Below are 72,089 nucleotides of genomic sequence, written 5' to 3'. Positions count from 1 at the left end.
CCCGGGTTGCTTCTCTTCCTGTCCAGCTCTCTGCTGTGGCCCGGGAATGCAGTGGAGGATGGCCCAAGTGCTTGGGCCCTGCACCTGCATGGGAGACCAGGAGAAGCACCTGGTTCCTCGCTTCGGATCAGTGCGGTGTGCCGGCCGCAGCGCACCAGCTGCAGTGGCCATTGTGGGGTGAACCAACGGAAAAGGAAGACCTTTCTCTCTGTCTCTCTCTCTCCCTGTCCACTCTGCCTGTCAAAAAAAAAAAAAAAAAAAGCCAAGCATCAGGATATTATCTACAAGGGGGAAATAAATGGCCTCATGAGTCTGGTGGTCAGGAACCTGGAAGGGTCAGTGGCGTCACTCCCTCAATTCGGTGAGTGAGTATTGGAAGTGGTTGATTTGCAGTCATCACATCAGGGCAAGGCAACTTTAAGCTAAAACAGGGAGACTGGGAGAGTGTGACCAGATGGTACTTAGCATCTGCAGTCAGGCAGCTGTGTAGAGACTTGGTTTCAGTCCCCCCTATTTCTTGTTACCCCCAGCCCTGAAGGAATAGGCATGGTGACCATTTTTGCTACTATTTGATGTTAAAGAGTGGAGTAGGGCTTTTCAGGATTGAAGGAAAGGAAGCTGTAGTTGTTCAAGACAGTTTCTAATCTCAGGTTTAACGGAGGAGATTTTCTACATTGTGACAGGATTTGGCCCTGTTAGTTTCTGCATAGCTTTATCTTACAGGTACATTAACATTCTGCAACAATAAGAAAAGCAATGACATACTAATATTCCTATACCTATAATGCAAATCAAAAAATTAATCGTTTCCTCACCAGGGACTTCCAGTTCCAAACTAGGAGTAGAGCCATTAATAAAAAGTTAGTGTGGGGTCAGAAATATCATTAATTTGGGCACATGGCACTCTCATTTAATACTTGTTGGGTATAATTTGTCAGTGCTTTAATGTGCGAAATCACCCTTTCCAAGGAAGATAGACCTGGTACATGTATGAAGCAGGTTTGAGAAATTGACATACTTTTGTATACTTTTTCCTATCTGCTCTGAGCCCAAGGGAGACTCAAAGGACATCCTCCTGTCTATCCCAAAGAAGTCAAGGCTTTTGACATTCCTTTTTCCTTACTTAAAGTCAGTGTCAGAATTTACTCTTACCACTTCCACTGCAGGTGGCACAGATGAGAAACAATGTTTCCAATGTTTCCTAGGGATTTATTACTGCATACCTGGCCTTTGACTTTTCTAGACCATGAAGCTGTTTTCATCCTTGAAGAGTTCCAGATCTGGAGTTTCTAATGGTACATTGGTCAGGTCAAGTCCAATGGAATATACTTTTTAATTGCCTGTAAGCCATCATGTATCAGTTCCCCAAAGGGGTCTATGGGCAAGATTGCTCTGTTTAAAAATAATAGTTTTTAGCATAACATCTCAGTTATCATATAACATGGCTTAATAGTCCTCTATATGCCTAGAAGTGAGCCAGTAACCTTCCTTTTGTTCCATAAATAGAAGCATCCAGTGAACTCTATGAACTATGATGAGCTTCCCAAGAAGTTTCCTATGGTACATCACAAATGCCTGTTATCATTCTCAGCCACATCAGTCAGCCTTGGGTAACAATGTCCAGATTATTTTTTAAATATTTATTTAATTGTCTCAATGAAGAGACAGGGAGAGACAGAGATACAGAGATCTTCCATCTGCTGGTTCACTTCCCATATGGCCACAATAGCCTGGGCTGAACCAGGCTGAAACTAGCAGCCAGGAGCTTCATCTGACTCTCCTACTTGGCTGCAGGGGTGCAAGCACTTGGGCCATTTTCTGTTGCCTTTCTCAGGCCACTAGCAGGGAGCTGGATGGGAGGTTGAACAGCCAGGACTCAAACCAGTGCCCATGTAAGATGCTAGTGTCGCAGGCAGGGGTTTTCCCCAGTGTCCAGGTTCTTTGAAACATCTGCCCTTGGTTATTAGCTTTCTCAAATTTTGAGTCAATACTTTCAGTGTTAATACTTGCTTTGTGATCAAAATATTTTTCTGAAAACACCACTGATTAATCATCCTGTAGCTAGGTTCTGTTTGCTGTCATTGCCAGGACTGACTTTTCCTGGCTGTCGATCTGATGTGATCCCACACTTGACGGGAAGTGAGTCAGTGTCAGAAACCTTTGTAGCTTCATTTGAGCAACAGATAAATTTTAGAAGGAATTCTTCTTAGGCTAATCTTAACTGAGTCCATTGTTAAACTTCACTTTATCTGTTCTGCAAACCCAAGCCATCATTTCAAGGTGCCAGGTTAGCATTTGTTTACTTAGAAGTTGTACTTCTGTAGAATTCTGACATGCAAGAAGAACAGAGCTCAAAAGAAAAATACAAAACAAAGCCAAGAGAAACATAACAGATCAAGTTTGCATCTTACAAAGAATGAAGAGAATTACAATTTATATACAAGTATATTATAGTTTGGTGATTGGTTGATTCAAGTGCAGTAAGAAAAGTTGATTTATCATATAATAATCTCAGATTTGGAAAACTCTCAAAATGTAAGAAGTCAATCCAAGGCCATCTTAGATTTTTTTTTTCTTAAAAGTAGAGCCCCCAATTTTTCTTAAGTTTCAGGGCCTACAAAGAAGTAACAGCCTTATGTATTCACTGCAAGCATGAGAAACCTTGAAGCCAAGACTTTCGTGCATAATTTCTGGATATGTCAGTGTTTTCAACTGAATCTTGTTATGAAGAGAACAGATTCTTACTGAAGTTATACAAACAATCACATTGCTGTAAGAAACAAAAATACTTGGTTGGTGTGGCGCAGCCTGTTAAGCCACTGCCTGTGATGCCAGCATCCCATATGAGTGCCATTTGGGGTCCCAGTCCTGGGTGCACCATTTCCAATCCAACTCCCTTTTAATGCACCTTGGATGGCAGTGGAAGATGGCCCAATAACATGGGCCCCTATCACCCATGTGGGCAACTTGAATAAATAAATGCTCAAGCAAGCAAACAAAAAATCCAAAATACTCATAAATGGTTTTTGACTTTTTAGGTTTGGACTTTTCCTCCATTAAGTAAGGAGGAAAGGTAAACACATCCATCTTTGTTTACAAAATAGACTAAAGTGTTATAAACCACAGAAATCTCAGGACAAAGTTTTCTTAAACCTAGAACAGGAAGCATTTAAGTATAGAACCAACAATATTTTAAATAAAAGACACGGAAATCTATGTTTCATTAATTTATTCAATCTCATTGAAATAATTCTTGTTTGATGTCCATCAATAGTTTTATTATTTCATCAGTTTTTCTTTCTTTAAATTCTAGAAATTTTTATTTATTCCATGGATCTTAAAGCTGTCAGAAACCCATATTCAAGAATATTTGTTACAGTTTTCTCTGTGAATCTGATTGCAAATATTTTCAGAGAAGAGTCAGAACTGTGGATGACAAAAGACTTAAAATAGTTGTGGTTAACATGATAATAGCTCAGCAGTCCACAAGGATAGTCACTTATGTTCACTGCAAACAGCATTTTATAAAGCATCTGTAGAACTGTACAAAACTTCTGTCCTTGTTAGGCCTCTGGGCCTGTGATGGGAGGGGCAGTACTAAAGGTCTTTGAAAGGTCACTGGGTAATCATTTTAAGTTAAAGTTATAATCATGACTGATAACATCACATCAGCACCACCAGCCTTTTATCCCAGACTTTTATCAATTTTATGTACTCTTTAAAATATTTACATCAATGACAGACCTGGATAAAGTTTAGCATCATTTCATAATGGAACAAGGCTTTACACACATCCAAATAAGCTTCATTAGCTGTGACCTCCAAGAGATGAAAATATAGCCTTTGAAGATCTTCGGGGTCCCAACTGGAAATCTCAAACTCAAAAGAATTTAGAGCCTTGATTCTGAAAACTCCTGTTAAAGATGTCAAAGGGCTAAAAATATGCGATCAAAATCGCATCTATTATAAATTGTGAAATAATAATCATCCATTTACTAAGAGTGATTTAACCAGTTATAGACCAGATTTAAGTGTGGTTATAAAGTGATCACTTACATATTTAAAAAAATAGATATTTTTAAAAATCTTGTATTTTAGGGTTCGGTTTTCCCAAACAATCAAAACCTAATAAAAACAGCAAAAGAATATGAGAGCTTACCTTGATAAAATATGAAATTTTGTTTCCTTGGTCAGCTACCAAAAGATAAAACCACTAATAAAGGATCAAGTTATCCTGTCACCTAGGATTTTAAGATAAACACTTTTTGTTTCAGCTCATACTACAGTCAAGAAGATGAAAAGGAGCTAATCAGAGCTGACTATATAGGCAAAGAAGACTGTTACCAGTTAAATGCAAACTGTAAAAAGGAAAACAATGGTCCAGAAGAGGTTTGAAAGAATTCAAGAAAAAACAGATTTTGAAATTAATAGATAAAAATCTTCTTACAAACTTTTTGTACGATCAGAAAACTTTGTTGCTTTAATATCTAGGATCAGATTCTAATTTCTTATTAGGGTGCCTTTGACCTTATTGCTCAATTTTGAGGAAACCATATAAATAATTTTATGAAACTGATAAAATACTTTATCACACACAAATTTTTCTTTTAAGTTTTATCTGTTTCAAATTTTCTGTGATTTGCTCAGATCTGCAGTGACTTACTTAAACCTTTAGATTTTGCCTTATCTTTTCTCTTTCAGGCTAGAGTGATGCAGACCTTTTACCTTAGGCCAAACTTTTATATAAAATACCTTTTTTATCCCCCAAAATTATTTCCTCACCAAGAATACAGTTTTTGTGTGCAATGGCTTCCTTTTTATTTCTTTCTCCTTTCTATACTGGTTCTTTAATTCACATTTTTAGGTACTGCTTTAAAATCATGCTACACTGAAGCCTAGTTTTTCACTCAAAAAGTGGCCCTAAGCCAACAATGCTACTCAAATTAGCTACTCAAGGCTGCTGCTGAGACAAACAAGTGTTCAGGTAGTTGCGGGGCAGCACCCAGAGTTGGCTGCGGATTAGGGAACATGGGTGAGATGCCCACTCAGAAATGCAATCCCTGTATGATCCTACTAGTTACCATAGAACATCACCTAAACTAGTTGGAGGAGTTGCTGTAAAATCACCCAACCTGGGTCTACCCATGAAGGTGTAGCAGGCCAATCATAGACATTTGGCAATGGAAAAAAAGAGGTGTATATTGTAATAATAAAAAAAAAAAAAGGAGACATAAAATGATTACTTAATTCCAGGCTTCCTCAGGTCTTAATAGTAAAAGTTCTTACAGATGGATGTGATTGAGAGGTGTGTGTTCAGCAGATGTCCTGGGTCCTGGTTAGTCACCAGTGCTTGTGGTCTTCCTTTGGCCAATAATGCCTTGTTCCTTAGGAAGTTTGGGCGATGGCAAAGTGGGCTTCAGTCTGTCTGGGGATTACATGCTCTGGGCTTGAAAACCCTGGAAAAGAAACTTTTTGAGACAAGGTCAAATATCAAGATGTTATTTATAGGGAAAATAGGTGATCTCATGATTTCGGTGACTAGGAATCTTGTAGTGAATATTAGTAACTGACTGATTTTCAATTGAAAAAGCATGGTGAAGAAAATTTAAACTAAGAGAGGGAGGCTGGGAGACCATGGGAAACTGGAATGTGATGATAATTAGCTTCTGCATTCAAGGAAATCTATGGAGACATTTCAAAATTTTATTTTTTATTTTTTTAAAGATTTATTTTATTTATTTGAAAGACAGAATTACAGAGAGGTGGAGAAAAAGAGAGAGATCTTCCATCTGCTGGTTCACTCCCCAGATGACCGCAACAGCTGGAACTACGCTGATCTGAAGCCAGGAGCCAGGAGCTTCTTCTGGGTCTCCCATGTGGGTGCAGGGGCCCAAGGACTTGGGCCATCTTCTGCTATTCCAGGCCATATCAGGGAGTTGGATTGGAAGAGGAGCAGCCGAGACTAGAACCGGCGCCCATGTGTGATGCTGGTGCATCAGGCCAGGGCTTTAAACCACTGCACCATAGCACCAGCCTCAATTTCAAAATTTGAAAAAAAGATGTTAGGTTGTTGATTTCACGTAATAATGTTATCAAATTCAGATAGCGAAAGCTGACAATGGAAGCAAAAGTAAAATAAATCTAATGCACATGACTGTGTTTTCACCTTCATCTACATACAGTTTCATTTACATAGAAAGTAGAAACCTATATGACCTATGTATGAGTCAATTGAAATTAAATCCATATATACCCTACATATAATCCAAAAATACAATGCAGGGTTTTGTCTTTGGGACTTAATACTGAATTAGGATTACAAAATTCATTAATTAGAACAAATGTCCAAGTGAAAAAAAGATTTTCCCATGATATATTACGTAGATTTTTAATTCCATTTGACACCCATTTCATCACAGCTCTTAGGGGACATTTGTGAACATGACAAACAAGCTGCAACATTGTACTTAATGACAACATAGTCAAAATTTTCCCACTTCAAATGAGAACAATATATAGATATTAGCTCTATAAGTTCTTTCCAAAAAGAGCAAAGAACTTCAAAAACTAAGAGTATGAGACAAAATTACTGGAATAAAAATATAATTTTCTGGTATAATATTTGATTTTATTCTGATGGAAAATATCAATATAAAATCAGTGAGAACTTATAAAAAATTTGTCAAGTGATTAGATATAAAATAAGTTTTTGAGACCCAATAGCTCTTCTTTAAACAGTAAAAGGGGGCTGGCACTGTGGCACAGTAGGTTAAAGCCCCAGCCTGCAGGGCCTGCATCTCATTTGGTTCATGTCCCGGCAGCTCCTCTTCCAATCCAGCTCTATGCAATGGCCTGGGAAAGCAGTAGAAGATGGCCCAACTCCTTGGGCCCCTGCACTTGCATGGGAGACCCAGAGGAAGCTCCTGGCTCCTGGCTTTGGATCAGCTCAGCAATGGCCGTTGCGGTCATCTGGGGAGTGAACCAGCAGATGGAAGATCTCTCTCTTTTTCTCTACCTCTCTCTGTAACTCTGTCTTTCAAATAAATAAAATAATTCTTTAAAAAAAACCCAACAAAGTAGCAGTAGCTTGGTAGAAGATATAGGAGAGAAATAATTCCATTCATGACAGCACATAAGATCAATACAGTGCCAGGGGATGATGATATGAAAATGAATAGGACATTGTAAAAAAATGGAACTATGAAACATATTTCCTTATGACAGGTCTTTTTGTTTTGAAGAAGTGTTACTTTCTCAAGTTAATACATTGATTTACAGCAATATCTAAAAAAATGAAATTCATCATTATTTGTCATCTCTATGTTCTATAAAGTTGCTATAAGCATTGAATTAATCAATACTGAATTATGACTGCAGTGGGATATACAGGATTATATTCCTGGGATCCTCGGGTCACATATTTTCATCAACTGTTCTATATACAACTTTACTTGGTGTATGTCTCTGTTTAAAAAATATCTCATTTAGCATGCGTTGTTGGTTCATTAACGTTGAACTCATGGTCAACAAAATTGTAATTCACGCCTGAAGGAAGTTTATGTATCATACCTGTTATCTCCCTAAGGCACATCACAGCCATAATGGACTAAAGAACATTAGTACTTCAGCACTATACCTGGGGGTAATTTTAAGCAATAATATAAACAAGAAGCACAAGGCTGCAAAAACATGGCACTAAGTAGATTGCAAACAGGACTGCTATCGACAGCAAGAAAGCCTCATGTCACCTACTCAACCTGCATTTTGAGTTGCTCAGTTTTTCAGTGTTCTACACATGTCTGCAAATGACTAAGAAAACTCAAGTATTGAGTATTTAAATATTTCCTGTTTTATAAATAGTACATCTTAAAATAATGAAGAAGCTATGTGTGATCCAGTTACTGTTATTTAAACTTTGTGTGGAAAAGTCATACTTTTTCTTATTTACATCAAAATAAGTTTCAGATGAATGTAATAGATGAAATATATAAATAAAACAAAAATATAAGATCCAAGTAAACAATTAACAGACATTTAGGCAAAAAACTTTTGTCACACAACATGCAGGGGACATAATTCAGTAGGTTTGATAAACAGGTAAAAGATGAATAAAACTAAGACTTCGGTTCATATAAAAATGCCAGAAGTGCAATTAAAAGGCAAATATTGGAAGAGGGAGAAGGGGTAAAAGTGGAAAATTTCTATAAACTATAATAAATGTCAATAAGCCACAGCTATAACAGACAGTGCCATATCATTATTGGTAGTCCATTGAAAAAGAGAAGTTTAAGAGGCATGAAAATCATGAAACATATAATAATAAAATATGATAGTGTTTAACTCTACTACTAAGAACACACATTAGTTTGAACAAAAAAAGACATTATTTGCTTTAAAATAGTAGGAATAAAAAGGATAATAATGAGTGTTGATGAGAGTATCAGACACAACGATACCCAGTCAGTCAGGTGGTGGGCTCTGGAGCCCCTCTGCCTGATTTTAAATTTTTTCTATGTCAGTTACTAGCTAGATGAGCTTGCCTTCTATGCCTCCAAATTGTCACTTATTAATAAGATTAGTAATATATATATATATATATATACATGCAAATATACAGATATAATATATGTGAATATGTATGTATACACACATATATTATTTATAAGGGAGAATTAAATAAGCTAGTACATGTAAAGAACTTAAAACAGGATCTGGAGGCACAAATTGAGTGAGCTTTGAGTGTTACTTAATCCCGGTAGAATTATACTTTCTTACATAGGTGGGAGCATATGTTAGTGTTGGGGCTTAGAAAACCAATATTCTAAAGCTGGACATGTGAGCAGATGGAAGTGAAGCAAACTGAAAGGCTTTAAAAGCTGCCTTAGAATCAAGATCTCTCTAACGTAGCCTTGTTTCTGCATCCCCAAAGCACAGGGAGGGGCTGTCTCTGAAGTTCCTTTATGTACTCCAAAGTTCTTCTAAAAACAAAGTTGCAATTATCTCGAATTCCCTTCCTAAAATCTCATTAATCTGAATAATTACTCATAGAAAAGCGGACTAAGAAGTCTTTACCTATTTAATACCAAATACATTATCAATCCTCCTGAGGACTGCTACCAGAGAGACTTTATCTGCAAGATAAGACAGCCTTAGTTCCCAGTGGAATTCTGCCCCTCACCTTCCTGTAATTTGTGCCCAGAGGATCTTTGTTCTTCAGGCCAATTCATTTCTCTGAAAATTATTTAATACCCTTCTAACGTTGCCTACAGGCTCCCATTTTCTTTCCTCCCATGAAGAATGTGTTTAAGCTTGGCCCTCTTTTGTGTTTCATGGTTGACAGGGCTGTCCTACATGTGTGCATGCTAATGAATTAGTATGCTTGTTCTTTTGTTAATCTGTCTATTGTCAGTTTGCTTCAGCAGATAGAAACGGGTTTGTGATGTGCAGGCAGTGCAGTGTTTGCAAAGAGCTAAGGACTGCCACCACCGAAGCAGTGTGCCCTGCTCAAATCAAAATCTTGAGAGACAGAAAATTCCCTTATTTATTTCTACATTAGCAAAATTTTCAGAAAAAAATAGTTACTTTGTATCAAATGTTCATATCTTTCAACCTACTTGTTGTGGGGGTGTACAGTAGAGGTCTCCAGCTGGGTTTATTACAAGTTTCTGCATTGTCGATGAATTCAAAGCAGATGAAGTACAAAAGGGAGTAAGACTTACTTTAAGAGACTAAAGAGATAGTACACATTCAGAGGTGAACATGCGCAACCTCCGGGGAGAATCACCCCTGCCCCTCATTCGGATCTTTATTGGCTGGAGATGGTACCCTGAGAACACAGATAGGGGTCCTAGGGGGGTTCAGGGCACTGCTGATGTCAGAGAAGGTTTCATGGTGATTCCATTTGGCGCTCAGTATACACGTGTTCATTATGGCATCTTCTGAAAGAAGCTCAGGTGCCCCAAGGGAAGGTGGGTGTGCTGAATCAGTATGGAAGGGGGTGGAGTTTTAGTGATTTAGCACTGTGGCAAGGAGCCTGCTGGAGGCTTCTCAGCTCCTTTGTACCACGCTAACTCCCCATCCAGCCCACATCATACTGATTCCAGTTATTGGAAACTCTTTTGCTAGATTAATTAGAAATGCCAACAAATATTTCTGTATTAGATGGTCCATGTATTATTTATAAATATGAACAATGAGAAATAATACAAATACTCCCCAAAATAAAGAATAGTGAAATATAGAAGTTGCAAGGAGATATATTAACTTTCATTTAAGAGTAGCTAGTCATTAAAATATTTTCAAGAATATGTAATGGAATGAGAGCATTCATACTGTTCTGTTAACAGAACAAAGCACGATGCAAAATCACATGTACATTATAATCCTGATTTCTCTGAAGACTTCCCGAAGTTCTTCCTCCACTGTTGTATTCTGTCAAATTTTTTCACATGCATCACAACTGCAAATATGGGCTTTATTCATTTATTTATTTATTATTTCTTCTGATAGAATGTAAACTCAGGAGGGTATTCACCACACCTGTTTCGTTCAGTAGATGTCTTTATTTCATATTGAGCAAAACAGTGCTCATAGCAGATTGTCAGTGAATAACTGTTTAATGAAAAAAACTTATGGTTTTGTCAAGATATTGGATAGAATTACAAAAAATTGAAAAAACAAATAATAACAGGTGTTTTTTACATTTTGGTGAAATTTTTGATTCTTCTCCAGGGAAACCAAATTAAATCTCTAAGGAGGAAAAAAAAATCACAAAACACAGTAACTATCATCAGCACATAGCCCCAGCCTAGACAGACTGAGGCCCACTTTGTCATCATCACAATTCCCTGAAGGACACCAGACTGCTGACCAATGAAATGAAAACCACGACTGGTGCAGCATGAACATGATCTGTACGTGCATCTCTGAGCCCCAGCTTCAATCTGTAAGAACCTTTGTCCCTAACGCTCAGAGAGTCCACGAATTAAGCCAGTGTCCTGACTCTGCTCTGCACTTGGCAGCAAACATTTCTTTCTTCCACCACTCCTGTGCCAGAGCTTGGCTTTGTGCATTGGGTTAGGGGATCCAGTTTGGGGACTTCTATGGCAACTCCTCCAGTTTTGTGAGGGGAGGTTTCTATATCGATTATCTTTCTTTAGCATGTACCTTCTCCAACCACAGTTGATTCAAAATTCTCTGTATTTTCCAGTGTATTTTCTGGGCATGCTGCTCTGTTTCATGTTGCACTTTTTATTTTAGACTCACACTGTCATCTTGATTAGAGGAAAGTTAGGCCAACCATGTATACTATTTATTTTAGTTACTGAGCCCATTCCTCTTTGATTGAATAAGCAACGCTTGTGACTGACTGTATTTGTTTTAACCGAACAAAGTTAAGCAGCTGTTGGATGCACCAACCTACCACGTCCTCATTTTTCTTACTGTACTTCATGGAGCTCAACACCTGCAAGCCACTAATCCACAAAGCACAGCTCATCATCTGGCTGTGGCTGTTCCTTTAGGCTACTCTTTCTCCTTTAAAAGAACCAATCATACCAAAGAAAAATATCTATAGATGCTTCTCCCCCTGTTTGAAAACAAAAGGTAGAAATTAGCATTAGCTAAATTCCATTGTAAGTGATAAATGGTGTAATGGTTTGGAAAGGCTTGTGTGGAGAGAGCCACCCTCCCACTCACAATTGAAAACATCCATAACAAGGCCATTTAGCCAATCCATATTTTCCTCTTTAGTACATAACTGGGTAACCTGAATAAAAGGTTTGAATTACAAAGCAGCCTAATCCTGCACATTCTATGAGCCATAAGTGCTATTTGTGTCAAGAAAATAAAGAGGCAGAGAAAATGAGGGAGAGGGAATAGAATGGAGAGGGAGAGTGCGTGAAGAGTTATCCTTCTCACAGGAAAGGGCGACTCACTGGAAATTAGATTTTTTTTATTAAAAAAGTTAGAGTTTTATATGTTTGGTAAGATCACCATTCACAGAAAAACACTTCCAAGGTTTTTATAGGACTTTTTTTCTCTCTTGTAAATGCAGAGAAGAAACTGCCATCTCCAACGGACCTGTAACCCCTTCCTTTCTCTATAGCCTTCCTCTCCACACCTAAGCACGTGGTGTTGCTAATGTGCAGTAATGGTGCAGCTGGAAAAGCATTTATGTTCCATTTTCCCCAAATATTATTAAAACTGCTCCATCACTGCCTGTAATGGGGGCGTCCGTATTTTTTCTTGCCTGTATCCCTGACATGACATAATGCCTGCCCTTACCAGTATGCTATAATATGGAGGTAATTGAAACATAACTCACCCTAAATTACAGGCAATGTTCAAGCGGAGCCCATGTGAGGTTCCTGAGGCTCATTGCAAGCATAAGCTAAATATTACTTGAAGGTGGGGTGGGAGGAGATTTAGAACCCAAGAAAGAAAGAGAGGGAGGGAAAAAGAAAGAGGGGGATAAGAAAGCGGGGTATGTAAGAAGGAAGGAATGAAGGGACAAAGGAATAAAGGAAAGGAAGGAAGGGGAGAAGGAAAGAAGTAAAGAAAGAAAAGGGAGAGAGGGCTGTTGAGAATGTGGGGAGTTTCTCCAAAAGGGAGCTTTTTTCTTCCTCCTACAGTTTTAGGTGAGTCCCTAGTCCACTGAGATCAGTAACAACCTGTTACCATTATTGGATGAATGGCTATTTCTTGGCTTACTTCAAATTGTGGGTTTCCATTAAGTTCCTAGGAAACCTGTGTCCTCACAATTGTGTTTTCTAAGTTAGTGCTTCCTGGATTTGCAGTATTTAATACTGGAAGATACCATGCAATAAAAAAAGTAGGGGCAAATTTCTGAGAACTAAAATGTACTACGGAGGGGCCAGCACTGTGGTGCAGCGGGTTAACGCTCTGGCCTGAAGCGCCAGCATCCCATATGGGCGCTGGTTCTATTCCCAGCTGCTCCTCTTCCAATCCAGCTCTCTGCTATGGCCTGGGATAGCAGTAGAAGATGGCTCAAGTCCTTGGGTCCCTGAACCCGCGTGGGAGACCCAGAAGAAGCTCCTGACTCCTGACTTCAGATTGGCACAGCTCTGGCCGTTGCAGCCATCTGAGGAGTGAACCATCGGATGGAAGACCTCTCTCTGTCTCTACGTTTCTCTGTAACTCTGACTTTCATATAAATAAAATAAATCTTTTTAAAAAAAATGCACCATGTGAAAGAGTGTGCTATCCATAATTCTTTTAGTTATCAAATCTCAACCATTGTCTTGAGATTATCTGTTTAATTTTAGAGTAAGGAAGCATAAGTTCAAACACCTCTAACTTTGAGTCAGCTTTCTATTAAAACAATGGTCCACTCCCTTCTCATCAGGAGATTAGACATAATTACGTGGAGCTCACAGACTTCAGAGTTGAATGATTTTAATTTGAGTTCCAATTTCCCCGAGTGGCCCAGCCTTACCCTCCCTCTCTAAGTTTCCCCTCCAGTAGTACTTTTAGGTGGTTGTTTGATACCTCTCCTTTGACCTTCTGTCTTACCACCAAAGATTTAGAATCCTGGAGCAACACCACTGCCTTTTCTCAGTCCTGGAGGGGAGGAGCGAAACTGGTGGGTGAGGGCAAGGGAGTGTTTTCCATCAGGACTGTGTGCTTCTAGAGGTTGGTCGGTTGATTCTGTCTTAGGAATTTTTGTAATGGTTTATAAATGTTAAAGTACGTCAAAAAGTTTGTGAAAATCAAATTATGTAGTTTATTTTGCTATAAAAAATTGAAATTCATCCATAGAAGGAAGGGGTCTTTAAAATGGTTCTTGAAAAATACCTGCTTTGGAAAAAAAAAAAAAAACTATATATGTATTTAAAGATTGTTTTACACAACAATAGATTTGCTTGTAATTCTATTTTCTGTGAACTTTTTGAAGTATCCTCATACTTGCTGCATCTGTTTTTCCTAATTCACAAAACCAATGTATTCTGACCTAGAGACAGATGGTGTTCTCTATGTGGTGATCACCTGGAGCTGTACAGATACTAAACCAGTGTATTTGGTCATTGTCCTGCCCTCACCCAAGGGCTTCAGCTGGCTTTAAGGAAAAACAAGTTTAAAAGATGCACAAAGAGCAAACAATCTGCTGTCAGCCTTCTCTGCCTCCTGTGACTCTTCCTGTGTTGTAGCTTTCAGCCTCAGAATGAAAGAAAACCAGTGCCTTCACTTCAGATCTCGATATTGCCTTCCACCTTCCTTCCCTGAGACCTAAGGAGAGGCACAGAATTATATTGTCCTCATGCCCTTAAGAGATTAGCTATTCAAATTCTCATATTTTACCGGTGGGTGATCAGAGAGGGGAAGGCCCCAGCAAAGGTGCACAATTAATGGCGTCAATGTGAGTTGAAAGCAGATTCCTTGGTCTCAGTTCAATGTTCTTTCCACTATACTTCGACCTACCTTTGATTCAATATCCTGTTTTTAAAGCATAGAATTTTAGTAACTATCAAATTGGAAATGATATATTGTCACATTCATCATGAAGGGTTAATAAATGTTAATAGTTTAATGTGTTAACATCTTTTAAGAATTTTCCATTTAACCAGCATCTAAGCACAACATGGAAGATTGAATTTCTTTTCTTTTTCAAGATTTATTTATTTATTTGAGAGGCAAAGTTACAGACAAAGAGTTCTTCCATCCACTAGTTCACTCCCCAAATGGGTGCAATGGCCAGAGCTGGGCCTATATGACGCCAGGAGCCAGGGTCTCCCACGTGGGTAGAGAGATGCATTGGAAGAGGAACAACCGGGACACTAACTGGTACCCATATGGAATCCCAACACTACAGGTGGAGTCTTAACCTCCTACACCATGGTGCTGACCCAAAGATTGAATTATTTTTGACATGTACAAGTATATTTATTTATTTATTTTCTTACAAGATTTATTTCTTTTAAACTTCTGTGAATTTCCCACACTTACATAAACAATTTACATAAACATTTGGTTTTTTGTCCTATCTTTCCCCTTACATTCTACTGTAATCTAGCCATTCTGCTTTAGGACAAAAACTCTTTTTTTTAAAAAAACTTTTATTTAACGAATATAAATTTCCAAAGTACAGCTTATAGATTACAATGGCTTCCCCCCCCCCCGTAACTTCCCTCCCACCCGCAACCCTCCGCTTTCCCACTCCCTCTCCCCTTCCATTCACATCAAGATTCATTTTCAATTCTCTTTATATACAGAAGATCAGTTTAGTATATATTAAGTAAAGATTTCAACAGTTTGCCCCCACATAGCAACACAAAGTGAAAAATACTGTTTGAGTACTAGTTATAGCATTAAATAAGAGTGTACAGCACATTAAAGACAGAGATCCTACATGATATTTTTTTTAAATTTTTTTTTAACTTTTATTTAATGAATATAAATTTCCAGTGTACAGCTCATGGATTACAATGGCTTCCCCCTCCCATAACTTCCTTCCCACCCACAACCCTCCCCTCTCCCATCCCCTCTCCCCTTCCATTCACATCAAGATTCATTTTCAATTCTCTTTACTAAATTGATCTTCTATATATATAAAGATTTCAACAGTTTGCACCCACATAGAAACACAAAGTGAAACATACTGTTTGAGTACTAGTTATAGCATTAAATCACAATGTACAGCACATTAAGGACAGAGATCCCACATGAGGAGCAAGTGCACAGTGGCTCCTGTTGTTGACCCAACAAATTGACACTCTAGTTTATGGCGCCAGTAACCACCCTAGGCTGTCGTCATGAGTTGCCAAGGCTATGGAAGCCTTCCAAGTTTGCCAACTCTGATCATATTTAGACAAGGTCATAAAAGGCAGAGTGAATATAGTAACCAAGGATCCTAAGAGTGGCATTTACCAGGTTTGAACAAATATACAGCATTAAGTGGGGAAGAGGACCATCAGTACACACAGGTTGGGAGTAGAGCCATTGGTGGTAGAGGATATGATTACAAAGGAATGAGGCCCAAGTGCACTAGACAGGGTCTAGAACAAAGCACAGAGTCATTATTAGAGGAGCTAAGAAAGGTGCTGTCTAAGCTACAGATAAGTTCTTTGAGAGGCAAATAGAACCTGACAGAAGGGGCTTGATAATAATCTGGTGGGCTTTAGGCCTTGTAAGTTAAGAGGCCCAGACCTATCTATCTCTTCACATGGGGTATATCCTAAGGGAGGTGTGAACCTCCTGGGGGAAGGCACTCTGTTGACTTTCATTACTTAGCTGGCCTGGGAGGAGAGCTGGCCAGGTAAAGGCAGGTGGCATCTCTAACAAGAAATTTACAGTTCTGCTTGCAATGTTGCTGACCCTACTTGGCCGTCCCCTCAGCTGCAGTGGTCACTTTGGAAGTTGGGCTGAGTGAAGGGCTTTTCAGCTTAGAGCCAATAAGATCTGTGGCTCTGACCTGGGCATCCTTCGACTCCAGGGCAGGTCCATTTCCAGTGATCCAACTCTTGGCAGAGCTGCCAGGGCTCTTCACAAGCTGACTTCTGCTGAAGCCCAGGCTTATCACATTGAAAGCCACTGCAGTGGACTGGCCTGTTGGGTCTCCTTGAGGGCAGATCACTGTACAGATCAGCCATTAATAGGCCTGCCACCCATTGCTTCTGATGCCTAGCTTTCTTTTCCTCCTGGTTTGTGTTAAAGCAGACCAGAGGATGCAAGTCAAGGGAGTGCCCAAGTCCCATCTCTAATCTTTGGTGGCCTGAACTACAAGTCTATAGTCACAGGCATGTTCTGTAGCAGTTTTTCTAAGGTAGACAATGCCCATGAGGAAAATTATATTCTCACTTAAAAACTTTCTTTCCCTTTGGTCTGAAAGGGAGGTTTTTTCTACTTACTGTATACTTCTACATGATATTTTTTAAAAATTAATTAATTTTCTATGCCATTTCCAATTTAACACCAGGTTTTTTTTTTCATTTTCGATTATCTTTATATACAGAAGATTGATTCTGTATATATTAAGTAAAGATTTCATCAGTTTGCACCCACACAGAAACACAAAGTGTAAAAATACTGTTTCAGTACTAGTTATAGCATCACTTCACATTAGACAACACATTAAGGACAGATCCCACATGAGATGAAAGTACACAGTGACTCCTGTTGTTGACTTAACAATTTGACACTCTTGTTTATGATGTCAATAATCTCTCTAGGCTCTAGTCATGAGTTGCCAAGGCTATGGAAGCCTTTAGAGTTGGCCAACTTTGATCTTTTTCCAATAGGGCCATAGTCAAAGTGGAAGTTCTCTCCTCCTTTCAGAGAAAGGTACCTCCTTCTTTGATGGCCCCGTTCTTTCCACTGGGATCTCACTCGCAGAGATCTTTCAGTTAGGTCTTCTTCTTTTTTTTTTTTTTTTTTTCTTTTCCATGGTGTCTTGGCTTTCCATGCCTACAATACTCTCATGGGCTCTTCAGCCAGATCCGAATGTCTTAAGGGCTGATTCTGAGGCCAGTGTGCTGTTAGGACATCTGCCATTCTATGAGTCTGCTGTGTATCCCACTTCCCATGTTGGATCCTTCTCTCCCTTTTTTATTCTATCAGTCAGTATTAGCAGACACTAGTCTTGTTTGTGTGATCCCTTTGACTCTTAGAAATATCAGAGTCATCAGTTATGAGCTGAAAATGATCACTTTGACTAGTGAGATGGCATTGGTACATGCCACCTTGATGGGATTGTATTGGAATCCCCTGGCACATTTCTAACTCCACCATTTGGGGCAAGTCTGATTGAGCATGTCCCAAATTGTACATCTCCTCCCTCTCTTTTTTCCACTCTTATGTTTAACAGGGATCACTTTTCAGTTAAAATTTAAACACCTAAGAATAATTATGTGTTAATTACAGAATTCAACTACTAGTACTAGAACAACAACAACAACAACAAAATACTAAAAAGGATAAAGTATTACATTGTACATCTAGAGTCAGGACAAGAGCTGATCAGGTCATTGTTTCTTATAGTGTCCATTTCACTTCAACAGGTTTCCCCTTTGGTGCTAAGTTAGTTGTCACCGATCAGGGAAAACAAATGATATTTGTCTCTTTGGGACTGGCTTAATTCACTCAGCATGATGCTTTCCAGATTCTTCCATCTTGTTGCAAATGACTGGGTTTCATTGTTTTTTACTGCTGTATAGTATTCTATGGAGTACATGTCCCATAATTTCTTTATCCAGTCTACTGTTGATGGGCATTTGCGTTGGTTCCAGATCTTAGCTATTGTGAATTGAGTTGCAAAAAACAATAACGTGCAGATGGCTTTTTTGTTTGCCAATTTAATTTCCTTTGGGTAAATTCCAAGGAGTGGGATGGCTGGGTTGTATGGCAGGGTTATATTCAGGTTTCTGAGGAATCTCCAGACTGACTTCCATAGTGGCTTAACCAGTTTGCATTCCCACCAACAGTGGGTTAGTGTCCCCTTTTCCCCACATCCTCTCCAGCCTCTGTTGTTGGTAGATTTCTGAATGTGAGCCATTCTCACCGGGGTGAGGTGAAACCTCATTATGGTTTTGATTTGCATTTATCTGATTGCTAGTGATCTTGAACATTTTTTCATGTGTCTGTTGGCCATTTGGATTTCCTCTTTTGAAAAATGTCTCTTTAGGTCCTTGGCCCATTTTTTAAGATAGCATGCAGAAGACATTTAAAGTGCAAGATGTTTTTGGCAGTCATATTTGAAAGTACAGCTTTGGAAAGCTGTATTTGAAATTTTACCACATTATTCAGCTACCTACTTCCCTTTGGTTTCAACATTGGGATTATTGGTACGTGTTGGCTGAGTGGTATGGACTCATGTCACAGAATTTTCAATACTGACGTTGGATGGGGCCTGAGAGCTCATCTGGGCCAGACTCTTCTTTTAATGACTGCATTTCCCAAATGTCTTGCCACATACTGGATAATCTATTTCTTACAATTTTGGAGACTCAGAAGTGTAATATGAAGGCCCTGGCATCTGTTGAGGGCCTTCATGCTGCATCATCCTGTGATGAAAGACAATAAGGGCAAAGCAGTGCAAGAGAGCAAGAGAGGATTGAATTCACTTTTATCAGGAACTATGCCTGGAATAACTAACCCACTCCCAAGAGAATGGCATTCATCAATTCATTAAGGCAGAGTAAGACAGGTGATTAGATAACTAATCACCTATTAAAGGCCCCACCCCAAAACTATTGAATTGGGGATTAAGTTTTCAACACATGAATGTTCAGACACACATTCCAAACATAGCGCCATGTACATGGCTTATTTGCAGACAGAATTTGTACCCACTAAGACTGATTCTTTGCAGAGTGCTTTAGTTAACTATCTAGAGAAAATGTGATTTGAACACAGTACTTGTTATCAAAATCAGGTGTTTGGTATAGAAATTAAGGCACTGCTAGGGATCCCTCATTCCATATCAGAGTGCTTTTCTATGAGTCTCAGTTCCACTCCTGATTGCACTTCTTCCTAAAGTGGATCCTGGGAAGCTCCAGATGATGGCTCAAACAGTTGGGTCCCTACAACCAATGCAGGAAACCCAAATTTAATACCTAGCTCCTGGTTTTGGCCTAGCCCAGCTCTGGCTGTTGTAGGTGTTTGAGGAGTGAACCAGTGGTTGGGAGATCAAGGTTTGTTGGTCAGTTTGTCTGTCTCTCTCTCTCTCTCTGCCTTTCTTTCAAAGAAATAAAATAATTTAAGAAATGACTCATCTTGATTAGCTGAGAAACTGCTTGAAATATCTGTGAGGATACTTCAAGAAGTTTGTAGAAAATTAAATTAAAAGAAGTTTATCGTTGTATGGAAAAGTTTCTAGTCCACACATAGTTTTTTCATAGCACACATTTTCCATGAACTTTTTGAAGTCCCTTGTATATATCCCTCAGTGCTGCTTCTGATTCTGTAAGTCTAAAAAAGATATCAAATAACTATGCTCTTTCTTAAAAAAGATTGCAATATATAACAGTGAAGTGAGTAAATCTTAACTACAAATGTCATGATTTTTATATGCAGACATAAGTAGATATAAATATGTACATAAGCATGCCTGTATGACCACTGCTAAAAGTAAGATAAATTAATATTTCCAGATCCTGAAAAACTCACATGTGATCTTTCTGAGTGATTAAACTCTCTCCTCCAAGACAACAATAACTTTCCTCTTTCTCCTTAGGTTGTTTTACCTGTTTATAACTTTGTATAAATACAAATGAATATTCCTAATCTAATGAATATTTCTTTGTGTTTGGCTTTTTCCACTCAGTGTCATACTTGTGAGATTCATCCATGTGATTTTACTTATCAGTAGTTGTTCTTTTGAATTGCTATATAAAATTCCATTGTATAAATATATTGTAATTTATTTATTTTACTGTTGATAAACACTCAAGTTATGTAACTTTTTTTTATTACAACTAATGCTGTTATGAGCATCGCTGTATGTGTTTTCTTGATGAGTATAGTCCTTATATGTTAGGCCTATATCCTTGAGTAAAATTATTTATGTCATTAGGGCATATATATACTTTTTTCAAAGTTACAAACATAGTTTTTCACAGTGATTCTAGCATCTACTACTCCCAGTAACAATGTAAGAGAATAACTATTGTTCTCCAGTATTGCCAACCCTTGGTATTGTTAGATTTTTAATTTTAGTCATTCTGGAGATGTATTGTGGCCTTTTTTGATTTAAAATGATGATTACAGTTGAGCACTTTTTCAAGTGCTAATTGTCTAGATTCAACTTTATACACACACAAATACAGAGATACTTCAGAAAGTTTGTGGAAAATGGAATTAAAAGATGTTTACCTTGGTGCAAAATTAATCCTTGCATACAAGGTATCTTCAAAAGTTCATGATATTATTAAAAACTATGCATAGATATAAAAAATTTTTGTACCAAAACATTTTTATGAACTTTTTGAAGTACCCTTATTTGTATAAATATATATGTATTATATGTATTGAAAATTTCTTTTTTCACTATATAGCTTACCTTTTCACTTTTATCATGGTGACATTTTAAAAAGTTTTATTTACTTATTTGAAAGGCAGGGTAAGGTCAAAACCAAGAGCTGGGAATTTCATTCAGGTTTCCCATGTGGGTGGCAGGGACTCAAGTAATCAGGCCATCATCTGTTGGTTCCCAGGTACATTAGCAGGAAACTGGATTGGAGGCAGGACTCCATCCCCAGCACTCTGATATAGAGCGAGGGCAACACAAACAGCAGCTTAACTTGTTTCACCACAACACCCATTCTGAACCCTTGTATTTTTTAGCTTTCATATTTAGGTGTATGATCCATCTCAAAATACTTATTTTTTGTACAAGGACACCTATATCTCTCAAGCTGTTCAATTTTGAGGACTGTTCATTGAGAACTATTAAGTCGTTAGAATCAGATCAGAGTTCAAATCCCATTTATGTCATTTACCAGCTGAATCATATTTGCCACGTCTCCTTCTACATATTAAAAACATCAAGAATATTAATGTTCTTATTTCAAGGTTTCAGTAGTATTGAATGTCATAATTATTTTAAAGAAAGAGACAGACACAGAGTAGAAGCTCACTAAATCATTGCTATTTTAATTTAAATTTCAATTTAATTTAATTACACTTAATTTGCAAGCATGGGTCACACTAAGTTCATTTATCATGAAATGCAGGTATTGTAATATATTTAGGTTTTGGTTTATTTGCCTCATTCTTCATTAACTGATATGCACCCACATACCATTCATAGTGACAATTTAGTGGATTATCCTGAAGGATCAACTTAGATTAAGCTTTTTAGAGGTAAGGTAGCCACTTTTAGGTTAACAGCTCACATGATTCAAATAAAGAAACTGTGAATCCATAGTAGAACAAAGGATGATGAAAAAGATCCATAGCATTTCACCTGAGAGCATTGTCCTTCTAAAATTGAAATGAGAAAAATTCAAAGTAAAGAGAAAAATAGTCTGGACCCAAGAGACAAGGAAACATGCTTTCTGTTTTGGGAAAATTCACACAAACACTAGAACGAGTCCTTGGTGAGTATTGTGCAGGCACTTTGGTATGGCCCATGGGGAAGTATGGCAGCCTGGTGCTGCTGGAAACACACACTCTCTTTTGCAAAGACATTTGGATGTCTATTTACATTCACTGAACTTAAATTTTGCAGACAGAGTGAGACAGAAAAGGTGAATGTGTTGGTATGCTTTTACCTTACCTGGTTTTCTCAGTTGTACCTCTTCAGGTCAAATGTTTAGAAAGGAGGTTTATACATAGGGTTCACAAGCAATTTGTGTGTATTGTCAACCTTTTTTCTAACTCCCCTATGGAATTGTTAATTCAGTTGGTTGAAGATTAAGAGGGTTGTTTTTTTCTGAGACAAACCTGGATTTTCTTGGATTATGCAGAATGCGCTCCATAGAAGCAAGAGTATGGGAGGGGAAAGTGAACCAGCAGATGGAAATTCTCTCTCTGGGTCTCTCCCTCTCTCTGTCTGTAACACTGCCTCTTAAATAAGCAAATAGATACATAAATAAACAAATCTTTTTGAAAAACACTGCATGTGACTTGGGCATGCCGAGGACAGATTATGGGAAGATGTGATAGAAAGTAGCCATCTGCAAACCAAGGAGAGAAGAAACCTCATCATCTGACACTTTGATCTTGGACTTAAGCTTCCAGACCAATGAGAAAATATATTTGTGTTATCTGAGGTGTCTAGTTTGAGAAATTAGCTTATGCTAGCACTAACAAGCTCATACGCGGGGACAAGAAGGGCTCAGTCTAGCAAAATTGCTGTTTTCATGCTAACCAGGCTAAGTGCTGTTCAAATTGACATTCTGTTGCTCTGTAGAACTTGACTCACATTATCCCATCAGAAGATGGAGATATGACACCATCTACACTTCAGTTTATCCTCTACTGATAAAAAAAGATAAGCTGCTCAAGCTTCCCAAGAAGCTGAGCTTCCAGTTCAAGAGGCCTACATTCTAGGTTGCAGTTGCACAGGGCACAGTCTTTGTGTTTGATGTGGATTATTGGCAGTGGGCATAGGCTTCACCCGAGTGATTTGAAATCATGTGGGCCCAAAGGATTTTTGCAACACAAGTGTCTGGACACTCCTGCTTTCTATACCCAGGACATAGCTCACTAGTCAATGTGGAGAGGACTTGAACCTTGGCTTCCCCAGGGAAGCCTGGGCTGCTTATCTTTTTTCTCCTTTTTTTTTTTTTTTTTTTTTTTGGACAGGCAGAGTGGACAGTGAGAGAGAGAGACAGAGAGAAAGATATTCCTTTACCGTAGGTACACCCTCCAATGGCCGCTGCAGCCGGTGCACCATGCTGATCCGAAGGCAGGAGCCAGGTGCTTATCCTGGTCTCCCAGGTGGGTGCAGGGCCCAAGCACTTGGGCCATCCTCCACTGCACTCCTTTGCTTCTTCCGCTCTTCCCTTTCATTTGGTTGCAAGGTGATTAAAAATGTCTAGATTCTGGTTAAATAGGGCAGTTATGCTATGTGGCAATTAAGCCTAGGGCCCCATGCTGGATATCAGATTTGAGCAGTGCCGTGAACTGGGTTGAATTTGTTGGGCAGTGTTGCAGCTAGAAATAAAATAGTGCTGTGATTTCCCCTTGGTTACACCCATGTTAAACTCATAGTGGTGATGGTAGTGAGCACACCAGTCAACAGAGAAGAATTAGACTATTTCCATCATTATTACCAACATGATGGTCTTGGACTGATAACCAAAATACCTCCCAAGCCCACTACTATATGGATATACCTTTACTATCTAGTTTCTAAACTGACCTCTGCCTTTTGGCTAAGACCAAGTGTAAACTGACCAGCTCCTTTCTAAAACAGAAGCTATAGAAAACAATTCTCCCATCCAGGTCAATATACAAAATCAGCATATTAAAATCAACTTCAGGTTTTCACTTTATCTCTTTACACGATTTTTTTTGCCATCTTGATATACACAGCTTTCTCTGTAACATGGAGGGGAGGGGGCATGCTCTTTGAGTTGCCTAATTGTAGTGAGTCATATTGAACAGGCTTCTCTTGCTTACCTTTGGCAGTGTGCATCAGTCATAGATGTGGCATTTACCTGTGGCCTTGTAAACAAGACCCTAAGTGAGTGTCTAAATCTGATTACCCATCAGAGAGATGTGTGTGAACCAGCATGCTTCTTGCCTCCCTGGCCCTCTGGCTGATTTCAAGAGGGTATTCACGTTGCGAAGCCGCGTGCCTCTGGTTTTGGTAGAGGAGATCTACTCCATGTGTAAGGAACATTGGTATATGCATCACACACAGATTCACTAGAATACGTTTTTTTTTTTTTTTGACAGGCAGAGTGGATAGTGAGAGAGAGAGACAGGGAGAAAGGTCTTCCTTTTTGCCGTTGGTTCACCCTCCAATGGCCGCTGCGGCTGGCGCATCTCGCTGATCCGAAGCCAGGAGCCAGGTGCTTCTCCTGGTCCCCCATGCGGGTGCAGGGCCCAAGCACTTGGGCCATCCTCCACTGCCCTCCTGGGCCACAGCAGAGAGCTGTAGAATACATTTTTTTTAAGTAACCAAACCATTTTCTTAGTCTCGTTAGAGAGAATATGAAGAAATCTTTTCAGATCCAGATGCAGATCAAGTGATCTGGCAGCCAATATGTGCTCTCTGCAGATTGGGGATGGTTCTTTTCCCCAATAGAGTCCTGTGAGGCTGCCCCAATGAGGATCTCCTGCAGAATGGTTGTAGCCAACCCCATTAGGTCCTCTGCAAGTAACGGGTTTTAAGGCAAAGAAATCCCTGGAATTATATCCAGGTTCTGAGCAATGACTCAGGCAATAGGCTGGAGGAACTGTGTGTGCTATGGTTTGAATGTGTCTCCTCCAAAATTGTGTTACCAACATGATGGTGTGAGGAGCGGGAGCACTGAAGAACTGATTCAACCAAAAGGGCTCACATCATGAGTGGAATTAAGGCCCGCAGAAAAGGCTTCACACAACATACAGCTGCCATACCCTTCTGTCTTTTGTCATGTGAGGGTAAAATACTTCTTTCTTGTGGGAGATGCAGCTCTCATCAGATAACAAACCTACTGGCTCATTACTTGGCTCCAGAACTATGAGAAAATGAATTTCTGTTCTTTACAAATGAGACAAGGAGTTTGGTAATGAGAAAGCAGAAAGCAAGTTTTGGTACAAATGAAGTAGGCAGGTACACAGGCTAAAATTGATTAGATTTGTGAGCTGGAAGACTACGCCTTTGCCATGCCCCTGTGTGGCCTCATTGCCCTACCTGGCCACACTTGGGTGCCCACCAGCCAATCAGGTTAATTAACTACTCCCCTTTGGAAGTGGGTTAAAAGCTGGGACATGGTGTGGCCCGGCCCTCTCTTCTTCCCTGGCCTCTTGCCAGGAGGGGCCTTGTTGAAGCCCTGTGCCTCCAGGGTGCATAGCCTTCGGGCCATGTGCTCTAGGCTTCCTGGCCTAGATGCTCATCCATGTGGCTGGTTCCTGGTACTTGGTATGAATCCCTATTCACCTCTCTCAAATAAAGCCCTCACTCTTTCTCACTAAATAAAAGCTTAAAACGTACCATGCTGCCTCGATTATCTGTGCCAGTATTTTGAATTCTCCTCTGAAAATGAGGCAAGAACCCTCTCGGGCTTATTAATATTGGGGATTTATTAATAAGCTCATGGTGAAATTGTATGGCACCCCAAATTCTGGTAGCACATATGGCACCCCAGATAGCACTTCTAGGGAACTTTAAAGGGCCACATTTCAGTGTAGATTTTAGGGGGTCGTATCCGATTTCACAAAGACAACAAACTTCAAGCACACAACAGTAAAGCTATCTCAGGCAATAGCAAGAAACTAGTGCTTCAGTGATTCCTGAAATAGATCAAATTTGGCACGCAAGGGAGAGAAGGAAACAGACGGAAGGAGGCAAAGATGATCATCTAATGAGCTGATCATCTCAACCCCACAACTTGGCTCTCTATTTTGCATAGTAGTATGTTTTGGTCTTTGCACTTGAATAGACTCAGCTCAGTGGTGCCATGGGTTTCATTCACTAAGGCTACCTCATTCCTGTCTTATTTGTAGGCCCAGCTAGTTGAACCTTAAGGTTGATAATGGGAGCCAACCTTTTCTGTATTTCTGAGAACCGATGATACAGAGGCCGTAAGAGTTTGTAACTTGGGGACAAAGAACATTCTCTCAATAGTTTTATAATAAGGCTAAAGCCAGCTTGTTTTTCTTAGGATTAAAGTGTGTGACATCTACACCGTAGAACGAAGCACACAAATTTTCAAATAACATAACTTGTAATGTAGCTTTGTCATGACTTGGGGTCACTGAGTAACTTGTCAAAGCTGAGCAAACTTCAGTGGTGCTGCGGATGGGAAAACAGAGCATTTAGTGGGGGTCCGTCAAGCACCCACACTCTGTAGATGAGGAAGGAAAACAAGTAAAATATACAGATTTATGACCAAACACACGTATAGGTGAGATAAGCTGAGAGGAGACAAAGTGAGATCCATTGCACATTGCATTAATGCTCAGAGAACAGACTCTCCAGACACTGGAAGGGATGATCCATTTTAACTCTCATTTTACATGTGAGGAGAATGGCAAATGGCTCAGGATCAAACACTTACTCAGAGTGATGAGATGAGAGTCAAGAGGGCTAACCCTAGCTTGGTGTGTTGCTATGCCAGATTCAAAGGTCAAGAAAGAATTAGGATGAGTGAATGCTAGGCAGAAACATAAAGCAATAATAAAAACATGAATAATCAGAAACCTCCTTATCCCTTACAGAAATATGGTTTAGCCTAGAGGAGACGAAAACCTACGTTAAAAAATCTGCTAATAAAAGGAGTAGGACATAAAATTTAATGTTGATTAAAATACTTTGTTAGATTGAACTCCTTTTTAAACGTGTCAGCCAGAAGAAAACTAAAGTCTCTAAATCTAGACATTGAGAAACAATAAAGAAACTATTGACCTAGAGAATGGAAAAGAATATGCAAGGAACTTGAACGTGTGCACGTCATCAAGTCAAAACATTACTTATCTGCAACTACAGTAATTAGCAAATGTGTATTAGCAAAGCAGCTATTTTTGAAGAATGATCAAGTAACTTGAATAAATTCTTCAAGGTTATAAAGGACAATATTAAATTCTAGTTGGATATAAAATCTCTGGATTGAACATTTTGCACCAACGTCCATATGTCTAATATAATATAAACAAGGAAGAACACTGTTATATAGAAAAATGAAAGTAAAAAATGAGTGCTTTCTAGATAATAAAATACTTGGCATCATGTACGGGCCTTCATAAGGTGGTATCTGTTTATGTGTCCAACCCTGTCTCATTCCATGTCTTTCCTCTGCTCTATTCTGTAGCCAAATCAAGTTATACTTTGCTGAAATTGTCTGGTTAGATCCTGTCTGCTTTTAATTTCTTTTCCTTTTGCCCCTCATTCCATTGCCATGCGTTGAGTTATTCTCATGTAGTCAACTTCCATATCTTCTGACTTGTGCCCCTACTCTGCCCCTCACCATTTGCATTAATTGTGCTTTCTTTTTGTTTTATAATATTCAGGGTACATAAACTTCACTCATTCCATTTTTAGTGCTGATCTATAAAATTTCTGATAGCTTGTTTTTTCGCCTAAAGATGCCTTTTATTTAAGGAATACAAACTTCATGCATTTCGTAATTACAACTTTAGGAATATAGTTATCCTTCCCACCATACCCGCCATCCCTCCCACACTCCCATATCTTCTTCTCCTCCCCCTCCCATTCTCAGTCCCATTCTCCACTAAAATTCATTTTCAATTAACTTTATACACAGAAGACCAACTCTATATTAAGTAGAAAGTTCAACAATTTTCACACACACACATACACACACTCACCCCAAAAATTGTTCCTCAACAGTAGAGACAAGGGCTGTTCAAAGTCATTGCATCACAAAGTTGATTTCACTTTTTTTTTTTTAGAAACTTAATTAACTTTATTTATTTTTTTTTATTTGTTTGACAGGTAGAGTTGCAGACAGTGAGAGAGAGAGAGAGAGAGAGGAGAGAGAGAGGTCTTCCCTCAGTTGGTTCACTCCCCAAATGGCCACAACGGCTGGAGCCACGTTGATCCTAAGCCAGGAGCCAGGTGCCTCCTCCTGGTCTCCCATGTGGGTGCAGGGGCCCAAGCACTTGGGCCATCCTCTACTGCCTTCCCAGGCCAAAGCAGAGAGCGGGACTAGAAGAGGAGCAACTGGGACTAGAACCCAGTGCCCATATGGGATGTCAGTGCCGCAGGCAGAGGATTAACCTAATGCGCCAGAGTGCCGGCCCCAGAAACTTAATTAACTTTAAAGAAGCACCCAAGAATGAAACACCTTTTGTGAGCACTTAGACATAACTATAACTTCTGTGACATAAGAATATCTGCCACTTAATACATTAAAAGAAAGTACTTGAGAACAAGTTTTATCATTAATTAAGGAAGCAACAAGAAAACAAGCAATGGAGATGGACACTTAGGCATAACTAAAAATTATGAGACATAACAATATCCTCTGCTTAATATGCTAAAACAAAATAAATCTTTGAGAACAAATTTTAGTGTTAACTCTATAATACAAATCTTTGAGGACAGAGGTCCTGCATGAGAAGTTGGAGCACAGTGACTCCTGTTGTTAATTTAACACTTAACACTCTTATGTATGATGTCAAGTGATCACCGGGGGCTCTGAACATGAGAACATGAGCGCCTAGGCTATAGAAGCCTTTTGAATCCACAAACTCTGTCAATATTTAGATAAGGCCATAAGCAAAGTGGAAGTTCTCTCCTCCCTTCAGAGAAAATTATCTCCTTTGATGACCACTTCTTTCCACTGGGTCTCACCCACAGAGGTCTTTCATGTAAGACATTTTTTTTTGCCACTGTGTCTTGGCTTTCCATGCCTAAAATGCTCTCTTGGGCTTTTCAGCCAGACCAGAATGCCTTAAGGGCTATTTCTTTGGTCAGAGTGCTATTTAAAGCAATTGTCATTCTATGAGTCTGCTGTATGGACTTGCTTCCCATGTTGGAGCATTCACTCCTTTTTAATTCTATTATTATTACCAGATACTTAATCCCATCGATATGATCACTTTAACACTTAAGATGGTATTTTTACCACCCAGCTTAAGGGGATTTGGGGTCCCATGGCAAATTTTCAAACTGTAGCCTTAGAAGTAAGTCCATAGGAATGTATGCAGAACTAAACAGCTTTACAGTTACAAACTTCATATACTTCATAAGCTTATTGATCCCATTTACCAGACTCTATAATCTTAATGATAGGGACTGCTTCCTGTTCTTCGTGGTGTCCCCAGGTTTGAGGCATTTAACTGCATTCAGTAAAAGCTTGTTTAAAAAACAATCAGACATTTTAATCCCCATGCCCAAAGAAGCGGCTGTCATGGCTTTGGTCTTATGATCACTGTGGATGGATATAGTCAATAATTTGGATTACCTTACGCCAGAGTAGAGAGACTAAGTGTCCATACTTATTTATTTATCTGAACTAAACAGCCTTTGCTATGATTGGTCTGAATGACAAAGCAATCCTTATAGAAAAAAAATAGAGACAATAGCATTCTAATCAGATGGTTGAAGAGAAGTATGTTCTCACATGCCCAAGGGCCAATTCTTTTTATCATCCAAAATGAAGAAGAGCAATTCTCTTCTGCTGTCATCAAGCTTATTACTAAATCATGTGTGGAGTGATCTCTCAGGCACCTGCCTTGGGACCTGTCATAAACTCTGGAGAGCTCACTGCAGTGCACAGGATTCAGGCAGCTTTTGATAATGTTATGTTATATGGTCTTCATTATCCTTCCAATAGTATTGATGACACTTCAGAGATGAAAAGGAACAAGATAAAATGAAAAATAAAGCTAAGAGAAAAGCAGACCTAAGCTCATTTTTTTTCAGAGGCAGCATGTGGGTGTTTCATTTCTACAAATCACATCTAAAAGTGGACAGCAAAAATCTAGGGTGGATAGCCCAGCCCAGGCTAAAATGAAGGAGGTGGAGCCCTTTCCAAATGTCATAAAGCCTGAAAAGAAGGAGAAAAGAACAGTACAATTGGCTAGTCTAAGAATAAAAGAGAAAGTGTTCCAAGGGTGGGAACAAGGCTCCGTATTTCCTTATAAAATGTGGATAATTTGTCAGAAATTCAGAGGCTTCAAAATGTCTTTAATAACTTTGTATGTATAAGGTCATTAATAAACAAAAAGATGCTATATTGATGATTTAAGAGTTTGAATTTCTTTATTAATTATATATATATCATCTTTTGTAAATCATATATTTGCCATCTTCCTATTATAGGCTTATTGCTTTTCATAGTGACTCAAATTATTTATTTACTTAATATATGAATCTATTATTTACTTACTAAATAAATCTTACTTATTTACTTTATAAATAGATCTATCACTTATTTAATAAATCTAATAATGGTATTACATCTTATTTAAATTTTGCCATTTGAGGAAATTAAATGTGTATGAAAGGAACTATTTTTAAAAGTAATTTATTCATCTATCTTGAAACATTCATTGAACACCTGTCCTGTGCAGGATAGTATTGCTGCCACTTCGGATATACCAGTAATAAAAGCTACCCAATCCCTGTGCTTCTGAATCTTCTATTCTACTGTGTGTATACACATGTGTGTACTATGTGTGTGTGTGTGTGTGTGTGAAATTAGTAATAAATAAACCTAAGGAAAAGAAGCAAGTAATCATATAGAGTATTAGAAAGTGATGGCACTGGCCGGCGCCGCGGCTCAATAGGCTAATCCTCCGCCTTGCGGCGCTGGCACACCGGGTTCTAGTCCCGGTCGGGGCACCGATCCTGTCCCGGTTGCCCCTCTTCCAGGCCAGCTCTCTGCTGTGGCCAGGGAGTGCAGTGGAGGATGGCCCAAGTGCTTGGGCCCTGCACCCCATGGGAGACCAGGAGAAGCACCTGGCTCCTGCCATCGGATCGGCGCGGTGGCCATTGGAGGGTGAACCAATGGCAAAAAGGAAGACCTTTCTCTCTGTCTCTCTCTCACTGTCCACTCTGCCTGTCAAAAAAAAAAAAAAAAGTGATGGCACTGTGGCTTGATGGGTAAAGCTGCCACCTGCATCCCATATGGGCACCAGTTCGAGTCCCAGGTGGTTCACTCTAATCCAGCTCTCTGCTGTGGCCTAGGAAAGCAGTAGAAGATGGCCCAAGTCCCTGGGCTCCTGCACCCACATGGGAAACCAGGAAGAAACTCCTGGGTCCTGGCTTCGGATTGGTACAGCTCTGGCCATTGCAGCCATCTGGAGAGTGAACCAGTAGATGGAAGACCTCTCTCTCTTTCTCTCTCTGCCTCTTAGTTTTGAATAAATAAATTTTTTTTAAAGAAATTGATATCTATGTTGTAGAAAACAGAAAAGCAGAGCAAGAGTGGAATGCTCTGGATAGGTAGGCTGTTGAGATTGCATTATTAAATAGGATGGCATTGTTGGTGGATGGCTTTCTTAAATATTTATTTATGTGGAAAACAGCAACAGAGAGAGGGAAGGAAAGAAGAAGGAAGAGAGAAGGGAGGAAGGGAAAGAGGGAGGGAGGAAGGGAGGGATGGAGAGAGAGAGAGAGAGCGAGAGGGAGAGAGAGAGAAAGGGGTGGTGTACTGGAGATGTCTTCCATTTGCTGGTTCTCTCCTCAATGGCCAGGTTTATGCCAGCTTGAAGACAGGAACCAGGGAATCCTTCCTAGTGTCCTGCATGGGTTGCAGTGGTCCAAGCATTTGGGCTATCTCCTGCTGCCTTCCCAGGCATATTAGCAGGAAGCTGGATCTGAAGCAGAGTAGTTGGAATTCTACCTGACTACCTGCTGGTATTGCAGCTGGTGGTTTCACGGGCCCCAGTGGATGACATTTGAGCAAAAGCCAGGAGAAGATGGGAGAGACAGCCATGTGAGTGTTCATGATAAGAAATTCTAGGTAGAGAAAGCTTCTTGTGCCCCGGTTCTATGGTAGAATCATTTCAGGTCATCTTGAGGAATGCAAAGAAGGCTAGTATCTCCAGAACAAAATGGATGAGAATTTTAAAAAGATGAGGTCAAAGAGAAAAGGAGATCACTCATGTGAGAGCCCATGTGTCTTTATAAGGATTTTAGTTTTCCTACTGAGTACAATGGGAGCAGTAGGGTGATGTGACTTGGGTTTCAGCAGGCTCGATATGACTGTCAGATGGAAAGCAGACCTTGTTGAAGAATGGATAAGTGCTAGGTAAACCATTGGGAAGCTAGCAGTAGTTTCCTGTTGCTGCTGTTACAACAAACTCCCCCAAATATCTCATCTTACAGCCGCACAGATCCATCTCACAATTCTGGAAGTGAAGTCTGGAATCAAGGATGGGCTGGAATCAAGGAATTGGGTAGGGCTGTGTTTCCATGGGAGGCTCTGGGGAGAATTGATGTTTTTGCATTTTCTGGCTTCTGGAGGTTGGCTGCGTTCTAGAAATTGCACCACCCCAACCTCTGCTTCCTTCTCTGCACCTACTCTGACACTGATCTTTCTGCTTCCCTTTTGTAAGGAGGACCCTTGTGATCACATTGGGCCTACCCAGGTAGACCAGGATAATCCTCCCCCACCACCTCAGGATCCTTAATTTAATGACAAAGTAAAGTCCTGGTGGCCACATAAGGTGACCCAGTCACAGGGTCAGAGGATTACGATGTGGACACGTTTGAGAGAGGGTGAGTAGACATTATTCCTCCCAGCATAAGCTAGTGATGTAACCCAGGAGAGAAATGATAGTGATTTGGAAAGGGAGGTTCTTTTGAGGAGAGTGGAAAGGGTTGGATGTGAGATATTATTTGGAATGTAAATCTGAGAACATGTCCTAGTGGAGTAGATGTGTGTTGTGAAAGACAGGTTAGTCAAGGATGCTTCCAGGTACCCAGATCCTACGAGCTTGTGGTCTGCAAGGGGTCTGATCATACCTGCCCCCTTTACACTGTGTTCCCAAGACCTAGATGAGGGCCCAACACAGAGTGAATACCCCATAAGCATTCATCAACCTTCTTGTCACAAATAGATATGATTAAGGAAAACTAGAGAAAACAAGGGGGAACCTGCCAGAAAAGATACTATCTCAAAATCTTCAAAATCACTTTAACATTTTTTATTAATTTGTCTTAATGTTTCATCTTATAAGCACATTTTTTCTATCTTTTTGTGGTAGCATTATAGTTGCTACATTTTGTCCTTAAAATATATTTTAAGGAAACATTTCCCTATATTCATTCTCTTCATTGAGATCAACTTGATATTTGTACTGTTTCTTTCAGTGGATGCTTTGTAATTTGTGTATTCATTCAATTATTGTTATTCAGGTAGTTTTAACTTTTTTCACTAATCTAAGTGATGCATATAATTAAAATATTCTTTACATATTTTCCCCATTTTATAGTCTTAGAACAGAGTCCCAGAAGTGGAATCTCTGATTAAATGTATGGCATTCTTTTGTAGACTTGGATGCAGAGTACCAGGTAGTTTCTAAAATGGTTGTTCTATTTTTGTTTTCAAAATTCATGTCTGAGTACATCTGCATCTATGGATTCTTCTGGGTAATGAGTATTACCACTGAAAATATTCTCCTTCATTATGTGAAAAATAACATCTTGTAGTTTTTCAGTTGTTGGTTCCTTTTCTTTTTGCAGCCAACCGTTATTACTCTTGTGAACTATCTTTTAATACTATTATCCATATGTCATCATTTTCCATTAGTATATCCAACCTAAGACATATTTTTGTGACATTGATTATAAATCAGGGGGAAGCATGCAATATTTGAATTCAATGGAAGAGAGCAGTTAATAATTGGACCCTTAGCAGTGTTTTACTTTGCATTTTCCCCAGTTTTTTAGCTTTCAATGTTGTATTAAATTTAAAGTCTTATTTGTGAATATAGTTTCTATATGGCAAATGATTCTTAATAGTTTTTGTTAAAAAATGTTTAGTAGGAGCTAAGTTTTTAAAAATAAATGCAAACCTGTACCATTAATAAAATCTATAGTATTATATCATTAAAAAAAAATTGAAGACCAATAGAAGGATGCACAATGAGAAGGGTGGACCCAGCACTGTGATACATTCATCAGGTTTACTCGGGTCTGTGAGGCCTCTGGTCAGGAGCCTGATTGTCTTATGGAGACATTTCCACTCTATGTCTGTCTGAAACATTCATAAGGTCCAGCAAAGAGCATCCCAGAGAGAAATGTTGAAGGAATGTTTTTATATTAGGACTGCCAACTAAAATATCAGGAGCCATATTTTCAAATCAATGTAAATCACATGTTTTTAATATTTACAAAGTTCAAATGAAATTAGATAACAAAAATTCATAAAGAAAGACAGTAGAATAAACAACTTGTGAAATTGCAAAGGGGACAGAGAACATTGCGGGTACCATGGGATAAGACACTGTTTCTATTTCTTTTCTTCAACTATTTAATTAATATCTGCAGGAATAAGCAGCAAATTAATATATCTTGAACTGATGCTATATTAAGCAATGTTGTAAACATGGATAATGACTTAGAAACTATTTATCTGGAACTTGAAAAGGTTACAAATATGGACTAAAATCAAAATGAGATTTAACTGGGAGAATGTAAACTAGTACATCTGGGAAGAAATTGAATCAGACTCAGAGTCCTCTTGAGAAATCTGCTAAGTGAGAAGACGCAGAGCAAGTGGGTAGCTAAATAAAAAAAAATTTATAATGTAATATGGGCACAAAAAAGGTCAATGCGATTTGAATTGCAAAAAGAATTTTTTTTTATAAAAAGCAAAACAGGATGAAATGGGAAGTGGTAATCAAATGTATTCTCACAATTTTGATGATAGTCTCTGAACCCTTTTCAGACAGTTAAGCCAACTTGTCAGTAAAGGATAGGAATTATTTGGGAAGGAAAGTCTTTAATAAACAAGACACATTTATGTGACAACTGGAAGCACCCACAGATGTCACTATAGAGTATATATTGTTATTCTCTGCAGCTTGTCCTGTTTTTGAAGTATTTGGAGAGACCCTGAAGCTCTTTGCTGTGTTCCCTTTGTCATTCTCATTTCCCTTGCCCGGGCTCTTCCCCTGTCTTCCCTGGATCATCACTACTTAGCTGCCTTATCAGCTTTTGCTCCTACTATTACATTATTTCTTCATTGTTTTAAAAGATTTATTTATTTATTTGAAAGTCAGAGTTACACAGAGAGAGAAGGAGATGGGGGGGTGTCCTCCATCTGCTGGTTCACTCCCCAGTTGGGCCTCAAGGTCGGAGCTGCACCTATTTGAAGGAGCTTCCTCTGGGTCTCCCACACAGGTGCAGGGGCCCAAGGACTTGGGTCATCTTCCACTGCTTTCTCAAGCCATAGCAGAGAGCTGGATTGGAAATGGAACAGTTGGGACTTGAACTGACACCCATATTGGATGCCAGCAATTTAGGCCGTGGCCTAACCCTCTATGCCACAGCACCAGCCCCATGCTATTACTTTAGATGGCACATTCTTTGCTACTGAGAAAACAAACAAGCAATGGTCATCCTTCAACCATAGGTTAAATACCATCTCCTTGCTAGCTTCTGTGTGCTGCCTCACTTCCTTCCAGCCCCAAATTGAACTTAATTGCTTCTTACTTGTAGCTACACTACATGTATTTACTATATATATATATATATATATATATATATATATATATTTTTTTTTTTTTTTTTTGACAGGCAGAGTGGACAGTGAGAGAGACAGAGAGAAAGGTCTTCCTTTTGCCGTTGGTTCACCCTCCAATGGCCGCCGCGGAAGGCGCGCTGCGGCCGGCACACCGCGCTGTTCCGATGGCAGGAGCCAGGTGCTTATCCTGGTCTCCCATGGGGTGCAGAGCCCAAACACTTGGGCCATCCTCCACTGCACTCCCTGGCCACAGCAGAGAGCTGGCCTGGAAGAGGGGCAACCGGGACAGGATCGGTGCCCCGACCGGGACTAGAACCCGGTGTGCTGGCGCCGCAAGGCGGAGGATTAGCCTGTTGAGCCACGGCGCCGGCCTGTATTTACTATATTAACCACATTCTTCTCCATCCCCTTCCCTATAGTGAATCTGAAGCTTCTTCAGGGCGGGAAGCAATTTTAGTTATTTCTTCTGTTTTCCATAACAACCAGCCACAGTACCTTACCACATTTCTCTTAGTGAAGAATTTCGTGCCGTGTGCTTTGTAGCGTGTGTTTGGGATAGGGAACCAGAAACCCATCCAAAAGCAATAAAGTAGAAATTAGCTTTTCTCTCATTAGCAACCTCTCTCCAAGTTTACCCGCCAGATTGCACTGATCTGTACTGCACTCAATGTAAATTTTGAAACATGCTGAAATTCTAGAAGAATGGGAATTTTCATCATCCTACTTATCATCAAGAAAGTGGCCAATAATAGGTAAGAAGGAATGTCTATGATATAGCAAGTGTGATGACTCACTCAGAAAAGATTGAACTAAGGATAATAAGAAACAATTATCAGAGTTTCCCATCCCTTCCAGAAAATGAAAAATTAATGATTCAGGAAAGATTTTGGCTGCCATGTTGACACTGGGGCCTAATTTTATTAGGATAAACCTCTAAAAGTTTTATGTTTATGAATTTTCCTAAGAATCTTGTCAAACAATGACATATCAACATTATAGAAAGTCAAGTAGATTCTTCTTATTTCTATGTTATTTGCTACCCAACAGGATTCACTTATCTATTGCACAATAAATGAGCATCTATTATGTACCAGGAAGTTATGGATATAGTGTTGAACAAAACAGCTCTACTGATTTCCTTCATGAACCTCATAATCTAGTACTGGGTTTTAAAATTATGTATTCCTGGCTAAAAGTGGGCTATGAAATCAATTAGATGACTTCTGACCATCCTTCTGGAAAAAAAATGATTTAGAACACAGAAGGGCATATTAAAATGCATTGCATATATTAATGGTGAGTTATTTTGTTATCTTTTATTTTAGTTATATGAGTATGTACATATATTTTTAATATATTTGTTTCTGTGGGTTACGGTGAAAAATATAAAAACATTTTTTTAGTGAAATTTATACTATCCATCACCTATGTGGTACTTTCAGTAAGCTAGACACAATTCTATGAGAAAAAACAACCCAGTTAATGCTCTCTGCAATTCAGTGAAATTGGTACTATTAGTCCCACTTTAAAGCTGAGGAAATAAAGAAATAAATAGACAGTAGTAGCCAGGACCCAGAACCAAGCAGTGGGAGGAGAAGGACATGAACCTAGATAAACAGCTTCAGAAATCACTCTCCTATTGCTTCACTGATCTCATTTGTTTTTGTGGTGAAGCCATTGAAGACGATGTTAAGGGTATGACTTGCCCCAGGAGGAGTGTATTTTGCATTGCAGGCCCAATGGATGAGATCATTTGATCTGTTTTATAACTATATGTATGTATGTAGGGGGTTCTTGCAAGATGAGAAAATAGGTGTACTGGTATGTAGACTGAGAGTGGGGCAAGGCAAGAGTAAGCTTCAAGTACCTCTGAGAAAAGGTGGTACATGTGTAGGGTGGAGGGGAGCTCCTGGGAGTGGTGGAGTTATATATAGGCATGAGCTATGGAGGGACAGGAGCCTGGTCCGGTTACCATGTCCTGTCATTAGAAGAGAGTAGTTTAGAATGGAACTTAGTTTTTATTCTTATTCCCTTCCTACCAAGGCCTTTGGCAGAAAGTGGTTTCAGTCCTTGTATTGCTAGCTACCAGCTATGAACCTGCAAAGCTTTTATGCCATCTGCATGCTTCAGTGTTGTGTCCTTACTGGCATTTCTTCATCATTGTTTTCATTATTGTTTAACTGAATCTGAAGGAGGCAGTCTTACACATAAGAATGGAGGAAGCAAGTTCTTTAAAAGTTTGTGAATTGGTGGGAACACATGTTTACAAACTTTAAGGAATATAACGATCATCTGGGAAGCGTGAGAAAATGCAGAGTCTTGACCATATCCCCAGAGATCCTACATCAATCTGTGCAAAAGTAGGGCACAGCTAATGACTGCATTCTATTTTGAGGAAAAAAAAAAGAATGTTATAATGGAAAACAATTCAGAGGCAGCAAAAAGATATCCCAGGAGGAGATCCCACTCAGAGGGTCAATGGTCCACCTCCCCAGGAGTGGTTTGTTGTCATATGGTAGCTCTGTCCTAGGGAAGCTCTTCGCTCTTTGTCACACAGACAAGTTAAGACCAAACATGAGCTCACTAGGAGATGCCATCGTTGGCAGACACCTTGAGAGGAGTAGACATTCACAATAGCAACTTGGAGAGGATCACTTGTCATTACTTTATTTATTATTCACCTAGGTGTAATCTGCAGAATGACATGACCTGGGAAACAAGGGTTATATATCTTGGTAGGCAATATGTGTTCTATGAATAGAAGGAGAGCAAACAAAAAAGCAAGTGACAGAGTGAAACATAAATTTGAAGGTAGATCTCACACTGCCATCACTTTATGTTCTTTACTCAAGTATCTCAAACTGTTTGAGAGGACTGTAGCTTCCCCAACTTGATCAGTAAGCCCCAAATCAGACAGGCTGTCTTCTATCTTCAACTTGAATGGCCAAAATGACCTTAGAATGTCCTCAGATAGCCCCTGAGGTTTCCATACTGCAAATCACTCTGAGTAAAGCTTCAGGTAGAACTCAAGCAGCTTATAGGTAGGTGACAGGAAAGGGGAGGGAGGTTCAGGGAAGGAAGAAGACATCAGAGAGCATAATGTGTGAAGACTTTAGAATAAAAAACCGGGCTAACCAATAAGAACTTAGATATATAACTGCTGCTTTTATTTATTTGAAAGGCAAAGTTACAGAGAGATGGAGAGATTCAAAGAAAGATCTATCTGCTGGCTCACTCCCAAAGTGGCTGCAATGGCTGGAGCTTGATCAGGCTGAAGCTAGGAGCCTGGACTTCTATCCATTTCTCCCATGCGGGTGACAGGATCCCAAGTATTTGGGGAATCTTCTGCTGCTTTCTCAAGCACATTAGCCAGGAGTTGGCTCAGAAATGGAGCAACCAGAAGTTGAACTGGTTTCATATGGGATGGTGATGTTGTAGGAGGTGCCTTGACTTACTGCACCACGATGCCACCCCTTATAACTATTTCTTTATCATCTGCTTCCTTAGGAGTCACGATGTATTTGAAAATGTGCATCTTTTCTCTCTTAAATAATGGCTTTGACTAAAGCAGATCAATGCTGGTTGTAATTACTTGAGGTTAGGCAGATAAGATAGTGGGTTGTCCTGGTAGACATGGATGATACCTAACTGGGACATCACATCCCACTTCACAGTATCCGGGTTAGAGTCCCAGCTCTGCTTCCCGATTCCAGCTTCCTGCTAATGCTCACTCTGGGAGGCAGCAGGTTATGACTCAAGTAGTTGGACCCCTGCATCCTATATGGGAGATTGCTGGCTTTTGCCTGGTCTTGCCCTAGCTGTTGCAGGCATTTGGATAGTGAATCAGCAAATGGAAAATTGATCTCTCTCTTTCTCTCCCCGCCTCCCCCCAAAATAAATAACCTTAAATAACATTAAATAAATAACAGTAGGATGTCTCAGCACTATTAACATATTGGGCTAATAATTTTGTTGTGGGGAGTTGCCTCGTAGGATGTTTAGCGGTATCTCAGTCACTACCCCACTAGATGGTATTAGCACCTTTCCCACCTCCTCCAGTTCTAACAACCAAAAACTGCTTGCAGATATTGACAAGATGGTGCTCTGGGGACAGAATTGCTACCCTTCCCCACCCCACGCCCATGAAGAACCACTGCATCCTAGAGTCACTAGTGACCCAGCTGGACATCTCCTGCCTTTTGTATGGGACCAAGTCAATTGCTTCCCTATGACTCTTCCCATCACCCTCTTGGAAACAGCTCCATATGCATCACAGCGAGGTTTATGGAGCTTAGCACTGTACTACTTGATACTATTAGCTTATTTTTGACCTCTGGGGAATTTCCTAAGCAATTAAAAAATACCTATTGTTTCTGTGTTGCTGAAAACACTGCCTCGGGATCTGAGAGTTATTGATTATCCTGCAAAGTTTCAACATGGCCTGATAGTTTCTAACGTTTTATTTATGCACTTGGCTGATTTGAGGGCAACTGCAGGGTTCATGACATATTATTTCTAGTGAGGTCAGCCAGGCCTGGGGGCTGCTGCTTCTGTGGAAATGCCTCCCTTCCTGCCAACAGTGGGCTGCTGCTCTCCAGGTCATGGTTTTACCTAAAGTGGACCTTTGTTCTGACCAGTCCTCTGTTTTCCTAAGTCATGTCTTGATGTTGCTGAATCTGAGTCAGATAAATGATTTTATTTTTTCTGTTTCCTGTTTTAAAGAGTTTGCACTAACCGAAGTGTTTCTTGATTGTTCATAGATATTTCTTTGACTTTCCTCTCTGCACACTGCTACATAAGTAAAGATTCAGGGTGGAACAGTACTTGACTTACAGGTAGATTTCTGAATGCATTCTGTAGCTCATCTAGATAAGAGCACAATTGGTTAAGGCAGTTCTTTGGACGAGACTGTTATGAAGTTCTCCTGTTAGGAAAACAGTCTCCTTGACCAGACACTAGATAGGATTCTTTGAGCCCTTTCTCAATTGGACCCTGTCCTTAGGTTTCTTTGGCAAGAGCCCAAGTGTAGCAAGAATCCTACCAAATCAGTTTATTGAAAATTTCCCACCTGTGGTTTATGACCTGGTCACTGTGGCCTGCTGTCACCAAGAAACTTATTGGAGCAGTTGAGCAAGAATCTACTGTTTCCTCTGATTTCTTTGTCATTTTCCATCCCCCCACCCCTACAGTCTGCCCCTTGGCTATCAGTTCCTACTTGTTCTTGTATTCAGAACTGAGCCCAGTTCCACAGTGAGGTCTCTTTCCCCTTATCGCAGCAGTTTCTAAATAAAATGTGTTTTTATCATTTCTGCTACATCCCAGTTCTAGTTTTCTGTGACTCCTCTTCAAACTTAAAAAACTCATGGCAATTGCTAGCTGGGGCCCGATGTTTGCCTATGCTCTGTAACAATACCTTGAGGGGTTCTTTAGCTCAAGAAGTTATAAAATTTATAACCAATAGGGTTGGTTAGGAAAAGTGAGAAGAGCTAAATCTATGAAAATGTGTCATGATTAATGAGTTTTATGGCTGCTGGAGGGCAGGAAAGTGCACTGAACCACTGCTCTAGATGCTCTCGAGGGCAAGTAGCCTCTAGGGAAGAAGGCCACGCTGAGCTGAGGAAAGGAAGTCAAGGCTGGCGAGCCTAGTGCAAGCCTGAGTCCCCAGGGCTGGGGAAAGCAAGAGAAACCTCGAGGAGAATTACAGGGAACCCAGGTGGCTGTTACTCCTCTGATTATGCCATAAGTCTTGCTAGGTGATATAAAAATTAACGGAGAGTTAAACTTGTGAGTATAAAATAAACTGAACCTACGTCATTGTAAAAATGAAAAGAACAAATAAGAGAGGAAGGAGGAAGGGTGGGAGCATGAGTGGGAAGCAAGGTCGCATGGGAAGTATCATTATGCATTTAATGCAATTTATGATTATGCAATTTAATCATTATGCATATGAAATAAGTGAAATTTGTTTGCCTTATATAATTTTTTTTTAAATTTTAAAAATTTATTTGTTGTTGTGGATTTATTCTGAGATGAGGAGTGCTGTGGGGACAAGAGGCACGGAGTCACCACACAGACCCTGGGAGTCTGGTGAAAGCAGGCCAGAGGCAAGCAGCCCACAGACTCATTTATTTCAGTTGGTACAGGAGCTTAAATAGCCAAGGTAGCCAATCCAGTCAAGGGGTGGTTTATGCCCTAACCAATCACAGCCTGTTGCCAGGCAGTATCTGAAGCCATCCAGTCACAGCCTGTTGCAAGGCAGGCTCCATTGCCATGTGGTTTCCAAAGCCATCCAATCACAGCCTGTTGCCAGGGAGGCTCCATGGCCAGGTGGGTTTCGAAGCCATTCCTGAGTAACTGATGCTTGCTTGCCAGTGGCCATCTTAGCATAGCCTTCTCATTCCACCACAGTCATTATGCTCATCTACATCAGATATTGAAATCTCAAGATAGGACCCCTCTGAGCCTTGTAAATAAATTAAAAGAAAAGAAATAGACCTAAGCAGAGTCTGCAGCTACTACTTGAAAGGGATCTGTCTTTAAGAAATGAATACAAAAATAGGTACATATCCTCGAAAGAGATAGTGCAAACGAGGGCACCCAAAACTCATGCTTCATCAGCTTCATGATAAATATGACTTTGGATTGGAGGAACCTGCTTTTCCCTTTCCCTCAGCTTGGGAGATCTGAAATCAAGGTTGTAGGCAAGAAGTGGGACGTCTCACTGGTCTGATTGTTCCAGGAGCAGGAGGGTTCACACTGAGGGAAGGGCAGGGTAACTGAAGAATGTTACCCCACCCTTCAGGAACCTGACACTCCATCAGCCAGTGTTGAGAGCATGGGGAGAAGGATTCCATGTGGGATCCAGGAAGGTCACATACTATGGGCAAGGGGCTCTAGTCACCTGCTGGGGATGTCTAGCATCAAGAGAAGTCCAGACGGACTTATGCAATCATTTAGTTAGGGAGGTTGAGCCTGGGAAAATCTACTTTGCTACTAGTATTGTGATTCCTTCAGAGGATGGGTGGCTCAGCAGAGGTTGTATGAATAGGAGTAAATTTTAATTAAAAAAAAAAGAATATTTCAGTTCTTTAACCCAAGAATGGATTTTAAGCTAAACACAATAGATGACAATTTGGACTCACTGGGCTCCGGTTGACTGAGATTCTCCATTTCTTCACACTGAATAACACTCACGCCAGGCCTGATGTTATGTCTGCTATATCCTTCCTGTGTGTTCAGTCATGCCTGTTCCCACCAGCCAGTTTTTGTACCAACCAAGGATCAGATGTGTTTATTCTTAAATTGGCTTATTATTTTACTTTTTATTTTTTGAAAATTTAACAATATAAATACAGATAAAGTATAAATGTGAAAAGGATTGTTGATTTTGTAAAAGCCAAATTAAATGGTCAGTTGAGACTTGATAGAAAGTCACTAAAAATGTGTAGACAAAGGGGGGGTGAGACAAAAATAAAGATGTGAAACTATAGGATTTTGCATTTAACTTGCTTTAAAAGTACCCATAATTAGGTTCTTGTTTCATTTTAGAGGCACTTAAATAGGAAAAAAATACACAATAAGGTCTCAGGCTGCGGTTTGTAAGAGAACTGTGATCCAGAATATAATCAACATACTTCTCAATAAAGGCTTTGGCCTTTTGCCAAATACTATATTTTTATGTCCATATGTATGTTTTAAATGAAAATAAAGTATATTAGATGCATTTCCATTGTTTTAATGCCTGATGTTTTAAATTATTTTTTTTCCCAAATGACTAATATACTAGCTCCAGTTAAAAGCTGTACATTGCTATTTGACGCTATAATTAGTAATCCAATAGTAGTTTTTTCACTTTGTATTGCTATATGGGCAAAATGTTGAAAACTTTACCTAATATATACTAAGCTGATCTTCTGTATACAAAGAGAATTGAAAATGAATCCTTACATGAAAGGAAGGGGAGAGGGAGCGGGAGAGGGGAGGGTTGCGGGCGGGAGGGAAGTTACGGGAGGGGGGGAGCCATTGTAACCCATAAGCTGTACCTTGGAAATTTATATTCATTAAATAAAAGTTAAAAAAAAAAAAAAGAAAAAAAAAACAATATAGTATGGACTTCTGGCATTAATTCCCAATTCCTCCTCACTAGAACCTGATTTAAGGCCCTTAGGTGAGGCCAAGTGGATGCTTCGTTTTTGGGACCCTATGTTCTTCCCTTACCCTCATGCCCTCATGCTTAGCTAAGCCTCCTCTTTTGCCCCATTAATATTCTGTATAGACATGGCCACTTCCTTGTATGAGGAATTCAATAACAGTTGTGCAGAAATCTCCGCTACAGCCTGAGTTTGCATATGAAATACCAATGTTCTTGTTAATTGATTTCTAATGATTTTTTTGCTTTCCGTTAATATATTCTGCAAAATGCCTGCTGCAGTCACTTGTTACCCAAGAATAGCTTCTGTCCTTGCTTGCTGTTCCCTTGAGATCTTTGCTTCTCTCTGAGTACTTCTGCCTGCTGGCTATATGAGGTGGCCTGATGCCTCTTTCTTCTGTCTCCACTCTAACAAGGAGAGGAAAGATTGCAACTCTTTAAACTTTGGAGGGAAGAGTTATACTCAGAATAACTTCAGTTTTCAAAATGGACTCCTCAGTGGGTAGGCACACATGTATCATAAAGTAAAAAATTGGAATTTTTTAAAAACAAGCTTATGTCCTACAAACTTGGGAATTCAGGATTTGGAGTTGATTTCCTGAGAATGCTATGGTCATCTTGGATGAGAGGCTTATATAACCACAGTTGAGAAACACATAGAAGGACACTCCATAAGGGTTTAAGGATTTTTAGAAAGGAAGAATGGATGAAGTAGTATAAAAGTGAAAAGCCAATAAGAAGCCTTTCTAAGCAGAAACAGAGAGAAGAAAGTGAGTGACGGGCATAAGCAGAGATCTTTGGAGAGACCGACGGAATATTTATTCACTGACTAGAGGTTATGGTCATGACAGACTGATTAAAGAGGAGTTTCATGTATGAACTTGACAGTTCTATGAGTATATTTTTCCATTTGGAATTGAACACAGGCAAAACAACTTTTTATCCTTAGCCATTATTAGGAATGAATTAGAAAAAACTCTCTAGAGCCTAGAGTGTTCTTGAATGTTTTGGCTATGTCATGCTAAATAAAGTCGTGGTGAGGACAAACTGATCAGCCCAGAGGATTATGGCTGGGAAAGATATGGCCCAGAGCATCCCAATAAAATTCCTTAGGATCACCACCACTATCGTGTGCAGAGTCGCAGCAGCAACTGTGTGCATTAAGTGTCTGCAGTGCTGCTGTTTTCTGGAGAAGTCTGATTCCTCCTTTTCATTCACTATTCTAAAAACCTACTTCACCTGACCAGACATGGACCAATGATTATATTTTTTTTATTTCAGAACTCAAAGGGCTGTCTGTCGCTGATGATGTTACTAAAACAGGCACTACAGATTCAAATTTACCACAAATGCCAGATCAGAGATTCTGTCTTTTTCCTTTGCCTGTTCTGATGGCTTTAAATCTTCTGAAAAAAGGTTAAGATGAAGGTTCTGAATGCACTAAGCCTGATCTGATCAGCAGCATTCTGAAATTAAACATTATCATCTACTAGAGGGCCAGCATGTAGGACACAGTTTCTCTCAGGTTCAAGGATTTGAGTTCTTTGCTTGTCTGGCCATCAAGTGATATAATCTGAGTAGATAAAAGAGCTAACCAAATGATCTTAGTCACTGCGTTTTTAAAGTTATTTTTGAAAATTTATTTCTTTTGACTTTGATTCAGCTATTGAGAAAGTCTGACCTTTCAAGGCTTTATGTTTGTATTCCTCCAGCTAAGAGCATGCAGATTCTTTACATGTCTGGTTTTAACTTGACGGTCGCTTGAACTTTACAGCTTCTGCTTCCATTATCTGACACAATCATTTTATGAGATCCAAGTAACAGGGATGGCTATAATACTAAAATTTTCACCTCCAGGACATCTAGATTTGTGAGATTATTCCTTTACAAATCCACCCTTAGAGGAATAGCTGCTTGATTGAAAAGGAAAAAAGAAAATACCCAGTAAAATTGGTACATGTAAAGCACAGCCTAATAAAATTTAAAAGTGATTTAAGGGGATACGCAAGCTGGAACTTTCCTTTCATGTCTACAAGAGGTCAGATATACCTATTGTTTATTAAGTGCCTGTTTTCGTTTTGCTTAGCATCATACTTGAATAGAATTCTTACATGTACAGAGAGTGTTTTACTGTGAACTTCAGTATACTTGTCCTTTTGCCTGTTTTGCTGTATTTAGAATAGGGAGGCAAAAGTGCTAATGATATGAGGCTGGAGTCAAGATGTTTCTATTCTGTACACAACTTTGCTTTTTCATCTTTGTTTTCCAGAGACAATCATTCTTGAGTTACATCACCCATTCCTTCTCCCCACTGCTCAGGATTAATCATGAACCAATGGCTTCCAGCAATGACCATGATATAAGTTTTGACAAAGCTACCATTCAGCAACAAAAAATCTTTAATGAATAGCTAGAGAATATGTTTGTTTGGGTTTGGTTTCTGTTGAGACATAAGCTGTAGATGCTAAACAAAAGTGAAGCACAACTCTGAGTTTGAAATAGAAAAGAAGATTCTTTACCTTGATCTGATTCCTGATAATGGAAACTAGACATGGTTTTGTGGTTACATGCATGCTTTAACCCTATGGGAATAACTAGTGTCTGCTTAACTCTGTGGAAAGTGATGACCATTTGATGGCTCTACAAGTCCCACATGGAGGTAAGCTTGGGGCAAAGTAACTGTAGGCTTTTACTAGAGTTCTATAGACATCCTCCACTCCTGTAACATATGGAAAATTCTAATTACTGTTAGGATTTTCTTTACATGGTTAGTTTTAGCCAACATCAGTTTGCTAAGCTCTTGTGATCGTCCACAATGATTTGAATTTCAGGCTCCATGTCTTAAGACTATGGATTTAGCAGAATTTTTGTTTCTTACATCATTAGGACATGGGGAAATATTTAATAGAAAGGTTACATGCCTGTGCAGTCTTGTATACTTATTTATTACATGATTATTGTTCCTCAAACTTAGAAAATTGTATCCTCCACATTTAGAAATTTGAAATGTATGTATTTGTATTTGGTCAAGCTTCTATTTTTTCCAGTTCGGCTAGGTGGTTGGGCCCTCGTGAAGTCAGGTGGAAAGGGCTGCTAAGGTGCTATCACATGGAAGCATAAGTCACCTTCTCCACATGAGAGAGGGAAGAGGGACCAATGGCTTAAGGACAATGATCACAATGAGGTTTCACCTCACCCCAGTTAGAATGGTTATCAGCCGAAAATCTGAAAATAATAAATTCTGGTGAGGATGTGGGGGGAAAGTACCTAATATACCATTCGTGGGAACATAAACTAGTACAACCATTATGGAAGACAGTAGGGAGATTCCTCAGAAATCTGAAAATAGATCTACCAAATGACCCAACCATCCCACTCCATGGATTTACCCAAACAAAATGAAATCAGCTTATAAAAGAGGTATCTGTACCCCTATGTTTCCAGCAGCTCAATTTACAATAGCTAAGATGTGGAATCAACTCAGATGTTCATCAACTGATGACTGGATAAAGAAATTATGATATGTATACACTATGGAATACTACAGAATGGTTAAAAAAAATGAAATCCCGTCATTTGCAACAAATTAGATCCAACAGGAAAACACCATATTTACTGAAATAAGCCAGCCCCCCCAAAAGGCAAATATAGTATGTTTTCTCTGATATATAGTAGTTAATATGGAATATGAAAAAAATATATGGGAATGAAATAGACATCTTGTGATTTGATTTTTGTTTTTAGCCCTTGTTTATACACCAGTGGAACTGTGGTCTTACTGCTTTTTATTGAATATTATGATTAGTGGTGTGTTAAGCCTGTAATTATAAAATGGACAGAAATTATGTTTTTGCAAACATTAAATGAAAGAAGGAAGGAGGGAGGTTGAGGGGTGGAAAAAGAAAGAGATTGAAGGATGGTTATCTTGCTAGAATTGTCCCTATGAAATATGTGACATCTGTTCTCTTTATATTAATAAAAAATAAAAATTCTGAATAAGGGGGCCGTAGCATATGAAGGATAAAATGAAGGATTCTTCTACTGCAGTCTCTTAGATCATTGATGGTACAATGTTCCAAACCATATGGGCTGGGGCCATCTGCAGTGACTGCAGACAGCAGTAACATAGTGACACCTGCCAGGACCTTTACGCAGAGAGCATGCCCTCATCACTATAACTGGTTGCCTGTAGGCAGACAAAACGGGGGAAGTCTGTTGTTTATCATTGCTAGCTCTGGCACTGCCTTCTCCAGGAATTCTATCAGTAGATATGAAATAAAGTAGATTCTAGGAATGCTTACCATATTATAGCTTATAGTCCATTAAAAGCGTAAGAGACATTTGCTAAGGATCTCTCAATTTGAATTCCTGCAGAGTGTGTGGGCATAAAATGACACAGTTTTGTGATAGTTGTACTTACATTCTTATATATTTCTTACATTTACGAGTATATTCATTTATACATGTATAATATCCAAGACACATTGATTATTACTTATTGCAAATATTAAGAACAACTGTGCTCTCTGTCCTTAATTTATCTGCTTATTGTCATACTTTGATTACATTTTGACTTATTTTGGCTTAAAATATGAATAAACATCTCATAGGTTGAGTTTCTCATGTTACTCCTCAAAGTTCCCTTTAGCTGGTCACCTTACCTGACATCTTTCAGGTGACATGGATTTTTGCTGTAAGCCTCAGCTCGTTTGCAGAGCTAAGATGGAGAATAAGTGAAGCTTTAGTGAATACATTCACAGGCATACTTGCATGCGCTTATGAACAAGCACGGGAGCAGGCTTGCCCTTCATTAAAGACATGGCTGTTTTTCCACATCTAGCAGAATGTGGTACAAATTCTTTAGACTGCATCTAAAGGCTTTCAGAGTCTGAGGTGAATCATCTTTTCCATCTTTACCCCAAGACTTTGCATGTACCAGGCTGATCAACTCCCTGCAAAAGCCAGCTGTTTTTTTGTTTGTTTGTTTGTTAATGATATGAGCCTTTTTCTAATTGCTTACCCTCCACCTCTACCCTTTGAACTCTATTAAAACACAAATATTTTAGTGCACCTGTGGGCCTAATCACTGGTCCTTCCATGAACTCTTTTTCTTTGTAACTCAGAATCCATTCATCTACGCTGTATTTCAACATGCACCTCATTCCATCTAGCCTTTTTTCACCTTTGATGTTTCTGCCTTATGTCCTCAATAAAGATGTAAGCTCTTTGGTATCAGGGAGAATGTCTTTCTATTTTTGTACCCTCAGGCTTTGCATGGTTTCTGGAGCACTGGGGCCTGAATATGTGCTTATTATTTGCTGATGGATTGAAGTGTATAAACTAGGGGAAAGAGGCTAGTGAGGAAGTGGAATAGTGTTGAAAAGAAGAGAAATGGCAAGAGGGCTAGAATTCCTTTAGTTTTAACTCCAAGGTTTACTGCTAGCCACAGATAAGCTGCTATTACAGATAAGCCTCTGGTCCCAGAATGCTGCCTCTATGCTGCTGCTCCACCAATGATAACCTGGGAGGGGAGAAGGAACAGCGAGAGGAAAGAGGAATTGGAACTTAGCCTTTGCTTCCCTCCCTGCAGCTTGCCAGGAGCCCTCTCTAAGTCCATGCTCAGTCTAAACTTCCCTCACTCTCATCATCAGATATGCACAGCTATTCACTCTCAGGACTATTTTTTTTTTCAGAGTCATTGCATTACTTCAATAACATGCACATTCATTTCTTTGCTTCATTTCCTGTTGAGTTTTTTTCCAATTTTTGCTTTTATATGTCCTTTCCACTAATTCTTTAAATTTGCCCAATTGCATGTATGAGAACTGCTTAGTTTTGACACATACTTTGAAAGGACTGTTTGCCTGAGATTGTTTAATGGGGTCTTAAGGAGTTATAAAATACAGCTTTATGCTAGACTATTGTGTTATGCTAAGAAGCAAATGAGGTCAAGTTTGCAAAGTGAAGTGGAGATTTGGACATACTTCGTGGAATTGGCCTGTAGAGAGTGTTAGATCATTCAGGCCATGCATTTCCCCCTCTCTCATCAATTATATAAACTAACTGTCCACACAGCCTGAATTTATCAGTTATTAGCTGCTTTATTGGATTGAACTGACTTAATATCATACCTACTCCAGTTGGGTCCTTGGCCTTGAACAAGACTTCTGAGCACCCTGGAGTTAAGCCACCAAGGGCTTAATTGCTTCAGATATCTCTGCTTGTTTGTAATTTGGATTTTGTTTGCTCCTAGTCCTTTGGGAGTGCTTTATGCTGTTCAGTTAATTGAAAGTGGCTAAAGCTGAATGAGGCAGCAGCCTTGCAGGTGGCATCATTGGGATCAATTTGAGAAGACTATTGAAATCCTCTTGCTTAGTTTAATAATTATCTCTGATTGAGGTAGGATTTCAGTCTTGAGACTAATAGGAGATTCCAAAAGTTTCCCATTGGCTTCAGAGAATAGCAATTCCCCAAGCAATTAACTTTTCCTAGAGGGTGTTTCTATTAAAGAATGCAAATATTAGAGAGTGGAATTTGAATGGCATACAAGAGAGGGAAGGATGAAAACACAGCTATGGATGAGTTGGAATGAAAGATAAAGAGACTACAAAAGATGAGGGGAAAGAAGGAAAACTATTAAAATAAAGTAGGGCAGTTTTTGAAAAAATAATGAAAATGATACTGAATACAATTTTTTTTTAGTTACTCTATTGTTTCTTGTTCCTTCAAAGTTCCTATCAAGTCCTGAAGCTATACTCTGTTCGAGAATTCTGATACCTAGGGTGATGTATGCCTTTACAGTCTGCAAGTTCTGGACTAGTTATATTTTATTTAGTATCTTAGGGATGCAAAGTATTACAATACCACTAAGTTCTGCTTCTTGGCTAAGGATGGTTATTATAATTCAATGGAGCCATCAAGTTTCATAGTAGTCAAGTGAGTTTTTCAAGGTGGTGAAAAAGAAGGAGCTAGCTCTTAGAATTTACTATGTTGGGCATTCTGCTGGTTGTATATAACTATTTCTGAGAGCTCAGAGTTGCAAGCCTGTGAGAGAGGCATTGCACTGAGGGGATAGACCTGTAGAAAATCTTCTCAATCTCCTAATGGTCCTATTGCTGTAGGTCTCAATAAGACTATTAAATTATGAATATACAATTATACATTAAAGAAAATATATATATTTAGAAAGAGGAAAAGTAATCACAAGATTTTGCAAATTTTAAAAAGCTGACAAAAGTCACAAATATCACTCAGTTCTTTTTTTTTTAAAGAATAGCATCTTTATGAACTGTATAACTGCCTCACATACCTCTGTGAGTTTCTTTGGTATTTAGTATAATCAATCAGTATAAAAATGTAAAATTAGCCAGAAATCAAGGTATACAGAAAAACAAATCAAATGCATACCCAAACTGTGAATACATTGCATTAGCTCTATAATTAATGTAGTCAAATTACTATTAAATTGTATATACTGACTTACTGAGCAATATGTATGGCGGATTTTATCACTGGAATACTTGTTTCTTCAGGCTGTTTTGTTGCTGTAGTAGCAATTTTGCTTACTGATTTATCTGGATGTGCCAAATGACATCAAGTCAATATGCACCAGATATGCTATGATATGATACATTGGGATGCACGCAACAGACAACTTCATATTCTGATGTCCTGGATCTTTGTAGTACTTGTATAGGTGTATGCCCTATGGGAAAAAAGAATTCTTGGAAGTTGAAGTTTGCTCATAATTTCCATTCAAAAGTGTGTTGCATGTTTGTAATTATAAATGTAGAATTGTTGAATATATTCCTGACAGGTAGTGACTTTTGTTTTGACTAGGTTTTATGAGAATTGAAGGAACTTCTTATAATTTTACACCACTGAGAACTGGAAGAAATTTCCACAGGCTGCCTCCTGGCTGTGCACATTTCAAATATTATTTCTCCTCTATTTTCCTGTCTTTCACCCCTCCAGAGCTGTAGGGCATGTTCATATAACAAGACCTATGATACTGTACTATTTATGCCATGGCACAGGGTGAGTTCATACAGTGAGAGATGCAAGTATTCTAGAAGTCATAGCTATGCCAGGATGGATGATAATGAATCCACTATACACAGAATTGATTCTGAACCGCATAATAGATATCCTATAAAACCCAAATGGAATGCATTCTCCACTGAAATTTCCTCTGTGGGGTTCCCAAAATGCCCACAGTCACTCCAATGACAAGTACCACAAGGGAAGTATAATGAAAGGGAAGTCAGAGTGTAAAGATACTAAAGTCTTTACTGATTAGGGTTAAATTATCTGTTGTTTCTAAATTTTACATAAATATGTCGTCATGTGAACATATTTGTTGGACGCGTCCTAGAGCTTTGTAAGAGTTCTATGCCAATGAGGGTCTCTGGACCATAAAGTTTTACCATATGATAGCAAATCAACCCTTGTCATTGAATGATTTATTCCAATAATTCAGGAAATACTTTAAAATATTTGTTGATTTAAGAGGCATAAGGACAGTGAGAGTGAGAGGGAAGGAGGGAGGGAGAGAGAAGAGAATGGAAGAGAAGAGTGATCCCATCTTCTGCATATGGTTGCTGAGTGTGCTGCCCAGCCCTACTCCATGCCCACAATAGCCAGGGTTATGGAGTGGGGGCAGAAGCTGGGATCAGAGAATGCAAACTCCATTTCCTATATAAATGGCAGGTACACAGTGACCTGAGGCATCATTTCTCCTTCACAGAGTCTGTGTTATTAGGAAGATGGAGTTAGAAGCTGGAGGCAGGAATCAAACCCAGGTACTCTAATATGGTACATGGATATCTGAATCCATGTCTTAACTGACAGGATAAGTGCTCACCCCCAAGAAAGATTTAATGGAAATATTATCACTCAGTTTCTCAATAGATGGTCATATATTAACTTCAACTATTTCTTTTATTTTTCTCATTAACTGTTACTTAAATCATTTGTGAATTATAGCTTCCAGCTATTGTGTGTTATTACATATATATTCTTAGAAGACACTCTTTATTGTAAATCTTTCTGTCCTCTAATACACCCATTATAACACTTGGCATAATCAATAGATACATAATTAAATGATTAGAAGAAAATTAGCTCAATGAACAGAAGATTGACTACATATATTTATTTTCCCATTGTTGCTAAATATATCATTGTTGGTATGATGAAATTAGAAGCCAAATAAAAACAGGTGATATGACCTTGAGAGTTTAAAACTTTGCAGTGCAAATGGTAATGAACTTCATGACACAAACAAAAAAAAGCTCCTCAGCAGTTGAGATAAAGGCTGTACAAGGTCACTGAAACCTGAACTTAATTTCACTTTTTTTTTTTGAGAAACTTAATTAACTTTAAAGAAGCAGCTACGAATGATACATCTTTTGTGATTACTTAGACATAATTATAATACAAATCTTTGAGGTCAGTGGTCCTGCATGGAAAGTTGGTGCACAGTGACACTTGTTGTTAATTTAACAATTAACACTCATATGTATGACATCAGTGATCACCCAAACCTCTTAACATAAGCTGCCTAGGTTATGGAAGCCTTTTGAATCCACAGTCTCCATCAGTATTTAAACAGGCCATAAGCAAAGTTGAAGTTCTTTCCTCCCTTCAGAGAAAATTACCACTTTCTTTGATGACCACTTCTTTCCACTGGGTCTCACCAATAGAGCTCCTTCACATAGGACATTTTTTTTTAAATATCTTGGCTTCCCATGCCTGAAATACTCTCGTGGGCTTTTCAGCCACACCATCATTTTTAGGGGCTGATTCTGAGGTCAGCATGCTTTTTAAAGCAATTGTGATTCTATGAGTGCTCTGTGGACTGTTTCCAATATTGGAATATTCACTTCTTTTTAATTCTATTATTTTTTATTAAGCTTTTATTTAATGAATATAAATTTCCAAAGTACAGCTTATGGGTTACAATGGCTTCCCCCTCCCAAAACTTCCCTCCCACCCATAACCCTCCCCTTTCCCGCTCCCTCTCCCCTTCCAATCACATCATGATTCATTTTCAATTCTCTTTATATACAGAAGATCAGTTTAGTATATATTAGGTAACGATTTCAACAGTTTGCCCCCATATAGCAACACAAAGTGAAAAAAAATACTGTTGGAGTACTAGTTATAGCATTAAATAAGAGTGTACAGCACATTAAAGACAGAGATCCTACATAATATTTTTTTTAAAAAATTAATTTTCTATGCCATTTCCAATTTAACACCAGGTTGTTTATTTTATTTTCAATTATCTTTATATACAGAAGATCGATTCAGTATATAATTAGTAAAGATCTCATCAGTTTGTACCCACGCAGAAACACAAAGTGTAAAAATACTGTTTCAGTACTAGTTATAGCATCACTGCACATTAGACAACACATTAAGGACAGATCCCGCATGGGATGTAAGTACACAGTGACTTCTGTTGCTGACTTAACAATTTGACACTCCTGTTCATGGCGTCAGTAATCTCCCTAGGCTCTAGTCATGAGTTGCCAAGGCTATGGAAGCCTTTAGAGTTCGCTGACTTTGATCTTATTCCGATAGGGTCATAGTCAAAGTGGAAGTTCTCTCCTCCCTTCAGAGAAAGGTACCTCCTTCTTTGATGGCCCCGTTCTTTCCACTGGGATCTCACTCACAGAGATCTTTCATTTAGTTCTTCTTCTTTTTTTTTTTTCTTTTCCATGGTTTCACAATTGATGGCTCTGATAGGTCTAAGAGTCAAAGGGATCACACAAACAAGACAAGTGTCTGCTAATTCTATTATTATTACCAGATCCTTAATCCCATCGATATAATCACTTTAGCATTTAAGATGGTATTTTTACCACCCAGCTTAAGGGGATTTGGGGTCCCATGGCAAGTTTTCAAACTGTACCCTTAGAAGTAAGTCTGTAGTAAAGTCTGCATAACTATACATCTTTGCAGTTACAAACATCATACACTTACAGTACAACTTTAGAAACAGTGATTCTTCCCACTCTGCCTACCCTCCCATCCATACTCCCACACCTCTTCCTCCTTCCTCTCTTATTCTCATTCTTATTTTTTACTGAGGTCTATTTTCAACTGACTTTATACACATATGTTTAACTCTATGTTAAGTAAAGAGTTCAACAAATAGTATAAAAAAATGTGTGAGAGTGCCTATTCCCATAAACCTCAACCATAGAGTTGTTTATCATACTTATACAATTTTCACTAATTTTATAGGTAAGAAGCATAAGTTTTGCTTTAAAATGTTTAAATACCTTTACATATGTTTAAGGTGATACATTGCACATTTAATGTGTGAATTCTTTTCCTATCTTTCCTCCATCTTTGCGTTAACTTTTTTGGTCTTATTACATCAATTTTAGATTTTATTTATTTATTTGAAATTATACACACACACACATATATATATATACATATTTATATGTGTGTGTAGATATAGATATAAGTATATGAGAGAGGGGGGAGAGAGAATGAACGAATATATCTTGTATCCCCTGGTTCACTCCCTAATTGCCCACAACAGCTGGACCTGGGTAGACCCAAGCAAGGATCCCGAAACTCCATCTGGGTCCCACATGGGTGGCAGAGTTCCAACTACTTGAGTCATCACTTGCTGCATTCCAGGGTTACACATTAGCAGGAAGCTGGGGTTAGAAGTGGAGCCTAGACTCAAACCCAGGTACTCTGATTGGGATGTGGGCATCCCAAGCAGTGTCTTAAATTCTGCTAAATACCTGTTCCTGAACCTCAATTTTTTAAAGAATTTTTTATATAATAGGGGCATTATCCATTTTTGATATGCTTACAAAGATTTTTTTCATAACTTACCAGTTTTCTTTTGATCTTGGTTTCATTTTTCTTATAAATGAAAAATGTAAAAGAATGATGTCATCAGATTTATCTATCTTTGTTTTATTGTTTCTGAGTTTTAAGTAGTAATTAGATAGCCTTTCTCTACACTGGGTCAAAGAAGAGTTCAGTTGTGATTTTGTCTATCATGTGCATGGTTCAAGTTATTTCAGTAAATCTTTGATCCAGTTGGAATCTGTTCTAGTTTATAGTATAAAGTATAGATGCAACTGTGACTGTTTCCAAATATCTTACCAGTTGTTTCAAGACAAATTATTAAATAATCTATCTGTGTTCCAATGATCTGAGATACTACTTACTTTTATGGTATACTAAATTTTCCAAAGTAATTGGAATTATTTATGAGATTTCTATACTATTCCATGGGTCTATTGTTATGGATCTGTAACACATTGTTTGGATTGTATAAGCTTTAAAATATTTTAATTTTCTGTTATGGCAAGTCTACTTTTGTAGTTTTCTTTTTTTACATTTTTTTGTTGTTGCATGCTTGCTTTTTCATATGCATATTATTATCAATGTGGGTTTGACATAGTGTTTTGATTAGTTCAGCAAATGTATGACAACGTTATCACAAACAAAATGTCCACTCAGTGCACTAGTATCATCTTCCCCATGGAGAAAGAGACAGAGTCCCAAAAGGCAAGTAATTAGGAAGCAATCATTTATTAGAGTGTGAAAAGTTAAGAGGATAGTTGGATATTCTTCCTAGTTTTTGTTTTGCCTGCTACATAACTCCTCCATAGGATTTAAAAAGCCAGTTACTGTTAATAGAAAAATTGCTCATTCTACAAACAAAAAGGTCAATGAAACATTTTTGCCTAAGAGGATAAAGCAAAGTATCATGGGATCTTATTCTGTTAACAAGTCTGTTATTTATTTCATCATCATTTTTGTCATTTCCTTCCTTCTGTCTCTTGGTAACCCAGCAAAAACTGACTTATGTGAGCAAGACAGCAAACATTATTACAAAATAAGCTCAAAGTCAAACCCTTAATTCTAGTTGTCAATATCTGCCTCTTTATTGCTTGACTGTCAGGGTTTGGTTAACATTTAAACCAATGGTTTTGATAAGATTATGGCCACATTTTTTGTTGTTGTTTTTAGACACTGTGACTTATATTGGATGGTCTTAATTTGAATAAAAATATTTATGTTTCTATGTTATGTTATATGTGTGTAAAATAATTTGTTTTTGCTGTAGTTTTCTTTTGAATTGCATCAAAACAGATCTGGGACTTCTAAGAGAAGTCAAATCAACAATGATGAAGAATATGATTTGTAGTAATTGTATAAATTTTCTCCACTTTCATCCTTTTGACTTCTTTTACCCTAACATTTTAGATACTTCAAACCTATGGATAGTGAATGACCAATGTTATGAAGGAAAATAGGAGAGTTATTTGAAACAAGTTAAGAATCCATGACATATTTAATCATAAAAATAGCACAAACACTTATTAGGTTAGAAGCAAGGAAATTGATTGAGGAAGTTTTACTAATCTCCAACTCAGTTGTTGATGATGATGATGGTCACATTTGTGACCAGTGTCAAAATTCAAATGGATATTTTCCAACATGATCTCAACTTCAGAAGGAGGAGGTCATTAATAAATTTCTTTTTTTAAAATCTTTTATTTATGTATTTGAAAGGTACAGACAGTGAGAGGAGAGACAGAAAGGTCTTCCGTCTGCTGGTTCACTCCCCAGAAGCCTCAACAGCCGGAGCTGTGCCGATCTGAAGCCAGGAGCCAGGAGCCTCCTCTGGGTCTCCCATGTGGGTGCAGGGGCCCAAGGACTTGGGCCATCCTCCACTGCTTTCCCAGGCCATAGCAGAGAGCTGGATGGGAAGAGGAGTAGCTGGGACTAGAACCAGTGCCCATGTGGGATGCCAGCACTGCAGGTGGAGGATTAACCTACTGTGCCACAGCGCCCGCCCCTAATAAACTTGTATAACTTGAAACAGATAGAACATTTGAAAGAACACTTCAAAATTGCAGTCTTCTTTAATTTTTCCAAAAACATATCTATCAAATATTCCACTAGATTTTTTTTCTTGTACATCTTAAATTATGAATGAATAACATGAAGCAGTGGTGTTTAGTGGCAAATTCAGCCCTATTTCTTATATTTTAAAATATTCTCTTTTTGTCTTTATAGTTAACTCTTATTCCTCTTTTATTTAATAATGCATTTTTGCATCAAATTTAAGATATTCATATACTATAAAATTTACCCTTTTTAAATACATGCTACACTACCATCTCCTCTATGTAATTTGATAACATTCTATCAACCTAGTAAGAAACCCAGATCCATTAGCAGTCCTTTCCCAGTGGTTTTATGGTTTCCCAGGTGGTTTTATGACTGATTCCTTTTCGTTGACATAATGTCCATCCATTTTGGAGTGTGAATCTGTACTTCATTCTCTTTTATTTCCAAATAATATTGTATAAAATACTATATTTACTCATCATTCAGTTAATGGACCTTTGATCTTTTCCCAAAATTTGGTTATTATTAACCCTGTTATGGACATTTTGGTACAAGTTTGTTGCTTGCTTTTGTTTTGGTGGATATATGTATTTCTCTTGGGAATTGAAATTTCTCCAAAAACCTCATGTAGAATACATACTATCAAGAAATAATGCATGAATTGCAAAAATGTTTGCAGCAAATTAGATTTTCATCTTTTAGTTTCATTTTCCACAAACTTTCCGACTTAACTTTATATACCTAGAAATAAAATAGCTGGATATGGCTCAGCAACTCTATGTTTACATTTTTATATAACTTCCAAATTGTTTTCCAAATCAGTTGTATAATTTTCCATTTCTACCAGCAGTGTACTGTGTTTCAGTTTCTCCATATCGTCACCAACACATTGTTGTGTGTGTGTGTTGAGTGTGAGTAGTGTATGTGTGTGGATTTTAGGCATCTTTGTGGATGTGAAGAGGTTTATCACTATACCTAAGATGAAAGCATCTTGACCACTTCTGTATTTTATTTTGGAAAACGTTTAATGAGATTCTTGGCCCATTTGTTAATTGTATTATTTGTCTCATTACTGAGCTGTAAAAATTCCTTATTTATTTTTTAACTCTGTACAGATATATGACTTAACAATATATTCTCCTATTATATGCATTGTATTTACTTTCTTTAGAAGAATTTCTTAAAATTATTATTAATGTGTAATTAATGCATTTTTCTAATGTTGCTGTGCTTTGGGGTTTTGCCAAAGTAACTATTGCTTACCCCGTAGTCACAAATAATCATTCTCTTTTATTTCCAAGACTTTTTAAAAAAGATTTATTTTATTTATTTGAAAGGCAGAGTTAGAGAGAGGGAGAGACAAGGAGAAAATCTTCCAACTGTTAGTTCACTCCTCAAATGGCCACCATGGCTTGGGCTGGGCCAGACTGAAGCCAGAAGTCAGCAGCTCCTATATGGGAGCAGGGGACCAAAACTTGAACCATCTTCCACTGCTTTCTCAGGTGCGTTAGCAGGGAGATGGGTTGAAAGTGGAGCAACTGGGATTCAAACCAGTGCCCATATGCACTGATATTGCATGTGGTGTCTTTACCTACTACACCACAACACCATGCCCCTATTTCTAATATTTTTATACTTCAGCTTTTACATTAATGTCTATCATCAATTTTATGTTTATATTTATGTTCCATGTGTGTTAGGAATCCAGCTTCATTTTTTAAGCATGTAGTGATAAAGTTACCAGCACCATTTGTTGAGAAAAGTGTTGATTTCCGATTTTTAACAGTTGACCATACATGGAAGTGTTTCTTCCTGTTCCTTTATTTTATGCCATTTATCTGTATGTCCAGGTTTATATTAGTACCATCAATTTATGTTAGTCTTCATTAATATAGCATTGAAGTCAGTTTTAAAATTGGGAAATATGAGTCTCTCAACTTTGTTTTTTTCAAGATTTTATTTTATTTATTTATTTATTTATTTATTTATTTTTGCTATTCTGGATCATTTTCATTTCCATGAAAGTTTTAGGATCAGATTTTCAATTTCTATTTTTAAAAAGCAGCTGAGAATTTGACAAGAATTGCACTGAATTTGTAGATCAATTTGAGATCTATTTCCATTCAAACCACATTAAATATCTGAATTCATGGACACATGATATCTTTTCATTTATTTAGATTTTATTTTCTTACAGTTTATTGATTTTGATGCTTCTATAAGTGGCGTTGTTTTAATTTCTTCATTACTCGTTGCCAGTGAAATGAATTCTGACACCAGCAACACAGGACTAGGCAGAACTTCACAGCTAAAGTGCACAGTCCTTTACAAAATTACCCTCACTTCAGATGGCAGTCCCAAGTTTGCAGTTCCTAAGCTGTTCTCACTTCTGACCTACTGCCTATAAATCCCAGGGTGTCTATTTAACCCTCAGGTTTGATGACTTAATAGAATGACTCATGGAACTCAGGCACTTGTTATACTCATAATTTTAACTTCATGATGCATAGAATCTAAATCAGAATCAGCCAAACAGAGAGAGAGAAAGAGGGATTTGGAAGGTCCCAAATGCAAAACTTTTTGTACTTTCCCATGGAATCAGGACATATTACCCTTCCCACCCTTCCAGCACCTTCATGTGTGGCAACAAGTAGAGTCCTGCCCACTAAGGAGACAAAACTGTGTTTCGAGTATAGAGAGTTTTTGTTGGTATTGTCTATTGGTGTTTTGGGATTTCATTAAGCAAGCATTTCTTTTTTTTTTTTTAAGGGAAAGGATCTTTTGGGGAACACCCAACAGACCGTAGTGAAGGGGCGGCAAAGGAAAAAGAGAGAGTATAAGAGAGGAGAGGAGCTAGCAAGGAGTGAAGAGAGAGAAGAGGAGAGCAGAGAGCTGGAGAGGAGACCTAAGAGAGCATGTGTTCAGGAACAGGCCCTTTTAAAACTTCGCCTGAGGGCGGGCAGGGAAGGAGCAGAGAATCCCATTAGGATGGGGGTGAAGCCTAGCCACCTGGCTAAAACTGCGCCAGTGCCAGTTTCCTAACATTCCCCCCTTTTGTTTTTTATAAAGCAGGGTTTGTATGGGGTTACATTAGTCCCAAAAGTCCAGGAGGGGTAGAGGGATGATGATCTGTCTTTAGAACTACTTCCTGCTGACATGGGACGATGACTTCGCTGGTGTGGGGTGATGTCTCAGGCTACTGTCTCCTGTTTGGGGAGCCGAGTAAATCCTTGTAGCAGCATTTGGTGGACTTCCTGGTTGTTGAAGGCCTTCGTTTGTTTCATTATAACCTGCTGTAAACATTTAAACAGACATTGTAGTATAAAAGACAGGGTGAGAATAGTAACCAATGATCCTAAGAGTAGCATAACCAGGTAATGAGAGGATTTCATAGAGGAGAGGAAATGGGGGGTCTCTGGACCCTTATGGGGACAGTTTGATGGATGTGGCTTAAAGCTGATTCCAGGCAAGACTGCGAGAAAAGCCACAACTTTCACAGGTAGCGGAGTTTGTCTGTAGAGAAATCTGAATAATCATACAACATTAAGTGGGGACAGGACCATCAGTACACACAGGTTGGGAGTAGAGCCATTGGTGGTAGAGTAGAGGTTATGATTACAAAGGAATGAGGCCCAAGTGGGCTAGACAGGGTCTAGAACAAAGCACAGAGTCATTATTAGAGGAGCTAAGAAAGGTGCTGTCTAAGCTACAGATAAGTTCTTTGATTGAGAGGCAAATAGAACCTGACAGAAGGGGCTTGATAAGAGTCAGGTGGGCTTTGAGGCCTTGTAAATTATGAGGCCCAGACTCATCCATCTCTTCATATAGCCTACATCCTAAGGGAGGTGTGAACTTCCTGGGGGAAGGCACCCTGTTGACTTCCATTACCTAGCTGGCCTGGGAGGAGAGCTGGCCTGGTAAAGGCAGGTGGCAACTCTTAACAGGAAATATACAGTTCTGCCTGCAATGTTGCTGACCCTACTTGGCAAATTCCTCAGCTGCAGTGGTCACTTTGGAAGCTGGGGTGAGTGAAGGGCTTTTCAGCTTAGAGCCAATAAGATCTGTGGCTCTGACCTGGGCATCCTTCGACTCCAGGGCAGGTCCATTTCCAGTGATCCAACTCTTGACAGAGCTGCCAGGGCTCTTCACAAGCTGACTTCTGCTGAAGCCCAGGCTTACCACATTGAAAGCCACTGCAGTGGACTGGCCTGTTGGGTCTCCTTGAGGGCAGATCACTGTACAGATCAGCCATTAATAGGCCTGCCACCCATTGCTTCTGATGCCTAGCTTTCTTTTCCTCCTGGTTTGTGTTAAAGCAGACCAGAGGAAGCAAGTGAAGGGGGAGCTCAAGTCCCATCTCTAATCTTCGGTGGCCTGAACTACAAGTCTATAGTCACAGGCATATTCTGTAGTAGTTTATGTTGAGGCAGACAATGCCCATGAGGAAAACTATATTTTTACTTCAAAAGTTTCTTTCCCTTTGTTTTGAAAGGGAGGTCTTTTCTGTTTACTGTTTACTTTGCTGATGGCGAAGTAAATGTAGCTAAGAAATTATAATTTAAGCTCTTATTTTGGCTATGCTATTACAGAAAAATGTTAGCCATCTCTTTTTTATTGGATCTAAAATCAAATTTTGAATCTTGGAGATTTCTTCATAATAGAATTAGTTTTCTACCTCGAAGTGAATAGAGAAAGAACAAGTTGGGCTTAGAATAGAGAAATGAGGGAGCAAGTCCTAGATCGCTTACTGACAATAGCAATATCACATGAAAACTTAGCAAACAGTTTTAACCATTAGATAACAACTTAAGAAAACATTTACCAGAAGGTCCAATGCCTTCCATAAATATTAAGAATACATATATTTGGAAACATCTCTTAAATATCTAACATGATGTAGCTTGTTTAACCAGCAAATTTAAGCACAAACATATAAAATGTTTTTAGTTTCTTTTTACCAACAAGTTTAAAACATGATAGAGATTTAGGTTACATGAATTAAAATATCTTTGATTACGATAGGGTCATAGTCAAAGTGGAAGTTCTCTCCTCCCTTCACAGAAAGGTACCTCCTTCTTTGATGGCCCCGTTCTTTCCACTGGGATCTCACTCACAGAGATCTTTCATTTAGGTCTTCTTTTTTTTTTTTTTTCTTTTCCATGGTATCTTGGCTTTCCATGCCTACAATACTCTCATGGGCTCTTCAGCCAGATCCGAATGCCTTAAGGGCTGATTCTGAGGCCAGAGTGTTGTTTAGGACGTCTGTCATTGTATGAGTCTGCTGTGTATCCCACTTCCCATGTTGGATCTTTCTCTCCCTTTTTGATTCTATCAGTTAGTATTAGCAGACACTTGTCTTGTTTGTGTGATCCCTTTGACTCTTAGACCTATCAGAGCCATCAATTGTGAGCTGAAATTAATCACTTGGACTAGTGAGATGGCATTGGTACATGCCTCCTTGATGGGATTGTATTGGAATGCCCTGGCACATTTCTAACTCCACCATTTGGGGCAAGTCCAATTGAGCATGTCCCAAATTGTACATCTCCTCCCTCTCTTTTTCCACTCTTAAATTTAACAGGGATCACTTTTCAGTTAAAATTTAAACACCTAAGAATAATTGTGTGTTAATTACAGAGTTCAACCACTAGTACTAGAACAACAACAACAACAAAATACTAAAAAGGATAAAGTATTACATTGTACATCTAGAGTCAGGACAAGAGCTGATCAGGTCATTGTTTCTTATAGTGTCCATTTCACTTCAACAGGTTTCCCTTTTGGTGCTCAGTTGTCGCCGATCAGGGAAAACGAATGATATTTGTCTCTTTGGGACTGGCTTAATTCACTCAGCATGATGTTTTCCAGATTCCTCCATCTTGTTGCAAATGACCGGGTTTCATTGTTTCTTACTGCTGTATAGTATTCTATGGAGTACATGTCCCATAATTTCTTTATCCAGTCTACTGTTGATGGGCATTTGGGTTGATTCCAGGTCTTAGCTATTGTGAATTGAGCTGCAATAAACATTAATGTGCAGATGGCTTTTTTATTAGCCAAATTAATTTCCTTTGGGTAAATTCCAAGGAGTGGGATGGCTGGGTTATATGGTAGGGTTATGTTCAGGTTTCTGAGGAATCTCCAGACTGACTTCCATAGTGGCTTAACCAGTTTGCATTCCCACCAACAGTGGGTTAGTGTCCCTTTTTCCCCACATCCTCTCCAGCCTCTGTTGTTGGTAGATTTCTGAATGTGAGCCATTCTCACCGGGGTGAGGTGAAACCTCATTGTGGTTTTGATTTGCATTTCTCTGATTGCTAGTGATCTTGAACATTTTTTCATGTGTCTGTTGGCCATTTGGATTTCCTCTTTCGAAAAATGTCTATTGAGGTCCTTGGCCCATCTCTTAAGTGGGCTGTTTATTCTGTTGTTGTGGATTTTCTTGATTTCTTTGTGGATTCTGGTTATCAACCCTTTATCTGTAGTATAGTTTGCAAATATTTTTTCCCGTTCTGTTGGTTGCCTCTTCACTTTCCTGACTGTTTCTTTTGAAGTACAGAAACTTCTCAATTTGATGCAATCCCAAATGTTAATTTTGGTTTTGACTGCCTGTGCTCCTGGGGTCTTTTCCAAGAAGTCTTTGCCTGTACCTATATCTTGCAGGGTTTCTCCAATGCTCTCTAATAATTTGATGGTTACGGGTCATAGATTTAAGTCTTTAATCCATGTTGAGTGAATTTTTGTGTAAGGTGAAAGGTAGGGGTCTTGCTTCAAGCTTCTGCATGTGGAAATCCAATTTTCCCAGAACCATTTATTGAATAGGCTGTCCTTATTCCAGGGATTAGTTTTGGATCTTTGATCAAATATAAGTTGGCTGTAGATGTTTGGATTGATTTTCTGGTGTTTCTATTCTGTTCCATTGGTCTATCCATCTGTTTCTGTACCAGTACCATGTTGTTTTGATAACAACTGCCCTGTAGTATGTCCTGAAATCTGGTATTGTGATGCTTCCGGCTTTGCTTTTGTTGTACAAGATTGCTTTGGCTATTCCAGGTCTTCTGTGTCTCCATATGAATTTCAGCATCATTTTTTCCAGATCTGAGAAGAAGGTCTTTGGTATCTTGATTGATATTGCATTGAATGTATAAATTGCTTTTGGGAGAATAGTCATTTTGATGATATTGATTCTTCCAATCCATGAGCATGGAAGATTTCTCCATTTTTTGGTATCCTCTTCTATTTCTTTCTTTAAGGTTTTGTAGTTTTCATAGTAGAGATCTTTAACGTCCTTTGTTAAGTATATAATTGGAAATGAAAAAAAAAAAACCTGGTGTTAAGTTGGAAATGGCATAGAAAATTAATTAATTTTTTAAAAAAATATTATGTAGGATCTCTGTCTTTAATGTGCTGTACACTCTTATTTAATGCTATAACTAGTGCTCCAACAGTATTTTTTTTCACTTTGTGTTGCTATATGGGGGCAAACTGTTGAAATTGTTACCTAATATATACTAAACTGATCTTCTGTATATAAAGAGAATTGAAAATGAATCATGATGTGATTGGAAGGGGAGAGGGAGCGGGAAAGGGGAGGGTTGTGGGTTGGAGGGAAGTTTTGGGAGGGGGAAGCCATTGTAACCCATAAGCTGTACTTTGGAAATTTATATTCATTAAATAAAAGTTTAATAAAAAAATCTTTGATTAATTTTAGCTGTTTAAATTTATGGACAATCTTTTATTTATAAGCCAATTAAAATAAAACTTAATAAATTTTCCCATGTAGACATACAGTATGTATACACATATAACGCAATAGACTAATATAGCAGTTTTAATAGCTTTTTAAGGGAATCTAACTTCTGTTTGTAAATTACCAATAAAGTTGAATTACTTTTGTTTTTAATAACCTCAGTTAACCATATTTTCTCAGTTGGTACCTTTAATACATTATTGGCTTCATCTTTTTACAGAATCATCCCAAAGTACTGAATACAATAGATGTGCCTGGAAAAATTTCATCAGAACCTATAGGAGGACAGCTAAACACAGAACCAACAATTCTTTAGTTTTATGAGCAGCAAATCTGATATACAAAACTGTGGATGACAAAAGACAAAGTTGCCACGTTTAAAATTATAAACTCATTAACCAGCAAGAGGCATTTGCATACTGTACACACTTGTTACTGTACTGAAAGCACCTGTAGGATTTTACAAAGCATTTTCCATCTTTAGGCCTCTGGGGCTTTCTTAAGATAACCATCATGTCTAGTAACACAAGATTATTAGATTTTTTAATTCTTAGACATTTGTAGTAGTAGCATTTTATACTATAGACTTAAAATTTAGCACCACTTTACATCTTGACAGTACTTCTAATATACTCTGAATTGCCTGATTAGTTGGGGTGTCTACAAGGTGAGAGACATAGGTCCTTCGATTTTTTCAGTTGGGCCCGAACTGGAAAAACCAAAGCCCAAAATTTACTGGAAATTTCAGAGTCCAAATTATTTGAAACTTTGATTTTTGATTTTTTGAATGCCTGTCAAGAATGCCAAGAAGGCTCAAAATCCAAAATGTCTGGTTGAAGATCATGACATAATGTAGACCAAATTTGATTATTGTTATAAGGTAATTATTTAAATGTTTGAAAATAAGCACATATTTAAATAACCCGTAGCTCTTAATAAAAATTCAGCTGCTTTTAAACAATTAGAATTTAACAGACATCAAGAGAACATAACAGATTAACACATTGCTTTAACAGAGGATCAGATTTTAATTTTATGTCAAAGAGCAATAGATTAGTATAGTTGTGATATTTTTCATTTGCCAGTATCCTTGATTTACATTTTAAAACAACCTGCTTAAAATCTCCAAATTAAGATTAAGGTAACACATCAAATTTTAGCCCTAGTTACTTTAAACAGTGTTGAACTATTTTCATAGACAGTTTATAAACTAACCCAAATAGTTTTTTATAGAATATAACATGCTGAGTATACAAAAGTTTTACCCAATTTAAATTAGCAGGTACACCTAAATGACTTAGGATGCTGATATGTCTCTATCTGAATTTAATTAAAATTAAAATTACATTCATCTAAAACAAGTATTAATTACCCATTGCTGTTTCATTGAGTATGATTACCCGGAAACCTGTTAAAATAAATTGCAAAATAAGTTCAGCAATTTACAAAGCAATATTTTTAAAGGTAGTGATTTTCCTAGATTTAAAGTAAAATTAGTTACAGTGGGCCAGGTCCATGCAGGAAACCCAATTTTTCTGTCTGGCTTTCTCTTGATAAAACAAAGAGCCATCAGAAGGGTGGGATACCTAGTTTGTTTCTCAATAAGCAGGGAGAGCAAGGAAATGGTAGTCCCATCCTTTTAGGCTCCCTGCTTATTGAGAAGCAAGCATTTCTACCAGCCCCTCCTCTCTCTGAAGTTTGGAGTTAAAAACTTAATTTTCAAAATAAATTATTTGGTAGAGAGAGACAGATGTATGGGGAGAGGAGAGAGAGATCCACCTACCATCTGCTGGTTCATTCTCCAAATGCTCACAGCAGCAGGGACTGGGCCAAGCAGAAGTGGGAGCCTGTAGTTCAATTCAATTCAGTTCTCGCAATAAGGTGACATTGACCCAACTACTTGAGCCATCACCTCCCAGGGTGTGCATTAACAGGAATCTGGAACTGGAAGTGGAGCCAGCACTCCAACCCAGGCATTCCAATATGGGATGTGGGTATCCCAAGTGCCAATTTCTATGCCAAATGCCTAATCCACAATGCCTCAACTTTCCAATCATGTGATATTGGCATGGCCAGCTCCCATACTGAATCATGATGTTAGCAGTCACTGTCTACGGGGCCACTAACATAAACTATCAGGGATCATTGTGACATTGGAAACTAACAATTTGGGTTACCAAATTCTTTATGACACATAACTAATGCATACCAATACAACCGATTTTTTGGGATATTCATTCTATATTCTCCAATCATGCTGGATGTATTTATTGTTCATATTGATTTGTATAAGTGCATGTGTGTGTATTTTTTAGGAATTTCTTTATAAAGGTTCATGTCATCTATGAAGAAAAAACTATTTTATTCCTTTTAAGTCTGGAACGTTTTCCTCTCTCATCTTCTCTCAGTCACCTTTTGCACTGGTTTTAACTTCTAACACAATGTTGAGTAAAATTGATGAGACCAGATATCTTTGATTTGTTCCTGAAAACAGAGTAAAAGCATTGATCCTTTCACCATTACATATGATATCAGTAGTTGAGCTTTTTGTAGAAATACTTTATCAATTTAAGCAAGCACCTACATACTATTGCTTTGTTGAGTATTTTTATCATGAGAGGGTATTGGATTTAAACAAATGTCTTTTCTGCATCTGTTGATATAACCATGTGTGTTTTTCATCCTTGAATCCAAAAATAATAGACACAGTGGGAGAGACAGAGAAAGATCTTGTGTTCACAGGTTCCCTCCCTAAATGGCCATCACAGCTATGGCTGGGCCAGGCCAAAGCCAGGGAACCAGGAACTCTGTTCTGATCTTCCACATGGGTGGCTAGGGCCCATGTACTGGGGGCATCATCCACTTCTTTCCTAGGTGCCATTAGGAGGAAACTGGATGGGAAGCAGAGCAACTTGGACTCCAACCAGCACTCTGATATGGGATTCTGGTTGCAAGTGGTAGCTTAATACACTATACCACAAGAACAGCCCCTGGGGTATGATTCTTTGTAAATGTTGTTGGATTCTGTTTGCTAATACTTTGTTGAGAATTTTTGAGTTTGTTTTTAGAAATAGTTCTGAGGTTTCCTTTCCTTGTAGTCTCCTTGTCTTGGTTTGGTATGAAGACACTACTCACTGCAGAGAGTAAGTTCAGAAATGTTCCTTTCTTGTCTCTCTCCTCCTTTGCTTCTTCCCTTCTTCTCGCTACCTTGTTCTCCCCCACTGACCCCACCCCTCAGCTCTTTTTTGGAGGAACTTGTGAATGGCTGGTATTAATCTTTCTTCTTTGAAGGTTTATTTATTTGTTTATTTGAAAGGCTGAGTTAGAGAGAGAGAGATGGAAGGTGAGGCAGATAAAGAGAATCTTCCATCAGCTGGTTCACTCTCCAGATGGCTGCAATGGTCAGAGCTGGGCCAATCTGAAGCCAGGAACCAGTAGCTTCTTCTGGGTCTCCTACATGGGTGCAGGGGCCCAAGCACTTGGGCCATCTTGTGCTGCTGTCACAGGTGCATTAACAAGGAGCTGAAACAGTTCTCCTTGAACTAGTGTTCATATGGGATGCCATGATGGCACTGCAGATGGCAACTTTACTTGTTATGCAACAGCATCAGCCCCTAATTCTTTTAAAAAATATATATTTATTTAGGGGCTGCAGTTGTGATGCAACGTGTTAATCTGCTACCTAATCTCCTATTTGTTATTTTGTAATTTGAATTATTTCCTTTTCTTAAAGTCATCAGTCAGTTTTGTTGATTATCTCAAAGAATCAACTTTTGGGTTCATTGATATTTCTCTATGGCGTGATGCTGGCATTCCATTTGGGCATTAGTTCAAATTCCAGCTGCTCTGCTTTCTATTAAGTTCCTGGGTAATGCAGCTGGGGAAAGCAATGAAAGATGGCCCAATTGCCTGGCCCAATTACAAATGGGGGACTCAGAAGGAGTCTACATGGACCAGTCCTGGCCACTTTTGGAATCAACTAGTGGGTAGAAGATACATTTCTCTCTCTCTCTCTCTCTCTCTCTCTCTCTCTCTCTCTCTGTCACTCTTCCTTTCAAATAAATAAAATAAATGTTTTGGAAATAAAATTGTATTTTTCATTTATTTGTGGCCAGGGAGAAGAGGGAGGGAGAAGGAGAGGGAGAGAGGGAGAACGGAGAGAGGGAGAGAGGAAGAGAGAGAGAGGACAGCATACAATCTTCTGCTGTTTTACGCCCCAGATGTCCACAACAGCAAGATATGTGCCAGGCCAAAGTTATGAGCCAGATAGAAGCTTAGAGGTGCTCATGTCAGGCAATCTGACCTAAGCTTTTCATGATAGAATTTTAAAAATTGTATTAGATCAATTACTTTACCTGTTACATGTGTATTCAGATTTCTCTTCGTTCTTGAGTCCATTTCAGCTGTTCAGTTGTATTATATTTTAGAAATTTCCCCATTTCATCTACATTATCTAATTTGCTGGTATACAGTTGTTAATACTATGCCTTTATAATTCATTTATTTTTTTTGAGGCTAGTGATGATTTTCTTCTATTTGTTATTTTATAATTTCAATTATTTCCTTTTTCTTAGTCATCAGTTTTGTTGATTATCTCAAAGAATCAACTTTTGGGTTAATTGATATTTCTCTATTTTCTATCATTGATTTCTGCTCTAATCATGACTTTTATTCCTTCATCTTTCCCTGTCTTAGAAAGCTGGGTTATATTTTTCTCTGATTTTTAAGGTAAATCTAAAATGTATTTTAATTATGGGCATTTGCAGTTGTAAATGTCCTTTGAAGCACTGCATTTCCAGTGTCTCTTAAGTTTTTAAATTAATTAATTAATTAGTTTTTAAGATGAACAAATTTCATATTGGTCATACAGATTTAGACGCTAGTGATGATTCCCACACTATCCTCCTGCCCATGCTGTCGCAGTCACACTCCCTTCCCATTCCTTTATTAGTCTTTCTTTTAATTTTTACAATGATATATATTCAGTTTGTTTTATACTCATAAGGTTAACCCTCACTAAGTAAAGAACTCAACAAATAGTAAGCAGAAATAACACTGTTCCTAAGTAGTACAATACAACAGTTATAATTGTAAATGATCAATAAATATCCAAATGTCAATTTTGCTCATATACATTACATTTTTGTATTCTATTAATTACCACAGACCACAGAAAGTATATGGTATTTGTCTTTTTGAAATTGGCTTTTTTCACTAAGTATAATGGTTTCTAGTTGCATCCATTTTGAGGCAAAAGACAGGATTTCATTTTTTTATTGTTGAGTAGTAGTCTGTATAATTTATATATCACAATTTCTTAATGCAGTCATCAGTTGATGGACATTTGGTTGATTCTATGTCTTAGCTATTATGAATTGAGCTGCAATGAACATGGGGGTGCAGATAATGCTTTCATATGCTGATTTCATTTTGTTTGGGTTAATTCCCATGAGTAGAATTCATAGTTAATATGGTATATCTATTTTCAGGTTTCTGAGGTATCTCTATACTGTCTTGTACAATGGCTGTCTAGTTTACATTCCCTTCAACAGTGTATTAGGGTACCATTTCCCCTGCATCCTCACCAGCATTTATTGATTACTGATTTCTATATGAGAGTCATTCTAACTAAGATGAGGTGAAATCTCATTGTGGTTTTGATTTGCATTTCCATGATGGTTAGCAATTTCCAAGAGCATTTCTTCATTTGTCTATTGGCCATTTGAATTTCTTCTTTTGAAAAACGCCTGTTGAAATGCTTTGCTCATTTCTTAACTGGGATGTTGTTTTGTTGTTTTTGAGTTTCTTGAGATCTTCATAGTTTACAGATATTGATCCTCTATCAGTTGCATAATTTGCAAATATTTTCTCCCATTCCATCAGTTACCTGTTAACTTTGCCATGTTTCCATTGCAGTGAAGAAGTGTCTCAGCTTGATGTAATCCCATTTTTCTGTTTTTGATTTGATTGCCTGTGCTTCTAGAGTCTTTTCCACAAAGTCTTTACCTATGCCAATATCTCGCAGAGTTTTCCCAGTGTTATCCTCTAGTAATTTGATGGTATCAGATTGTATATTTATTGATCCATTCCGAGTTGATTTTTGTATAAGATGTAGGTTAGGGGTCTTGTTTCATAGTTCTGCGTGTGAAGATCAAATTTTCCAGCACCATTTTTTGAAGAGACTTTCACTTTTCCAAGGATTAATTTTGGTTCCTTTGTCAAAGATTAGTTGTTTATAGATGTGTGGACTGATTTCTGAAATTTATATGCTGTTCCATTGGTCTACATATCTATTTTTGTGCCAGGATCAGGCTGCTTTGATTATAAGTGCCCTGTAGTATTACTTGAAATCTGGTATTGTGATGCTTCCAGCTTTGTTTTTGTTGCTTTCAATTGCTTTAGTTATTTGTGGCTTCTTATGTTTCCATATGAACTTTAGCATCATTTTTTTTTTTCTAGATCTGAGAAGAAAGTCATTGATATTTTTATTGGGATCACATTGAATCTGTAAACTGCT

The sequence above is a fragment of the Lepus europaeus genome, chromosome 2 (assembly GCF_033115175.1).
Source record: "Lepus europaeus isolate LE1 chromosome 2, mLepTim1.pri, whole genome shotgun sequence".
In the NCBI taxonomy this organism is placed as follows: domain Eukaryota; kingdom Metazoa; phylum Chordata; class Mammalia; order Lagomorpha; family Leporidae; genus Lepus; species Lepus europaeus.
The sequence above is the reverse complement of the archived record's forward strand: the minus strand, read 5'-3'. Positions refer to the sequence as shown.